Raw genomic sequence first — 72,089 nt, 5'->3', positions numbered from 1 at the left:
CTTTAGACCATGTCGACCATATGTTATAGATCTGTTGACTGTCAACCTAGTCATAGACTTCTGGATAACCACCCAAACCACACCAGCAGCAACCAGAACAACTCTCCTCTTTCAGCAACCCCAATGTGACCCATTCTTCAACTAGACTCTCTCCCTTATATACAGTACCATTCCCCACATACTACAGCTGCAAGTGACAACACTGGTCGCCTCCAAATAGCCCCCCCCCCCCCCCCCCATCCACTACATGAGTAGCTGGCATGTATGTGCAGCAGTATCCACTAGCCATCATCACAAACTCTGTAAGAGGAGCAAAAGCTAAAAATGCAAAATGCAGCCAGATCATGTCAATGTAGAGATGGAGGCAAAGATAAATATACAACAGAAATATATTTTTGGCCAGGGGCATGGGGTTTCTGGGTACTCAGCCCATTTTTGGGTATTTGCCAATTGTTATCCCATCCACTAGATGGCATTCTTGTATACATCCAACTTAACCCACGCACTCCAAGTTGCGAGTTCCCACAGAACTCACAACTATAACCAGAAGAGGTATTTCATTGACCCCTATAAAATGAAACTTCCCAAAACGTGGTGTTGTTTAGTTATTCCCCACATTACATGAGATGAATATGGTAGGGTTACCACCTCATCCCTTTAATTCCGGACACATATTAATTACACAGGTTCTGTGGCTGATTAAAACTAACTGAAATGGAATCTTGTAGTCAGCTAGCCACAGAACCTGTGTAATTAATATGTGTCAGGAATTAAAGAGATGAGGTGGTAACCCTAGAATATGGGGAGGCATGGATGAGATTCCTTTATTACCCTCATCATCACATGGGGCTTAATAAGGTAACCTATTGACTATGACCTATTGTAAAGTGAATGTTTACATGAACGTCAATTTAATATTCATGGTATTATGTTATATTGTTCAATAAACTGTATAATCCAATCCTTTTAAGCTTTACAACTCCTGTTACCATGACAACATGTTTCGGATGCAATCTGAAAATCTATGCCACCTTCTGTGAGAAGTTTGCTTTACCTGTAAGTGCGGTACATACTGTGTATAATGTGGGCTCAAGATTTCATTCTCGCTGCCTAGCTTTAGTATTGTTATAAAAAACTTTTTCATAAAGAAAAGAAAAGTTGTCAAATGTTGCTGTTTTATCCTATTTTCCAACACGTCTTGTATGCATCTTAAGTCATTCCTATCTTACGTTCTCTTCTATTGATGCATGTGCATATTATGATTAAAAACCTACGCTTAAAACCATAGAAGTTTTTTCCTGGCGTATTTACAATATATGAAAATGCCCCTAACCATGTTTATGCATTTTTCAGTCACATGGGCCAGGGTTAACGAAAGCACCTTCAAGTATTTATTTAAGTTGTCTCCTTTATTTAATTCTAAATCACAGAAATAATAATTTAAGTTATTATCTGCAAACTATAAACAGTTTATATGCATATTCAGGGGTGGCTCAAGAGAAGGGGCTGTAGCACATTTCAAAATTCAAACAGGGGAGCCACATTGAGTACCACCAACTGCCATTCCAAACTGACTCATTGGTGTGGCTCCCCTGTTAAAATTTTGAACTATGCTGCAGCTCCACCTCTGGAGACGTCACTGTGTATAATACACAAATCATGCCAGTATATTTAACTCTCATTAATTATATTTGTAGAAATAGTGGACTTCACTGCCTATAATTGTTGATTTCTAATGTCATTGCTGTAAATTAGAAATAGTGCACATTCATACTGGAGATATACAGTAACAAGCATTCAAAGCCAAGCTGGATTGTTGTGCTCTAGACTTACTGCACACTGCAGCATTTTTTTGTTTCACATACATAATAGATGACATCTAATGTAATTTCATATAATTTGCTGTAGGGAGGTGCATTATCCCAAATATATTTCAATGGATATGCAAATGAATAAAGCTAGTCTTTCTACATTATTGTTTATAGTAGGCATGTAAACAAAAAATTCTAATCATACTGGAGATATACAGTAACAAGCATTTAAAGCCAAGCTGAATTGTTGTGCTCTAGACTTACTGCACACTGCAGCATTTTTTTATTTCACATACATAATAGATGACATCTAATGTAATTTCGTATAATTTGCTGTAGGGAGGTGCGTTATCCCAAATATATTTCAACGGATATGCAAATTAATAAAAAGAGTCTGTTGACATTATTGTTTATAGTAGGCATGTAAACATTAAATTATAATCATACTGATTAGAACCTATGGATTCTTTAATTCTGATTTCCCAATGTGAAGGATCAGTTTAAGCCCTTCCTCGCTGCTCTACTCATGGTTGCAGCAGCTCTTTAGATCAGTGATAAAGCTGGTGTTATTAACACACAGGAAGTAACATAGTTTACACTTCCTGTATCAGTGTATCAGTTATTGCTGTGGCTGTAATAACAGAATAGGAGACATCAATCAGCAGTGGCTTTACATAGATTACATGCAAAACATAACTGGATCCAATGATAGAGTAAGATGACATGGGGCCTAGAGTACGTGAATTAAATCCACCTGAATTTTGTGGATCAGAATCAATACTCAGTGCGGATTCTCAACAAGATCCATTCTGAACCACATCCTGGTTCGAATTTTGTTCAGAATTTTGATTTTCAATCTAAATTTTGGGATCTTGGTTAAAAAATAACAGGGGACCACGCATATCCTGGAATGATGGTCTTAAGAAAGTAATATAAACAATTGATTTTATAGAAAATGAGCAAACACTCTAGTCCCTGATAAAAGGCCGTACATTAGGGCAACAGCATTCATGATTAATAATGAGGCCTATTTCCCCACTACCATCACATCGGTATGTGGTCATTAGGTCGACCATGTCTAGATCGACAGTTAAAAGGTCGACAGTTAAAAGGTCGACACATGACGTTCGTTAGGTCAACATGGTGAAAAGGGGATGCGGTACACTTACTGTATGTGGTGTCCATGTTGACCTATGTTGACATAGACACCTAAAAGAGTGAAAACCTTACATTGACCTATTCCCATGTCAACCTTTTTAACGTCAATCTTTTGTTTGTATCGACCTTTTGACCATGTCGACCTTTTTCATGTGTCAACCTTTTGACTATCAATCTATAGTGGTCAACCTTTTGACTGTTGACATAATGACCCACGCCCCATTACATCACTGTCTTTAAATCATTAGCCCACACATTTAAAGCAGGGGCTACACTTTAAAAGTGAAAGATGTAAGATCTTCCTGCCTATTTATAGACTGCCTAAAACCCCTCCCACTAACACCTGATAGGCTAATTAACCCTTTCATTCAACAATGGTAATCTAAATCACACCACCCTCTCTTTAACTCATATATACCCTCGTGCTTAATTAGTTATTTGGTTACTTTATAATTTGCACCTGTACAGATAATAATGGTTTATGTATCATTGTTACCACGACAGTCCTACTTTTTCCTCACTAGAAATTGTTACTCTAAAAAATGTTTTCTTAATGCACCCATCGAACATGAGCAGAATAGATATTTGTTTCTATATTTTATGGCCAGTATCAATTAGGGTAACACGGATGGTGTAATGGTTAGCATTACTGCCTCACAGCACTGAGGTCATGGGTTTGATTCCCACCATGGCCCTGATGTGCAGAATTTGTATATTCTCCCCGTGCTTGCGTGAGTTTCCTTTCGGGTATGCTGGTTTTCTCCCACAACCCTAAAATATACTGGTAGTTTAATTGTGGCCCAACAAAATGTGTGTGCATATACATGTGGTAGGGAATATAGATTGTAAGCACTGGGGCAGTGTTCAAATATTATCTGTAAAGCTCTGCGGAATATGTGTGCGCTATATAAGAAACTGTTAATAAATAAAAAAAAATCTGTGTACGCTTTATATCACAAGGATGTATTTTTTTCTGATTCCAAATGATGGGATCTTATTTATGGTGTCCGTTATTATTAAACCTTTTAGTGGCAAGTAAATTTGGTATGAAAATTGCCAAGCAAACATTTTTATTCATCATAATGACCTGCAATGTTTACCCTAAATAGATACAATCTTTATTGACACAACATTTTTTATTTGAATTTATATAACAAATGTGAGCGATTCTGGCATTTTAGTGGATATTTTGCACATCTTTTCTATGAGATGTTGAGATGGCTCTCAAAGACAGATCAAATACTAAGATCAGATTGCAATCTGGATGGTTTACGAGCCATCGGGTTAAAGCCTGTTTTATTTACCATTAATCAAATTGATTATTGATTATTGTAAACAAGTTACCAATATTGTAAGCTGGTTTGTATATTAGCTATCAGAATCTGCTAAGTCAACATTCCAGCAGAATGGTTAAATAAACTGCATATAGAGACACATATATTTTAATATTGGTACTAGTCTGTTGGGTCTTATGTATACAAAAACTAAGAATGTCAATCTGATGTATGCAGTTATTTTCATTTGAGAAAATATGCACTGTGTCACCTGTATTGGGTGAAAAAATGTTCAGCAATACTGAGTGCAGTGTCAGTACACACTGACACTTTCCTGAAAGCTTGACAGACCATGAACGCCACCAGTAGCTTTCATAATCCATCAAGCATTTGGGAAATTGTCCGTGTATTCTAATATTGGTTCTCTACAGCAATCAATGATCTCTATTTTTACAGCCATTGAAGCTGCAGTGCCAAAAGCCAGAAGTAACTGAAAATCCTAAGGGGGCCCAGGCAACACGTGAATTTGGGATAGAGTAACTAATATCATTTGATTATGTGGTAACACATATTCATATATTCTCCACAGTGCCAAATAAGACAAGAATATATACTTGTAAATACATAATTGCGGTGCTAAGATTACAGAATGAAGTAGAGCGTATAGGATGGAGAGGGCCTTGCTTGTAACAGTTTAAAATCTAGACAGTCTCTAATTGGATAAAAAGAGGTTGTGATTACCAGAATTGAGGAGTGCAGAAGTTTAGGATTAGGAGGAGGGGGTCGTAAACTTCCATGTAGAGGTGAGTTTTAAGGGCACCTATGAATGCTGAAAGGCTAGAGGTAAGCCTTATAGGTGTTTAGCATTCCAGAGGTAGTGGTTAGCACAGACAATGTTCTGAAGGTGAGAGTCAGCTGAGATAATCAGAGAGGATGAGATGCAATCATTGGCAAAGTAAAGAGGACAGGGAGGGAGTGTGAGCGTAAAAATGTTGGGAATAAAGGGCGGGTGAGAGTTTGTAAGTGAGACCAAAGTTTATATTTGATTTTGAGGAGGTTAGGAAGCCAGACAAGTATTTGTCAGCAGAAACAGAGTAGAGCAATGGTTCCCAAATTTGGTCTTCAAGTAACCCTAACAGTTGAGGTTTCCCAACTCTCCCAACCAGTGCACTGTGTATCACCAGCTGTCAAATTTAAAAAATCCACAGATAACTTGAAAAATGCGAACTGTTGAGGGTACTTGAGGACCGGAGTTGGGAACCACTGGAGTAGAGCAATGAGATACTCTAGGCAACACAGTTAAGGATGGATTAAAGAGGAATGAGATGGGAAGGCAAGAGGGAATTAGGTTACAGTAGTCACGATGTGGGCATGAAGAGAGGTTTTAATAGCACCAATGAAGAGATGGATCAAGCACCAATGAAGAGATGGACTGAATGTGGTTGTAGAAGAAAAGAGCAGAGTCAAAGAAGACACCCAAACAATGCTATTGGGTAACATGGAAAACCAAGATGCTGTCAAGAGAGGGGTAAGAAGAGGGCGGTGGTGCTGTGATTGTGGGAAGGTTGAGAGTGTGTTACAGCTAGTGCTAAGATGCAGTCAGTCTTCAGTTGTTGAGATATTGAGTTTCAGGAAGTATTTTGAAATCCAGAAAAAAATAGGCAACAAATTGGAGAAGACACCAAAGAGAACCGGAGGCTAGAGGTCGGCATGATTCATTTTAAATGATCTGTGCCATTGAATAAGAAGAGGTTGACTAGGCCATTACATACTGTGATCTAGCATTAAAGTGTATAACTGTACTTCATGCTGATGCTGAATAGGGAGACCTGTAACTGGTAAACCATGGCTTCTATCATGGCTGCCTCTTTGACAAGCATTATTCATGGTTCCCTTTGCCCATTACTACAGGAGACTGGCTTATCACACAGGCTTAATTTTAGGGTGTAGCCCAGCCCCTACTAATACGTTAGAAATATTCTTATGAGGTATATACATGCTTCAATTTAGACACATTTTCATTTAGATTTTGCTTCCAGGAGCAACATCGAATCAAAATCAAATCTAAATCAAACAATGTTAAGCAGCCTTTGATGCAGATTGGATCCCGATGCACAGCCCCTTGGCACCAGGATCGAAAGCAGAGACAGAGTTGTCAGTCTATTTCTGCTTAGATTTGGAAGATTGAATGCAGAATAATGCTGCTCTATGCAGCATCTCCCCCTCTCTCCCGCAGCGCAGCATCCTTGCACTGTCCTCCCGCCATACCCTCCCTCCATTCCCCTGATGCCGGGTCCCCTGTGGCCGGCAACATCGAATCGGTATTGACGGCTGCCGCATTAACACCTGAGTACACCCCTTTGGATGGAAGCTATAGAAAATAAACTGCAGCTTAAAAAAATAGCAGTGCAATATGCTGGTGTTATTTAATCAGCCAGGAGTTATGTATTTCAATTGGACCAGTTAATTTAAGTCTATATTGACAGGAGAAAGAGAAGGCCAAAGTTCCTATATTGCCATGTAATGATTATCTGAACATCTTTTTCTATGTAATGTTAAAATAGCATCCTAAGGCATGATGTTGTTGTGAGAGGGGAAAGGAGGATGAAGTAATACATGACAATGTCAACAGAGAGGAATCTGCAGACAGAAATACTCAGATATTAAACAATCATTATCTAAAAAGCAGACGTACAGTCTAAAGCCGAGCGATTTTAATCAGAGCATTATTTTCCCTGCAGTCAAATGTTGAACATTACAACAAATAAATTGCACTGTCTACTCTAAATAAAAGATGAAAAGCGGCCCAAATAATGTAGTCTTCCAGACTGCGTATCTAGGGTATAGGTAAATTACTTGAATAGGAAAGTATGAGGTAGAAGGCATATTTGTTGCTGCTGATGTTAGGCATGGTCAGGCTGGCTTCCATTTCACATCTTAAAAACTCCTAAAAATCTTGAAAGTATCAATAATCTTCTTAAAATGATTATAATAATAATAATAATAATAATAATAATAATAATAATGTAGATAGTAGCAATAAAGCCAATAATAATTAGTGCCAATAGCATTTGGTTTACCAGTATGAATAAAGGTTAATAATACACATGATGTGCCCAGTAGCAGCAGTTATGTAACTAAACATTTTGGTGGCATGTGCCAGAAAAGGAATTAGTGCAGCCCCCCTCCCCCACACACACACAAAAAATAGTGACAGTGCGTGCCAAAGGTGCTCAACAAACATATAGGGCGTGGGGAAAGGACATTGCCACATTTTAGTACCAATTCACATTACTCCAAATACTGCGCCAGGTAGAGCGCCACAGACACAATGCACCAGGATTATGCACACCGCAATGCCCATTACACATTCACACACTGCAATGGCCATTACATATGATATTATACAGTACACCGTAATGTCCATCACCTACTAAGCCACACACATTAATGCCCATTACATATTATGCCACACACCATAATGCCAATTACATATTACGCCACACACCATAATGCCCATTACATATGATGCCACATACCGTTAATGCCCATTACATATTACGCATCACACTGTAATGCCCATTACATATTATGCACCACATCATAACGCCCATTACATTTTATACAACATGCTGTAATGCCTAATACATATTACACCACACCATAATGCCTATTTAACATTTTACCACACACTATAAAACCTTAAACATAATATGCCACACACTGTATTACCTATTTCATATTATTCCACACAACTGCAGCTTACCTACATGCTTATTGCTAGGAGTTAAATGCTTGATGCCAGAGATTTCTTGCTTGATGCCAGGGGTTACATGCAGATTGCCAGGGGTTACATCTTGTTGCATGGGGGCTACATGCTCCTTGCCATGAGTTTCATGCTCATTGCCAAGGGGGGGGGGTAAATGTTCATTGCCATGGAGTTACATGCTCCTTACCTGCCATGGAGTTACATGCTCCTTACCATGGATTTCATGCTCCCTGCCAGTGGTTTTATGCTCATTGCCTGGGAAAGGGGTAGTTAAATGCTTGTTGACAGTGGGATTTTAATGCTTGTTGCCATGGGGAATACAAGATGCTCATTGCCTGGGGGCTTTACTTTCTCGTTGCCCAGAGGTGCACAATACAGTGTAACATGCTCGTTGCTGGGTGTGCGCAATCCTGGAATCCGTTGCTCGGGGTGCTCCTAGAATCCACAATTCTAGGTAGTGGGTGCTCTCCTGTCAGATGCTAGAGGTGCAGGAGCACCTCTAGCATCTGCCCTTCCCTGTGTATCCTATGCCTGTTGAGTGGTGGGCGGGGGGGGGACAGCAGGTGACCTGCGGCCCACCACTGAAAAGTAAAGGAGGCTTCAGTGTGTGGCAGGCAGCAGGCAGCCAGTGGCTGAAAAGGGAAGGAGGTTACAGTGTGTTGCAGGCAACCTGCAGCCCTCCACAGATTACATAATGCTGCTCTGGTGAGCTGTGATTTAGGTACAGTGTAGGACCTCCTCTTTCTTCAGAGTGGCAGGGCCCAGGACAATTGTACCCCTAGTACCCCTCTGATGGCAGCCCTGCTGCCACTTGCAGGCTTTGTCACAGAGTTCAGGAAAGGTCTAGTCTAGCCTAGCCTTGTCTTCTCTTTTGTGTGTCAGTTCTAATGGTTAATTAATTTCATGCAACATGTATAATGAAATGTAAGAAATAAGTGCTGTTATGAGACATTTGCAAATTAGTAATATATCCTGTTGATTAGCCACATTTCGGTTGATTGCACAACAAATACAAAGGTTTTTTTTTACAGTTAAAGTAATAGACTTGTGATATAATCCCATCTAGCTCTGTGACATTGCTGATCCAGGTCTGCATTGCCTTGGTTACAGCTATAGAGCAATTGGGGATACTGGGCTTTCCCAGGGACATGGTAGAAACAATATTTATTAAGTGATAATGGTGACACTTGTTACAGATTCTCTAAGATATTTAATGTGATAAGCCTGTAAAATAAACAGGACTGGATCTACCATTATGTAGCTTTAGGCCGCTTCCTAGTGTCGCCAGGATCTTGGGGGGATGGCACCACCTAGTCTGCCTATCATAAAATGAAGGATGTCTGGGGCGGAATTACTGAGCCTGGTGAAGTGATAAAGTGGCCGGTAATATCGAACCAACCAATCAGCCCCCAACTGTCAAGTTACAGACGGGATTAGAAAAATGACACTTAGTAGCTGATTAGCTCATGCGTTATCACTTTATTTATTCACCAGGCTTGATAAAATTGCCCCTCTATGAGGAAGACATCCTTGTTGTACTTAATGCAGGTGGTGGCATCAAAGACCTTCACACTTGGCAGTTGGTTGAAGCTGTTCCTAGGGTGCTGAGAGGCCTAATACTGGCCCTGAAGATACACCACCCAGATCTGCAACATTGCTGTCTTATCTGTGGCACCAGGGCCTGATTAAGGGTTCCAGCCACCCTAGGCTAATACAAATGCTTCCCCACCAAATTTTCTTTCACCCATATTGAGCTAAAAATCTGTAACAGGCTCAGGCCTCAGTTCCACTTATATTGCCACTTACCACCCTTGATGTGCTGGCAACAGGGCTGTGGCATCCATTACTTATTCCACCTACAATACATTCAGTAGACATCATAAACATGCACTTATTGGCAATACAGAAGCATGTACACAACATTTTAGAGTATCACATACAGTACAGTATGCTTATAATAGGTTCCTAACAATTCCGATTAGTGTAATTTCACTTACTCTACATGGCTAGGGCGTGGTGGGAGAATAAAAAAGTGTGCCCGAAGCAATGCGAGCAAAGCGAGCGATACGAAGGGCTGCGGTTGACTTCCAACTGTGTCCATGTCGACTGTGTCGACATTTGGGGAAAAACCAGTGAAAAAACCCATGTCGACCTCGTGACCTGTCGACCTAACCCATGTCAACCTAATGCTATGTCAACCTAGTGCCATGTCGACCTAGACACCTGTCGACCTTCATCCATGTCAACCTACAACCCTGTCGACCTAGTTGCATATCGACCCAACGGTGTCGACCTAATGACTGTCGACCTAAGTGTGGTCGATAATATGATCCACACCAGCAGGAGCAACTGCAGCAAAGCAAGCATAGAAGGCCGCCATTGTATCCAACTCAGAATTCTTGATGGGACTGCAAGCTCACATGTTTTGATGAAAATGGGGGCAATTCAGGCCAATTCAGGCAATTCAGACTGGCCAATGTTTGGGGTCTGTGCACGCACGAATATGCTCATGTGCAAACCCCCAAAGGGAACGCCTCGCACTCGCTGAGGTGTTTGCTCCAGGATGGGCGGGCAGAGGGGTGGGCAGGTGATGGAAGCAGGGGCACAGGAATTTATGGGCGCGCCCATAAAACATGCTGAGCATAGCCCTGCCAATGCAGTTGTGTCTATGCCTGCTTGGGGCGGGCAGCTGCACTCGCCCCGGATTCGTCCATCTCCGGTCAGAATAAAAATGAGTCTAGACTGACTTTTATTTGAGTGACCATTGAAGGATTTTTTTTTCCGTGCGGCCACATGCGAGCGGATGTGTATGCGACAGTGGTGTAGCTACATATGTGGCAGACCCCGCGGCGGCTTGGGGGAGCAATGGCAGCCGAGTTTGTGGTGGGCACCGCTGGCTGAGCTGACAGGCGATCCAGACAGCAGTGAGCACTGAGCTGGTCCCGCTCATTACATATGCACGAGGCAGGGACCCGCTCATTAAATATGCACTGTGCTGGATCCCCGCTCATTAGATCTGCACGGAGCGGGACCAGCTCAGCGCTTCCTGCTTCCTGTGTCACCTGTCAACTCAGCCAGTGGTGCCCATAGGCACAGGAATTTTCTAGCTACGCCACTGGTATGTGAATGCAGCAGCTGGCCTCACTAGTGAATGGACTCGGGCAACGTGCGCACGCGCGGGGGGGTCTGGCGTTCGCCGGTGCCATGTTTATCAGCAAATATATGCTGCCTAGTGAATCAGGCCCTAAATCCCCTTGATTTATTGTGGTGTACGCCGAGCCTCTGTCATTGATTTATTGTGTGAAATTCTAACAAAGTAATAAAATATACTTTGGATGAATAACAAAATAGGAAAATTGATCTGGCCTTGTGCCACTATGTACTACAGTATATAAACAGCACTAGGAACAAAGGGGTTAAGCTAGTTGAATGACTGCATAACATAAATCTCCCATTATTTTGAGACTATTTGGTGTACAGTCCTTTCAGGTCTGCTAATAGTTTTTGTCCTTTAAAATACAGGGTACATTATGTGAATTCTGCCCACTCATGTATTAAATATGCTAGTGAAAATTATGTTCTGCTATTATAATTCGAGTGCTCCGTTTAGCCAGCACTAAATATAAATTGGTGCAGCGCAGCACCTTGAGTTGCTGCACAGCGAGTGCGTTTTATTTAACTGCATAAGTCAATTCTGTTATTTCATACAATGGTTATGCATTTTTAATGTACACAAATGTAAAATGTGTCCATTTGATGCTAGAAAATTGGGTCAGTGCACCCAGAAAAATAACAACAAACTGCAGATCCGCGTCGTTCATGGATGGAGTTGTCAGAATATTCTCATCAGTGGAGTAAATGTGTGCCTAGAGCTAGAACGGCAGAGAGGAAAACACAAGCGCCCTGCGAGCTCTCAATTAGCCTCAGCGACAGGGTAAAACTTGTGTCAAGTAGACATAACTCCGATCATATGGACAGAGAAACAGAAAGGTTATAAGGTTTATACAATAACATATTGCAAACAGCAGAAATACACTGCAAACAATTGGAACACTAAGCAGAAGTTTCATTTATTTGTGTGTAAAGTGCAATTAAAACTAGGGCATATAATGGTTGTTTTAAATTATATACATTATGCTTGATTAACACCAGGTATTAAAAAGGATTCCCCTTTAGAATGTAAGCTCTCACGAGCAGGGCCCTCTTCCCTAACATTCTTTTCCTTCTTTTAATTAAACCATCTTAGACGGCACCAAATCCTACGGGTTTTTTTTGTATGTGTTTTTTTGCTGATACTTTTTCCAGTGTCCCCTGCTGATGCAGATATGGTTATATACCCTGTACTTGTCCTCTATTGTATTCACTGTTTTGCTTATTCATTTATGCACGTCTGTGAAACATAGACACCATTTAAGTGGATCGCAACCCCTTGCTTTGCTATTCACTATCTATGCCCACTTGGATCATGAAGTAAGTACAAGTCTGTTTAGAAAAAAAAATCAGGAAAAACCTGTGCCAACCTTTTCCTAGGTTGACCGTTAACAACATTTTGCTTGTGTCAACCCTTTGACAAAGGAGACCTTGACCACGGCAACCTTTTTTCATGTGTTGATCTATTGCTTGTCAACCAATAGTGGTCAACCTATTGACTTTCGGCCCATCAATCTGATACCTTACTAAAGAACCTACAGCCTTCGCCCAGTTATTAAAGTGTTGCACGGTGCAATGTAATTGGTAATAAATTGCTAATACTACGCATGTAATATATCATTGTATGTACAGTATGTCATACTTATTCTCCTGAAAGTTGCAGGACACAAATGATTATTTGGTTATATGCTCTTTATGTTTTTATTATATGTGAGTGCATTTATGAAATAAATTTGTTATTAAATTACCAAACAGTATTGCACTATGTCCTTGTACCTTTGAGCTCTTTTCAGTGCCCTCACATTCGCTGAGCCTGTAAAGCAGGGGTGGGGAACCTTTTTTCTACCGAGGGCCATTTGGAAAATTTGAAAACCCTTTGGGGGCCATATAAAAATGATCAATTATCGGCATATACGCGTGGGCATTATACACAGGGCAGCGGCATATACATGTGGGCATTATACACAGGGCAGCGGCATATACATGTGGGCATTATACACAGGGCAGCGGCATAAACATGTGGGCATTATACACACTGGCAGCGGCATATACGTGTGGGCATTATACACAAGGGCAGCGGCATATACATGTGGGCATTATACACACTGGCAGCGGCGTATACATGTGGGCATTATACACAGGGCAGCGGCATATACATGTGGGCATAATACACAAGGGCAGCGGCATATACATGTGGGCATTATACACACTGGCAGCGGCATATACATGTGGGCATTATACACACTGGCAGCGGCATATACATGTGGGCATAATACACAAGGGCAGCGGCATATACATGTGGGCATAATACACAAGGGCAGCGGCATATACATGTGGGCATTATACACAGGGCATGGCATATACATGTGGGCATTATACACACTGGCAGCGGCATATACATGTGGCCATTATACACACTGGCAGCGGCATATACATGTGGGCATTATACACAAGGGCAGCGGCATATACATGTGGGCATTATACACACTGGCAGCGGCATATACATGTGGGCATTATACACAGGGCACCGGCATATACATGTGGGCATTATACACAGGGCAGCGGCATATACATGTGGGCATTATACACACGGGCAGCGACATATACATGTGGGCTTATACACAGGGCAGCGGCATATACATGTGGGCATTATACACAGGGCAGCGGCATATACATGTGGGCATTATACACAGGGCAGCGGCATATACATGTGGGCATTATACACAGTGCAGCGGCATATACATGTGGGCATTATAACAAAAAGAGGGGGGGTGAACAATCGCACTGGCAGTGTTTATAAGGTAACCCCTGGTTTCAATCAATATTCATAGGCTTTATTATGTGGGGTGTGCTGTCACTTCAACAGTAATTTGAGCAATAACAAGGGAAGAGAAGAAAGACTGTTATGTACGTGACGCACTGTTAGGACAAGAAAAATTAATAAAATGTAACCTTTAATTGTTTATTTTAAGATTTGCGACATATAAAAACAATTGCCAAGGAGGCAGAGGAAGAAACAAAGTGTTTTTAAAAAAGGGGATATAGATCCTCTCAAATTGAACCCCAATGTCCTGTTCCCAGTGTAATTGCTAGATTAGGTGCGTGTTGCTGTATATCTTACAGTGTGTACCCACTCATGAAATGAACAAATCTGTTACAATTTTCACTTAATTAAGTTACTTTTGTTTAATATTAGTTTATAACACAGATTGCTCCCAAGGACTGTGCAGATAAATTAGGACAGCAAAGTAAATATGTCTGTTTGGTCCTTTTAAACATCAAAAAATGGGTTGCCGCCTAGTATCTGCACAGATATTGCGCAGTGTGTTGCACAGTCTTAAATAATAACAGACTACGGGGCCGGCTGGTAGTATACGTGCCGTATTTCACATCTAAAGTGTACAGTACCCGTTAGATCTGATATTGGGAACACAAATCGGCTGTTAGTGTTCTCCGCCGTTTGTTTGGTTCTTCTCCGCAGGGAAAGTGGCTTGTACGTATGCCACTGTTCCCGGCTGTGCTGGTAGTGCGTCGGTGTCTGCGGGGAGATCACAGTCAGTGGTGAGGCTGTGATTCTCCAACTCGCAGACCCGCGTCGTGCTCCGTCACTTGACACTGCGCCTAACAGAGGGACGCACCGGCCGGGTGCTGTATCTGCACTGGCGTGCTGTAATCACATCTGAGTCTTGGGAGACCGTGGTCAGGTTCTGACCCCACAGCTCCTATCAGATGCGCCCTCTGTGAGTGGATACTGTAACGCCCTATACATCAATCAAAATACATTTCATGGGGGAAGGGGACATGGGGATATTTCACACACTAAGTGTGTCTGGTCAACACGCGTGTCGCCACCAGCTTCATCAGGACCAACAAGGTGAGTGCCCGGAAGTCCCTTATATACCTACCCCTTCCTGTATACTAATGAGTCAGGGGCGGGTGTGTCCTCAGTTTTGCAGCCCTTAATTGGTCTTTAATTGGTCTCTTGCCTTGCTGCCAGCATTGCTGCAGCCCTTAATTGGTCTTTAATTGGTCTCCTGCATTACTGCCTGTGTCAATATCATTAACTGGTATATCTTAACTGCATAAATAATTTGACCCTAAATGGAAAAAAGCAATCATTGAATATGAATGTGTATCACAAGAAATTTGTGTTTCTAAAAAGAGCTACATAGAAAGATATTGAGAACATATAAAAAAAATTAAAGAATTGGGGAAAGAGAAGAAAGAAAATGGGGTTTTCACTTTATTTATGGTACATTCTTTCTATGTTTTTCATTAGACCGTCTTATGTTGACGGGTCAGGCTGTGGGGTAATGGTCTTTGATGTTTGCTCGAAAAACAGACCATTTAATGATATCTAGCTAGGATATTTTATATCCATTGATTGTATGCTTGGGTAGATTCCATTATCCTGTTGTTGTTTGCATACAAACTGCATGCTAGATTACTGTTTGGAACGAATGGTAAGGGAAGTGCTGAAGATATGTCAGGAATTGGGGACTGCAATCTTTTGTTTTTTTGTATTTTTAAATTTTTTAATACTGGCTCACCACGTTAGTAGTTTGCTATTGTGTCGACATTTGCATGTCGGCAGAGAGACGTATATCTTTTTTCTTGTTCTCTTTTCATAGGTTAATCTCGTGCTGGAGGGATGGCAGGAATTGGGAACTGCAATCTTTATTAATACTGGCTCTCCAGGTGAATAGTTCGCTGTTGTGTCGACATTCGAATGTCGGCAGAGAGACGTATATCTTTTTTCTTTTTTTCTGTTTATAGGTTCATCTTAAAGACATCATGGGTAGATGATGCGTCACGTACATAACAGTCTTTCTTCTCTTAACTTGTTATGTGGGCATTATACACACGGGCAGCGACATATACATGTGGGCATTATACACAGGGCAGCGGCATATGCATGTGGGCATAATACACAGGGCAACGGCATATACATGTGGGCATTATACACACGGGCAGCGACATATACATGTGGGCATTATACACAGGGCAGCGGCATATACATGTGGGCATTATACACAGGGCAGCGGCATATACATGTGGGCATTATACACAAGGCAGCGGCATATACATGTGGGCATTATACACACGGGCAGCGGCATATACATGTGGGCTTATACACACGGGCAGCGGCATATACATGTGGGCATTATACACAGGGCAGCGGCATATACATGTGGGCATTAAACACACTGGCAGCAGCATATACATGTGGGCATTATACACAGGGCAGCGGCATATACATGTGGGCATTATACACAGGGCAGTGGCATATACATGTGGGCATTATACACACGGGCAGCGACATATACATGTGGGCATTATACACAAGGCAGCGGCATATACATGTGGGCATTATACACACGGGCAGCGGCATATATATGTGGGCTTATACACACTGGCAGCGGCATATACATGTGGGCATTATACACAGGGCAGCGGCATATACATGTGGGCATTATACACACTGGCAGCGGCATATACATGTGGGCATTATACACAGGGCAGCGGCATATACATGTGGGCATTATACACAGGGCAGCGGCATATACATGTGGGCATAATACACAAGGGCAGCGGCATATACATGTGGGCATTATACACACGGGCAGCGGCATATACATGTGGGCATTATACACACGGGCAGCGGCATATACATGTGGGCTTATACACACTGGCAGCGGCATATACATGTGGGCATTATACACAGGGCAGCGGAATATACATGTGGGCATTATACACACGGGCAGCGGCATATACATGTGGGCATTATACACACGGGCAGCGACATATACATGTGGGCACTATACACAGGGGCAGCGGCATATACATGTGGGCATTATACACACGGGCAGCGACATATATATGTGGGCAGAGACACCATAAAAAGTGACAGTGTGGAGGAAGGGGGGGTGTCACCCCCAAACAGGTTAATGTGATTATGTCTGATTATGAGAATCAGATATAATCACATTAACCTGTTTGGGGGTGAATCCAGGGGTAAATGACAACCCCTGGATGTGTCAGTCACTGGGGAAGGGAGGGTGAGAGAAGCAGCATTGGCGGGCGCGTCTTCTGCACATCTCCCCCGCCACCCGCCCGGCTATATTACCGATTAATCAGCTGCCTATATAACTGATGTGTCAGCCGCCCGCCCGCCTATATTACTGATGTATTATCATCCGCCCGCCCGCCCTACTATATTACATACCAGGCGTCGGGGATGGCTGCTGCTGCTGCCGCCGGGGAGATGTGTAGAAGACGTGCCCGCCAATCACAGTGGCTGTGGAGGGGATGCACCGGCAGTGATTGGCGGGCGCGTCTTATGCACATCTCCCTGGCGGCAGCAGCAGCAGCCATCCCCGGCGTCTGGTATGAAATATAGGCGGCCGGGCGGATGATACTTCTGTAATATAGGCGGGCTGGCGGCTGTAATATAGGCAGGCGGGCGGGCCGGACATACTGGGTGCGGGGGCCGTATCCGGCCCGCGGGCCGGAGGTTCCCCACCCCTGCTGTAAAGGGAAGAAAAAGCAAGGATATCCAATCTTGGGCGGATTGATATGCTTTTATTATACTAAGGAAATGTGAGTGGAAAATTGGAAATAAAGAAATGAATGGTGTATTTACAATATTGCACTATTATCCTTCTCTTTGGAGTTATTTTCAGAAATTAAAAGGAGCCGACATAACTTGGAGAGAACTTACTATATGTTCTAAGGAAAGTTTACTAATATTCCTATCTGGCTATTGGTGATAGACAACTACTGGTGGCGCTTTTGGAACAACACTATTCTTTTTGCATGCTTGTTTGACCTCTTTTGGAGTTGTTTTGGTGAAAGCTCCAAGTGTTTAGTACAGCAGCCGCAGGGTTTGGTTTTCTGCGCACAGGAAAACAGAACTATCTTTGTATCTGTGATATCAGTGTGTAGCCAGTACTGCGCTTGGTACTTTAGTTTTTACCTGCCACTGCAGGACACACCCCTGATTGACAGTAAACACTCCCCTTGGATAGACTGTGATACGCCCCCTCAACGGCTCACCACGCGATGCCTTATAAAGCAATCTATAATTTCTCTTAAACTACTTTTCAAAAGTAGCTGTCAGCATTGGGGTTTTTTGTGTTTCCGGCTGTTACCATGGTGGACCAGTGGGGGGCGCAGAGAACTGAATGGCAGGGTGGCTTGAAGTATGGAGAAATCATGCACTGGGACACCAGGGAGCAGCTGAACCAGAGTTAGCGGAGACCAGGAACAGGGCCGCGGAATCTTACTTGTCAGCGGCATTCACCAGGGAGCCACGCAAGGAGCTTTGGACTTGGCTGCATCTGACAAGCAGCTCATGGTGCCCTGCCCTGGTCCTCTAGCAGCAGCTAGCTGGTGCTGAGGATGTTGACAGGAACTGAGGGATGTCTTGTAGGTCTGGGAGCCAGGGATGATAGGTGACTGCCTGAGAGCCAGTAGGAGTTTGTCGATGGCCTGGAAGGCAGAGAGAACTGATGACAGCCTGCTAGCCCGTAGACAGCCTGGGAGCCGGTAGAAGTGTTGACGGCCTGGGAGCCGGAGATACTTGTAGACTGCCTGGGAGCCGGTAGCAGTGTTGACGGCTTGGGAGCCAGAGATATTTAAAGATGGCCTGGGAGCCAGTAGCATTATCAATGGCGTGAGATCCGGTGATACTTGAAGAGGGCCTGAGAGCCGTTAGCAGGGTCGACGGCCTAGGAGCTGGAGATGATTGGAGACAGCCTGGGAGCCGGTAGAAGTGTCGATGGCCTGGGAGCCGGAGATGCTTGGAGAGGGCCTGAAAGCCGGTAATACCTTGCAGCAGCATCACAGAGGTCCTTCCGTTCTCCGACTCCTGGGTCTCCTGAGAGCCCGCCACGTGATTTGGGAACCCCTGGCAGAGCATGTAAACCCATGCAGAGCATGTAACCCCTGGCAGAGCAGGTTAATTCCATGGCAAAGAGCATGGTAACCCCTGGCAGAGCATGTTAACCCCTGGCAGAGCATGTAACCCATGGCATTGCATGTAACTCCGGGCAGAGCATGTAACCCCTGGCAGAGCATGTAACTCTGGGCAGAGCATGTAACCCCTGGCAGAGCATGTAACTCTGGGCAGAGCATGTAACCCCTGGCAGAGCAGGTTAATCCCATGTAAAAAAGCATGTTAACCCCTGGCAGAAAATGTTAACCCCTGGCAGAGCATGTAACTCCGGGCAGAGCATGTAACCCCTGGCAGAGCAGGTTAACCCCTGGCAGAGCATGTAACTCTAGGCAGAGCATGTAACCCCTGGCAGAGCAGGTTAATCCCATGGCAAAGATTATGTTAACCCCTGGCAGAGCATGTAACTCCGGGCAGAGCATGTAACTCTGGGCAGAGCATGTAAACTCTGGCAGAGCAGGTTAATCCCATGGCAAAGAGCATGTTAATCCCTGGTAGAGAATGGTAACCCCTGGCAGAGCTTGTAACTCTAGGCAGAGCATGGAAACCCATGGCAACGAGCATGTTAACCCCTGGTAGAGCATGTTAACCCCTGGCATCAAGCATGAAGCAAATAGCATTGAGAATTTAGGTAAGTGGAACTTACAAGGGTCAACAGAGTGTGCAGGGAGCTCTGTCTGTTGGGGACCCAAGAAGTTGTTGTAGCGGGGCGCAGGATTTCTCTTGGGGCCGCGCACCGCGATTTGTGACAGTAGGCAAGTATGATTTGTCCTGAATTAGGCCATTGGTTCTGTCTCAGTGTTCTTTTACTAAGGTCAGACACAGTTTAAGCTACAGGGATTTGAAGCAATGTGAAGAATAAGCATGTCAATTAACATAGCTATCGGAGATGTACTCGTCTTTTTAATAATGTGGCTTTTATTCTGGCTGAAATATTGGTGCGCAAGAAAACGCTTCATCAAGTCAAATATATTTCTGCTTCATGTCTACAGGAAAGGATAAAAACTCTCTAAATCAGGCCTCACAATTGCTTCTAACCTTCACAGTGCTACATATATAATAAGGATAGGATTTTAAAAATACGATTGTACCATTTAACTTTGTGTCACATTGTGTTAATGGTTCCCATATTTTTACACTTCCAAAACGCAGCAAGAAATAGTAGGACTTGTAAAGAGATTATAAAAGCCATTTTTCAATGGGCTTTATTAAAAAATGGTTCATAAATCTGCACAGAGTGAGATAGCCACTAAGAATCTACAAGGTAGTTTAATTTCATAAACAGATAGAAAAAGGTTAAAACAAACAGCAAGATGCCGAACAAACTGTAAATAGGTAATTTCTGCTATTATTGTCAAGGCCATAAGAAATGTGGAAAGCATGGGCATGACCCCAAGTTGTTGAGATCATGATGGGGTGTGGCCACACCACCCACATGTCCCAGGAACACATCTTTAAGGGCTCGACACACGGGCTGACGAGTGTCCTAAGCAAAGCTTTACTCATAACACTTGGCCTCTCTCAGCACACAGCACTGCGGAGCTAGGGCTGGCGCCACCACTAGGCAGCTTTGGGCATTTGCCTGTGGGCAACTGGAGGGCAATACGGAGTTGGAAAGAAGCCACGCGAGGAGAAGAAAAGCAGCAGCCCATCCATTAATCATCCAAGCTGGGGTACTATCATCAAGGAAAAGTAAGGTCCTCCTCACACTACCAGCAACCCCCACCCCCAGCCATGATTAGCACACTTTACCCCTGTAGAGATTAGCACTCGCACCCCCTCCCCAGTGGAGCAGGTCAGCAGTGGTAACAACAATCCCCCAGGGTTTGCAAATGAATTAGAAATTATTTATTTAAATAATTAAAAATATTTAAAATTTAATAAGGTGCTTTTTAAATAGAAAAAAAGAAAAGCTATAAAGAAGAAAAAAGAAAGGCATTACGAACCCTAAGAGAAGATCAGTCAATTATTATCAAATCTGCTTGATAAACGCGGAGGAGGAGTAGTACAAGATAAAAACATGTACGAAAAGGAAGTGACCCGACTCCTATCATACACCACCACCTATGAGACTCTATCATATGATCCCACTATCAAGTTTCAGAAAAAACTCACAGCTATTCTAGATGAAGCTCTTCTACTAGGAATCATAAACCAAAATAAATATAAATTCATCAAAACAGATCATCAACGATTTTTTTATGCGTATTCGTATTTTCAGGATTTACTATCCTTAAAATAGGGTGATGTGTATTCGTATTCATGGTGTATACATATTTTTGAATACGAATACGAATGAATATGACATCGATAGAATACGCCTATTTTTAACATGAAAACAATGTACTTTACAATGTACTCACAGCTATTCTAGATGAAGCTCTTCTACTAGGAATCATAAACCAAAATAAATATAAATTCATCAAAACAGATCATCCGAAAATACCAACTTTTTATTGTCTACCAAAGATACATAAAGACTCCATAAACCCACCAAGCTGTCCGATTGTTTCCGGCATCAATTCCATTTCTCCATTCTTTCTGTTTTTCTGGACTCATTTTTACAACCTTTAGTATCAACTCAACAAAGTTATCTCAGAGACACCTCTCACATTCTTGAAATATTGGACCAACTAGAATGGAAATAGAATTATATTTTGAGAACCAGCAATGTCACATCTCTTTATACTTCAATTTGACACCAAGAAGGATGTGATCACACTCTCCATTATCTGATTAAATCCAAACTACCAACCAATAAAATTAACTTCATCATGGAAGGAATTGAATATATATTACAACACAATTATATTTGGAATGATGGTGTTTTCTATATTCAGACCTGTGGGACCACCATGGGCACACCCTTTACCCCCCTTCCGAAGCAAATTTGTTTATCGCAAAGGGGGAGGACGATTGGATATGGTCTGACAATAAGGGGGACATTTACTAAGGTAAAATCGTATAAAAATTTTTTGTATTTGTACAACAAAATACGTTTTTTTTAATGCGTATTTGTATTTTCAGGATTTACTATCCTTAAAATAGGGTGATGTGTATTCATATTCATGGTGTATACATATTTTTGAATATGAATACAAATGAATACGACATCGATAGAATACGCCTATTTTTAACATGAAAACAATGTACTTTAGTCATTTACTAACAATTCGTATTTGTAAAAAATACGAATACGAATCGTAAACGCATACGAATTATAAAAAAATACGCCAAAAAATACACCTTGATTTTGAAGTGTATTTCACATCTTAGAATTTTACACATGAGGAAAAAATCAGAAAATAACCCGCAGCTGATCAAAATCACAAATGTGTGACTTATGAAAGGCCACTAAGCACACATACACACTTTTTAAATTATTTATTTTTACATTTTTTACACTGCAGCCTGCACGGATCTGACTGATCCATGCAGGCTAAAACCAATACAAATTTGTATTTTAAAATACGAATTTGTGTTTTAAAAACACAAATTTGTATTTAAAAATACGAATTTGTATTTTAACAACACAAATTTGTATTTAAAATACAAATTCGTATCAGGAAAAAATACGAATCAATACGCCATCGGATAATACGAATCAGTCAAATACGACTGATTAGTAAATTATCCTCCGGAATATGAATGAACATACGACTACACCAGTCGTATTCATTCGTATTAAGAATACGAATAAGATTTTTATTTTATTCTTAGTAAATTTCCCCCCAAACATCGAGAAAACATCAAACTTTGAAAGAGATTCATAGACGACATCATTTTCGTCTGGGGGGGGGGTACAGAAACAGAATTGGAAGAATTCAACTGCTACTTAAATACCAACTCACTCAATCTTCATTTCAGCACTGTTACCAGTAAAGAAAAAAGTAAATTTTCTGGATCTAGAAGTCATAATTGAAGAAGGTTTAATCATTACCAAGACATACACAAAACCGGTTGATGGTAATAATATACTTCCCATACAAAGCAATCATCACAGAAATAGGGTTAAGAACAGGACAATACAAAAGACTACATAGCAATTGCACAAATCAATTTACCATTCTAGAACAAAGTGAAACCTTAACAAAAAACTTCATGCAAAAAGGATACAAAGAAACTTTTCTACAAGACCAACTAAAAACAGTCACTGACTCTAATCGCGAAGAAACCATTAAATACAAAGAAAAAAAGTCTACAAACCAAACAAGAAATAACATTTGTAACTCAATTTAACAGTAACCATAACATTTTCGAAACTATTCTTGAAAAAAACTGGTCCATTCTCAAATTAGATGAAGACTTAAAACCCCTTCTAACAGAAAAACCAAAAATAATATATAAAAAAGCAAAAAATCTTTAAACAAGAACTTGTTTCCAGTTTCATTAAACCAAGTATGAATTAACAAAAAAAAAAACCACCAGTGGTTTTCCTTATTGCCCGATATGCAAAGCTTGCAAAAATGAAAAGAAAACTTCAACAAAACCTACCAAAACTTTTTCATCAAATATCATCAAGAAAAAATATATTAAAGAACAGATCTCATGTGAATCGGAAGGTGGACAACAGTACATAGCACAGACAATAGGACAGTTAAAAACAAGGATCTCAAAACAAAGTTTACCTAATCATTTTTCACAGGTTCACAGTAGCAACCCAACAGGCTTGCAGTTCATTGGTATAAAAAAAAAAAATCAACCCCCAATGGAGAGGTGGTGACTTCAGCAAACAGCTAAAACAGACAGAAACAAAATGGATTTACAAGCTCCAAATGCTGTTCCCAAAAGGGATTGATATAGACTTAATGCATTTTTAAAATTCTTTCAAGTTTTATTCATGCATCTCTTTTTTTTTCTTTATAGCTTTTCTATTTTTTTCTATTTAAAAAGCACCTTATGAAATTTTTAATATTTTTAATTATTTAAATAAATAATTTCTACTTCATGTGCATTCAAACCTATATAGGGTTTTTACCATGTGGTTCCCACTGTTTTTGAATGACCATATACGTTTTTTATCAATAAAGTTTTTGAATAAAAAGACAAACATACACAGCAAATTTATTCTTGAAAAAGTGCTTGTATAGCACGAAACGCGTTGACCCCACTGTGCCTGTGGATCCACATTGTGCCTGCCCCTGCACCCGACATCCAAGCCGCGGCCGCCGGACTCCGTGACATCATCATCTGCACAAGTCGGGACGAGATACAAGAACACGCGGCTCTGCTTCTGTGCCACATCTCAGCTTCTCCACCAACAGCAACTTGTGTTAGAGGTAGGGAAAGCACTAGGACCACGGACATTTACTTAGCTCAAGAGGAGCTGTAAACAATGCATAACCTTTTTATTTTTCAGGTGCTTTTTTTATTCATTTTTATTTTTCTGCTTTTTCTTTTTCTTTCTTTCTTTTTTTTTTCTTTTTAACTTTTATTCCATCTTTTGACCATTCTTTTTTAAACCAAAATAGCGCTCATTTTTACCTTCATTTTGTATTGCATTATTTATTGAGCAGATTAGAGCCTATTTTTTAGCACAGTGCTAACCCCGTGCATGTCTTCTTACTAAAACCAATAAGGAGACTTGGGATAATCAATTTGGGAGATGATGGATTAGAGATTTAGCAGTGTTTTGTGTAAGGTATGCTTGTATTTTGGTCTTTTTGATATGCTTAGATGCATGAAGCATGATTTTAAGACAGATTGAATGTGAAGAACAAAGGACAGTTCAGATATAAGGATGCTAGGAACTGGGTAGGGTTAATTGTCGAGTTCTTTTATTGGTCGATGGAAATATAATTAATTCTGGTTTGGAGAGTTGAGGTGGTGAGAAGACATCCAAGATAAGACAGCAGAAAAGCATTTAGTGACACGGACCGTTACAGATTGGGACTGGTCTGGGGAGGATAGATACAGTAGATTTGAGTATCATCTGCATACAGGTATTATATCATTCATACTAGTTGGTTTTGAAATATATCTTGATTTGATTACAATTATGTCCTTTCATAATTCTGTTCTTGCAAGCATACTTGGGAACACGCACATATATGTGTATGTTGTATAGATGGATTTGTTAATAATACTTGCATTGAAACATGTTCAATAAACAAGACTCAAGGATAAATGAAAGCAGAAGCTACAGTAGCTGAAGGACTCAACCCTCGCTATTAATGCAGTTGAATACAAATACAAAACTTGCCATTAACATTAGGTTGCACACATAAAGCATTAATCAAGTCTTCTACTATTCCTAAATTTTTGTGGGCCTAAATCAGCAGCAGTTGCACTTGTTCTGTCTCTCACATGCTGGGGGCCGTACAGCACGAGGCAAGGCCTCCCAGCATGTAAAGGACCTCTCGACAATGCGATCACAATCCAATTACAATTTCATTGCCGAAATCCAATTGCATCGCAAAAATCCAACAGTTTTTGAGGATGCTAGAGTAGGCAGCGACCTCCTCTAGCAACCTTAAAAACGGTCTGCTGTATGGGGGCATCCATTTTCTGAGAGTCACTTTTTATATGCTGCAGGAGCCGGGACCTGACACAAGCGCCAGCCGCAGCAGGGGTTACTGTGGACGGGGAGGGTGAGGGGTACCTGCCGGCGGCAGGGGCAGATAGCAGCGGTAACTATAGCCCCGCAGACCCCCCCAGCGCCCACACCTTCTCATAATGTTTAACCAGTTGTAATTGAGGAAGATGGTAGATAGTATGGTTTCAGAAACTGTGTGCATTGCAATAAGTTAACATCCGCAATTACAGCCCTATGTGTTTTAACATACTGTAGATATTAAAGCCATATGATGGATTTTGTATAACAAGGCCTGGATTGTATAGTGCCAGTTAGAGGCACATTGTTGATGAATGCATTGTAGCTCAATAACATAGATATACAGTATGTTGTAAGGTTAACATGGGCAATGTCTTAGAGAAATATGCAGCGGTGTTGCTGAATTGTGATTGTGCGATAGTGGCAGTTAGTGGTGACGTGCTGTTTAAATTGTGGTGCATTATAGTTGTTTATACCAGACTCATGAATGTGAGTTTGAGACAAGGCAGTGTAATATTATACAGTGGTTTTATGGTTGGATGTGCAGTTCGTAGTTCAGTGTTATTATAGCCTGTTATTATGGGTGGTGAGATAGTTTTGCATTTTAGGTCACCGTTATGTGATTTCATTATGTAATTCAAGATGAAGGCCTTGCCATGTGGCAAGGCCTATTGTTAGCTGGCCTTAAGATGGCCGACACAAGGTTCATACATGCTGCTGTCTAGCCACCAGCCCTGTACATACACATACACAAAAACATTGAACGTTCACTAATGTATTAGCTTGTATTGATGATGATGGTATTGAATTGTAAGATCTGTAAAATTGTTTTTATCATACAAATGTTTTAACCATTTAATGTAGTATTATTGATCACAAATATATTTAATAATCATATTTTTGGTCATTTGTTTATTGATCGCTGAGTCGCGGCAGAGAATAAGACAGCCAGTTCGCATTATAAATTAGAAAGTTACGTTATTAAATAACCTGACATTCATAGTGTCCATCCTCTGAGGTGCTCAGCTGAGTTGACAATTAAAAAGTAATGTAATTTGTTGAATTACATTGGTAGAGAGCACCTATTTTTATTCTCACATCCATCATCCATATTATGAGTACTGTCACCCTGGACAGCAGAATAAGTGGCCATTACACCATGGTTCAGGTGATATACCATTCCATTTATCATATAAGGAGGAATATATACATTTATTGTTTTTATAAGTTAAATACTTTATACTACTATTGAGATGGATATCCTCTGTTTCATGGCACACCTTCCATGTGGGAGAGAGAGAAGGAAGGTTGTCCCATTTGGAGACATGCTTTGCTGTCATCACTTCAGACTAATTCTACAAGCCCCTCTGACCACCGATAGATCCTTATAACTGGCTAAAGTTCTATGCTGAAGATTTTATGGACATACTACTCTGTATTGTGTCCTTGTACAGTATTTTTATTTTTGTTCCTCTATATGTGAGATCATCTTATTAAAAGACAAGTATTCAACCCATAGAATTGTGAATTGAGGAACCAACCAATGTGAATTGATGGACATAATTGAAGTTAATTCAGAAGTTATAAGTACTGTAAGAACATTTTTCATAATTCTATGCAGGTTATTTATTTAGTTTCGGGGCAAACGCAGGATTTTCAGAAGGGGGTTTCCAGAGGGACGGAGCAAAGCACGGAGATGGACACTTAGGTGACCCAGTATATGCCGGGTTAGTTAAAGTAGTATAGATAGACCAAATGTATATAATATAATAATAATAATAATAATAATATAATAAAATAATATATATATATATATATATATATATATATGTACACACATACATACATACATACATACATACATACATACATACATACATATATACATACAGGGTCATCAACAGCAGTGTAGGCCCCCGGGCATAACAATGTATTGGGGCCCCTACCGATCCTCCAGCCATAGGGGTGGGGGCAGCTTTGATGTCCCGCGGGTGGTAGGGGGTATTATATCAACCGCTCAGCATGTAGGGCCTGGATCAGTAATTTCCACTAATTACCCCTTTACTGCACAGATGGTGGGAGATGAGGTGGGAGAAGAGGTCATTGGGCTGAATGAAGGGGCCCTGATACATAACTTCGAGGGTGTTAGAGGACGTTTAATATGCAGAGGAGGGGTGTATAGTGGATTGGGCTTATTATTCATAATTTTCTGGTCGGAGGACAGCTTGCTTGACTGCAGATATCTCCAGTTCCCGGAAATAGATTTTTTAGATTTTAATGGAATTAAAAACTAGAGAATCCCACCTACTAAATGGTATTGGGGACTAGGGGATCAGAGTTCAGGAGGCAAAACAATCTGCCAACGAGTATATAAAACTACATACAAGGTGTGTTGAGCTGGAGCAGTAACCAGCTGCTGGAAGGCTGATATCTCTGGTTCTGGGCACAGTAGAGACAAGCTTCTAATGTCCATCAAAGGGGGAGAGTCCCAGCTTTTGGAAAATACCCTCAGGAAAACTCATACAGAACCCGAAATATCTGACTGGGAAGAGCAATTAACAGGCTTGGATGGGGAGCACTGCTTTGAAGTCAGATATCTCTGGTTCCCAAGGGCCAATTTTTAATATTATTGTACCTATGGAAAGAGGGGACCCTCAGCTTTCAGCCTAGGGCCCTTAGACTCCTGGGGGGGTTCTGGGTACTCAGAAACCCCCACTGCATGCGCTACTGAGTTTCTTATATAGCAGAGCATATTCCTTTGCACTTTACTTGGAGTCAACATGTACAAGTATATCAAGGGCCAATATAAGGAACTGTCACACACCCTATTTTCTACTAGAAAGGAATCTAGGACGCGAGGGCATGAGTATAGATTAGAAGAAAAAAGATTTCATTCAGCTAGTAGAAAGAATTTCTTTACGGTCAGAACAGTCAAACTCTGGAACTCTCTTCCCAGAGAGGTGGTAACGGCTGGCTCATTAAATGCGTTCAAGGCAAAGTTGGACAAACATTTACTGGAGAAAAACATCCATGGGTACAAATAAGAAATATAATTTGTCTGTAAAATACCAGAACCTACCAAATCAGCAATGGATATCTATACCAGGTTGAACTAGATGGACGCAAGTCTTTTTTCAGCCTTACCTACTATGTACTATGTAACAGTGATAAGACAAACTTCATAATTAAAGACAGACATACAGATGTAGCCTGGCTCATCCTTTGCTTGCGCCCACCAGATCCCCTTCTCTGGCGAGCGCCGGCGATAGGGGCTGGGATGCGCATGCGTCTCACGCGCATGTGCGTTCCAGTATCACGGCATCTCACTGCCCGTCTCTGCTTCAGGGAGATGCTGCCCAGTTCGGAGGGGTTGGGGCAAGCTCTGTTGCCATGGGAGCCTTCCACTGGCAGGGGCTGGTGATAGAATCGCCAGCCCCTGAAAAGATGGAGCTGGCTCCCTCTGTATAGGTAGGAAACCCTGCTTGCAAGCTTACAATCTATAGGGAAATAGGAAGATTTCACAAGCATAGGCACTATCTATAGCAAAGTGGTTCCACCAGATTACAAATAACAGTATTGTTGTGATGTACTTAGAATGAAAGCATTTGAAGGCTATGTGGGCGGTTCAGGAATTTGAAAGGCTTGCCAGAAGAGGTGAGTTTTCAGGGAATGCTTAAAAGTTTGGAGCCTGGAGAAGAATCTTATTGTGCATGGGAGGGCCTTCCATAGGGTGGGTACGCCCGATGAAAGTCCTGCAATTGTGAATAAGATCTGGTAATGAGTGTAAATGACAGATTCTTGTGAAGAGCAGAGAGAGCGAGTTGTAAGATATATTGAGAAAAGCGAAGAGATATTTGTTGGTGTAGCCAGGTTAATAGCTTTATATGTGAGTAGAAGTATTTTATATTACAGTATATGCGGTAGAATATGGGCAACTAATGGAGGGATTGACAAAGCAGATCAGCAGACATTGAACATCTATCAAGGAAGATCAGCCTTGCAGCTGCATTCAAAATAGTATTTTCTTGGGAAGACCAGTAAGAAGGCTATTGCATTAATTAATGAGGGCAATAATGAGTGCATGGATTAGAGATTATGCAGTGTCTTGTATAAAATAGGGCCGTATTTGTATGCATGTAACATACTGTAATTTAGAGACAGATTGAATGTGTGGAACAAGGGACAGGTCAGAGGTGGATAGTCGAGTTGTCAACAGTTATGGAGATATCAAGTTGGTAGCTACTCATAGCTGGTGGGAAATAAGTACCTTCTAATTTTATAGTGACTTGACCAGCCCAGGATCCTACTTGGCTATGCTTTCCTTCCAGAAATATGACCTCTACATTTCCATCAAATTGGCTTTAATGCTACTTTTTTTTATCGCTGGCCTCACGCAAGTTGATTGACAGGAAGCCAGAATTTGGGGGTGGTAACTGGCCATTTTATTTTGTGTTTCTTCATGGCAAATGCTGTGAATACTTATGTACATGTGTTTTTTTTTATTTTTAATAAATTTTCAAAAATCTCCCAAAAATCTCCCAAAACCTTTTTTTCATATTGTCATTATGGGGTATTGTTTGAAGATTTTTGAGGGAACAAAATTATTTGTTCCATTTTGAAATAAGGCGGTAACATAACAAAATGTGGTAAAATTTATGCATTTGAATACTTAACAGATTGAATATTCCCAGTGTTTTAAACATGCACAGTAGTAAAATCTCTGAGAAAAAGGCCCCCACACCATATTTTCTGAGATCTGCAATTTGACCATTAGAGTCTGAGCCCTAGAGGGCTCAGACTCTTATGTGCTGTAGGCATAAAGGATGGGATCGAAATAGAGGAAGATGCACACCAGCTTCCTCCTCTCCTAAACTGCTCCTGGCAATAACTTCTACAGAGATTTGTAATCTTGATCTGATAGCCCCATTTTAAATCATTGGAGTAAATTTACTAAGAAGGGAGTTTTTTTGAAGATGGGATGTTGCCAGTAGCAACCAATCAGATTCTATCTATTCTCTTCTAGAATGTGTCAAATAAACAAGAAGTAGAATCGGCCAAACCTAATGCCCGTTAAACACCAGGGTGACCCGCTCACGATGCACATCACGCGAAGCGCATGACCCGCTCACGATGTGCACCGTGAGCGGGTTCCGATCTGATCGCGACCCGCACCCGGGTGTATGGTCATTTTCAGATCCTACATGCTGCAGGTAGGATATGAACAACGTCAGACCCGCGTGGCAGCGCATCGGATCGGGATCGGAACAGGCAAAAAAGGGCCCAATCTACATCCAATCAGTCGGGATTGGATCTAAATTGATGGGATTGGGCCCTTGTAGTTCTGGTGTGTTTCCTGCATAAGTCTCCAAGTCTTTATTTTAGGTCAAGTAAAGTTAAGGTTCTAGTATCATGCAAACACAAGATCATCCATTAGTAGCTAGGATATTTATAGAAAATTTACCCCATTGAGTTATTCGCATTTTATGGACACCGTAAACCGTAAACTTAAATAAAAGTAAAATGGTCATGTACTGTATTAAAAAAGTTTGTGAATCTTTACTTTTCCTTGTATTGCTTTTATTACTGAAGTAACTGGAAATGTGTAGCAATAAGCCAGTCCTCTGGTATAAAAGAAATACGAGGCATACATTGTGAACAGAGAGTGAACTTGGCTAAGTCTAGGATTAGACTGTAAATCTGACCCCAAGCTGTGTATGAAAGAGATGTGACACACATGATACATACCGCGCGCTGGTGCTAAAATCATACTCGCTAATAAATCTTACATATTTTACTGCTTTTGTTTTCTGGGGCATTGTTTGTTTCGTTTTATAATTATTGTGTTTCGTCATGTCAGAACAAGCTGTAACTCAATGTGACATGACCAGTATTCCCTAAAGCTTTCCTTTGTGTACCATACTGATGAATGACACTGAGCGTGCCACAGGAGATGAAGACTGCACATTTTAAGAAAATGTTGTACTGACAGTATGAAGAGAAATAAAGTTATTATTCTGGCAGCTTTCAGGAGGAATTGGCAAATGTACCTAAATGAATAAGCATGCAAAGCTAATTAAACACATTCATTAAAACTGATTACAAATAATAAGGGGGTGATGTAAGAATGCTGCCTGCCTGTAGCAACCAATCCTCTTATGTTTATCATTTTGTAGAAAGTACAAGATGTTTGGAAGCTGATTGGTTGCAACTTTTTTTAAGAAGGTTTGATGAATCTACCCCAAAATATTTTATGAACATGTTCCACTATCGACTTGGGCATGCTTGCCCCTCAACCCACCCATTTTTCACACCTCATTAGCAATGATCTCCAGAAAACAGTCCCTTAAAGAAATCTGCCCCCCCCCCCCCCCCCCCAAAAAAAAAAACAACTATATTTTTGGCTCAAAGATTTGTAAAATACCATAAACTAGTGATGGGATAGGGATTTTTTTCGCGAGGTGTAGGCACTGATGTAGACATCTACTTTTTTAGATGAACTGTTCACGCTGATAGGTATCAAAGAAAGGCCACTAAATGCATCTAAGGTGCTCTCATACTATTTTCACAAAGAATTATTATTGATAGCAGAAAAATCCTTTAACAGGCCAGGCTATAAATTGAGCGCTACCAGTATATAATTATATTATATTATATATATACGTAGCAGTGAGGACCGGCACTTGGACCAAGGGGGAGACTGCTGGGGGTGCCTTCCACAAGAAGTTATATACAGGTGAATTTATCCAAATGAATGGAAAAATAGGAGTCGGCACTCTCAAGGTAAAAAAAGGTGTATTATCAAATCATAACAACGTGAAAAAAACTCAGCCTATGCGTCAACAGTTTCGGAGCTGGCGCTCCTTCCTCAGGACAGCTGGTCTGTACATAGTGACAACATAACAAGTAGTGCAGAAACAAACTAATTCATTCCTAATGAATGTTTGCTAATTCACCATTTTTCTGCAATCTGTAGACTCACTGGGTGACATTTATTAGAGATCGATGTTGGGTTTTTGGCGATTTATATCGCAAAAACGGCCGTTTTTTTTCATTTTTTTCCAAATCGACTACTTAATGGGTGATGATTTGCGGCATAAATCGCACTTTTTGCCGCGAAATCGCACTTTCTGAAAGTGCGATTTTTTTTAACTCTGGAATTCGCATCCAGATGTTTTCCCCATTGAAAAATATACAATTCGCATTTTTAATGAGATGCAAATTTGGAAATCGCCCAAAAAAATGGTCTAAAGTTAAAAAAAAAAATAGACCTGATCCTGACTGGCGATTTTGTCAGAAACATGCACAGATCACTAGAGAACAATACCACTTTCTTGCTGGATTTGTTGTTCCCTGTATGTGAGACTCTTTTTGGTCACGCAGTTAATTATGACAATTGCAGGAGTAACAGCTTCTTCCATTACTTTATCTGAGGTTCATGCAGTGGCAGCACCAGGGTCCGTAACACCCAGTGAGGCCAAAAGCAGACAGCAGGTGTGGCCTTACATTAAATTCACCATTTTCATCTATAGGTATATGGGGAAGTGGCTTTGGGGCCTTCCTAGCATCGCTGGACATGCTAGGCTATCCCGGAGATACAGCTTATGCTGCCAGTTCTTTCTCAGTGACAGCAGCTGGATGCTATAGAATAATGTCACTACTCATCTTTCGTCATTGAGGAGGATCTGAAATTTTGATGACACCCAAAACCTCCCTTGCGGTTCCTCTGGGTTTCCATACATCTGTTCTCCTGAAACTGCATTAGAAATATATTTTATCAACCTTTTGTATTAAGAACAGGTAAAGGTAGACACACTCACGCTCGGCTACCTACCTTGTCATGTACTTATCACTGTACAACAGTAAAATACCCCTATATTAATCTCTTAACAAAAATATTGCAATATTCCTGCAGGTGCACATCTAATAAAGAGTTTCCAGCTCAGAATTTAATATCACATCCAATCAGACCACACAGAAATTGGTTTTAAAGTTCATGTTTTTCTACTTTTTCATTAGGGAAATTGGATTCTAGGAATTCTATCAAATATATTTGACCTTTATAATCCAATTTAAAATATATGCAGCTCTGTGTTCCTCTTATAGTCACTCTACTAATTTAGGGGCAATTTATGCATTTCAATTTTTACGCAGCGGTGACAAACAGTTGGTATAATACAGCAGTGTCAGATTATATTTTTATCTTTTCACAGTAATTGCTCTTATTCAGCTGATGGATTGATTTGTTTGTTTAAATAGATTTCTAAGACTTACCTCTCTCCCTGGAAATGTATCATCCACAATGCAGAACAAGTTACAGCTTTATTCGTTTTTATGACACTGTATAAACTTCAGTATGACAATTAAGCCAATGAGGGATTACATGTCCTGATAAGACACTGATGTAATTATATGGATTGTATAAATTCTTCTTGAATAACAATCTGGCTGTTTTATTGTATGATAAACTATTTCAGCTGCTATGTGTTATATGGATATCAACTGTAAAAAGGTAATTTGGGGGTCATTTTATGGTACAAAACTTATATTACACTTGAGATATTGTGGCCTAAGTTGGACGCATTTTATATATCAAAATAAGAATGCAGCCGTAATATGTATCTGAAAAAGATTCATTGGAGTGTATTCTTCATCGTCTTTGGCACAATGGTTATAAGGTTCTAGAGCAATAATTGCGTACATATGTCTTCTAGTGACCACATAAATTAATTGAACACTAGAACCACTATTAGTTGGAGAAGATAACCTGCAATTGGCAGGAAATGAAATACTAAATACATGTAAAGATAATAATCATCATCAATAGCACATCATTTGGTAGTAAGCACCTGTGTGAGATACAACCCCCAGTAGGTGTATGTATATATATTTTTTCAAAGAGAAGTGTAGGTAAACCTTCACTATTATGTAGCCAACCACCAGCTGTAACAAATCAGACAGACCACTGATTGTAGAAACACTAAGTCTGTAGAGAGACTGCAGCAACCTCCAAAAGACTCCGGACTCCAAGAGTAAAGGCAATCTGTTCAAAAACAAGAAGAGGTGCGCCTCATAGTGTAAAACCGTTTTTATTTATAAAACACAATACTGTGTAGGTACATAAAATCAATGAAGACCCGTACCGAGCGGGTAACCGCTGTGGGCTAGTTACCACAAGGTTCAATGTTAAACACCCAGGCAAAGCTCCTACCGCCTTCCAGGACACCGCAAGATCTCAGACACACTGCTGGCTAGCCACCAGGAGAAGCAGCGTGACAGCGTGTAGGCGAGCGTGGATGTAGCAGGAGAAGCCAGGTACAGGTAGAGCTAACGTCACTAGCCCCGCCCTAACGTGTTTCATATCCAAACTTCGTCAGAGGGCGTGGCTAGTGACAGACAGCTCCAGACTTAAAAATGCATAGTGACCAATCAGAAATGTTTAAGGTGCGGCAACATACTGTAAATTGTGACACATTTCGGCAACAGATGTAGCATTTAAAGGTACAGAGTATTTTCCATTGTACACAAGCTGGTAACATTATAACCAAATTTGGACAGAAACTAATATATATATATATATATATATATATATATATATATATACAGTATATATATATATATATATATATATATATATATATATATTAAGAACTTATTTTTGAAACATCGAAAAACATGGATCTTTTATACAGAGGCTAGAAAACATCTTATTTAAATATGATGCACCGGACAATACATCACGGGAACAAGACACTTTGGCCCTCATTCAGGTTCATGCGCTCGCATGCACATTCGCAAGCACTCTTACGGAAAAAACCACACGCACGCATCGGGCGAAGGCACGCCTACAGTGCTTGCGAAATCATTCGCATGCAACCATACTAAGAAGGGGGGTGGTCTATCATTGCGCGTACGTGTAACTGGTCGCACGCACCCACACATTTGCGCACGCACACTCACCTCAAGCTGCTAACGAACATGCTCTACTCCCCAAATGTTAGCAAACCAAATACTAGTATGCACGCAGCAAACATCCTCGCACACATCAATTAAATCACATCACCCTCCTCAATTATTTCCATGTGCTGGATACAATAATCAACTTTGCAAGCAAATTACATTGACACAATAGAGCTGAATTTAATCATGTTTCCTCATTATCCTCGTTTGGTCAAAATAACTTTAGCAACAGAAGAAGTTTGTATCTGCTAACACTTGATTGCTGGTGGTATGCAATCAGAAGTTGTGCTGAGGTAATTGTCTCATGAAATCAACCATGTATTGGTGTCAATAGTGTGCAGGTGCCATTGATTTACCCATTGATTTAGCCATTTCGTGCGTGTGTTTGCTCCGTACGAATGAGCACATTACAAGGAGCAAGGTGTGCGAAACTAAAAACCTGCTTTGACCTGGCGAAAAGTTTTGCGTTGGAGGGGAACAATCCCTCTTGCACTCATGCGAAAGCACTCCCACCACTCATAGTGAACGCCCATGTGTACGCCCATGTGTACGCCCACTTTTGCTCATTATAATGGTCGCGCCCATGCTAACGCCCACTGCACGCCTACTACCGATGCACTCGTTCGCACGGAGAAATCTCTGCGAAAGTTTGCTTGCGAGTATTTTTTAATTACATTGCACATGCGCAGTGCGCTAGCTGCACATGCGCAATGGGGGTAGCAGGGTGAAACGTGCGAATTCGCATGCGTACGCGCCAATGTGAATAAGGGCCTTTGAACGGCATATTACATGAAATGCCGCAGAGATTACATGCATAAAGAGGCATATTAAGATATATATATATATATATATATATATAGATAGATATATAGATAGATAGATATATATATATATATATATATATATATATATATATATATATATATATATATATATATATATATATATACAGAGCCATAATTGACATAAAAATGCAAACACAAAGAGCAAAAAGGACATGAGAACAGAATAAGTACAATCAATTCTTTGAAATATTAAAGCAGATGGAAAAGATATGTATATACCCACTAAAACAGACCATAAAGTGCAAGGCAACATGATACTGTAATGATTAATGAAGGGGGTAATTTCATAGCCTTCATTAAGCCCAGATGGTGTAAGGCTATTCATGGTGAGGATCCAATAGGTCTCGCGCCTAAGCAGTGCTCGATCCCTATCTCCTCCCCTCTTGTTGACAGGCACCAACTCCAGGGCCTTGATCTTGGTACCAGCAGGATTAGAACCATGGATGTCCTTGTAGTGCCTAGGAACACTATGATTAAGGACATCATGCTTGATGTTCCTGAGGTGTTCACGAATCCTCACCTTCAAAGGTCATTTGGTTTTTCCAATATAATTATAGCCACAAGGGCAGGTAAGCAAATATACAATATAAGGTGTATTACAATTAATATATTGATTAATTTTATGTGATATACCATCAGGTGACATAAAGGAAGACCCTTTTTGGATGTAAGGGAAAATTTTGCATCTGCCACATGCAAAACAGCCCTTCACTGTCAGGAAAGAGGATGAAAAATTGTTCGTGCTGGCAGGTATTATCGCTTCCAGCTGACTCTTGGAGGTCCAAGCGCTGATTGTCTTGGCTCTTGTGAATACAATCTTAGGGGCTTCCTCCCTTGCTGATGTTCTGGCTTTTAATAATGCAGATTCAACCACCTTAAGAGGGTAACCCCTCTCTCTAAACCTCTGAGTATATATATATCGGCCTGTACATCAAAGGTTTCTAGATTGTAACAGTTCCTGCGTAAACTTTAGATTGAAACTATTAATATTCAGTTCTAACATAAACTGTTCAAATTCTGCTTTATCACCCTTCCAAATCATAATAATATCATCTATATAGTGATGAAAAAAATGGATTTTAGGTGCCCAAGTACCTTTAAGCAAATCACTCTCACTCTCCCCCTGGATCACTGAGTGTATCCCACATGGATTGATACAAGTCGTGAACTACATATACCCACGGCCCTACCCGATGGGATCGGTCCAATCTCGTCCGATTTTGGCAGCAAAACCATCGAGGGCCTGCCTAGTAACTGAGAGGTGAAAACCCAAGGGAATATCAGGTGCTGTGGGTAATCACATTGCTCTAAATAACCACATAAAAGGTATCTTCCTGAAAGGGTTCACACTCCTGCTCCATTACTACTTACCTTACCAGGGAATCATATACAACCTACCTAAGGGCAGTATCAACTAATATAGAATAGGATCCCAACATACCTACAAAATTTTGCTAACGTTTTTTAAAATCCTATAGACTGTAAGCTTGCAGCAGGGCCCTCCTACCTCCAGGTCTGTCTGTTGTTACCCAGTTTGTTTTATCACTGTCTACAATTGTAAAGTGCAACGGAATCTTCAGCGCTATATAAGAAACTGTAAATAATTAAATAAATAAATAACATCTCACTAGTCTGTCAAGTCTTATAAAAATATCAACCATTAAAATACAGCCCTGTGAAATCTGTGGATATCATAGGATATAGGCCCTTATTCTGGTTGGTGCGGTAATGTCCGCGTGCAGTCGGTCCGCCGATGTTTTGTGTCTGCGCATGTGCAGAGGCGTCTCTGCGCATGTGCGAACGGGACGCACGTCCAAATTCCACATGAAATGTGTACACTACGAACAGGGGGTGGAGAGGGGCGTGAAGGGCTTTTTGGGCTCATTACCATATGTTTACACCCCGTGTTTCATGGGCGTTCCCATGAAAACGCTGGGCGTACGTATGGTAATGCGGTCGTGACGCACGTGTAGGGGGCGGACATATGACATTGCCGGATGTCAGCTGCCCGCCCAGATCCCTGCATTTGCACGGAGAAATGCCCATGTGGTCTGAGGTTGCGGGAGCTGCCTGACCACTCGGTCCTGCATTCGATGGTCTGCGACCATCGAATGATGGGGGAGGTTCCCTGAGATGGAGGAGGTGTATTCATGAGAAATACACTTGCGGTCCGTTCGGACAGCTTCTTACGGCATTCGGACGGAGTGAGCGATCCGTACGAAAGGCGGGATTTAGGACGCACGGTCCTAGCCGCATATTTGGCTCCATCCGCACAGACCAGAATAAGGCCCATTGTACCACTCTCCAGCCTTTTAGTGAACAAGCTGCCTTTTGTTACAGCCAAATATTTAACATTTTTTCTCATCAGTCCAGAGTACCTGCTGACATTTTTTAGATATGGATCATAAAGTTGACTAGAGGAAGGTGCATTAAGTCGACATGCATCAAGGTCCACATGTCGACATAGGGTTAGGTCAACAGGGTCATTAGGTCGACAAATGCATTAGGTCGACATGTGCAAGGTCAACATTCAAAAGGACATGGGTCTTTCCACAACATTCCACTGCGTCCCCTTGTATTGCTCGCTGCCCGTAGCATACTTCGGGTGCACTATTTTATTCTCCCACCATGCCCTAGTGGATGGTAAGGCATAAAATTACACCCGTCGGCACATGTTGGCTCGAAAGAAAGTAAAAATTCCCATGTCAACCTTTTCACTGTCAACCTAGCCCATGTTGACCTTCCATGTGTCGTCCTGATGACCCTGTGGACCTAACACCATGTCGACCTTGATGCATAACGACTTTCAGTGGTCGACCCAATGCATGTTGACCTTCCCCTTGTCGACCTGGTGACTGTATACCTATATTTCTGCACCACAGTTTCTATGTTTTTATGAGTCAATGGGCCTTGTTTCCATGCTGAAGGTTTGACTCTGGCTGCAATTCTTCGATGAAGACCAGTTCTGGCCAAACTTCTCTGAAGAGTAGATGGGTGTACCTGGGTCCTGCTAGTTTCTGCCAGTTTGGAGCTGTTGGTACTGCTGGACATCTTCCAATTGTAAGCATGTGTGTTTCATCCTTTGTCAACCACTGCATATGCAGTTCTCAACATTGCCTATTTCTTCACAATAACTTAAACAGCACATTGTAAAACCCCAGTCTGCTTTTAAATCTTTTGCCTGGATGAGACCTTGCTAATGCAGTATAACTAACTTGTGTGGTGTTGCTGTGCTCAGTGTTGCCATGGTGTGTGACCTGTGACATGAAACTGTCAATACCTCACCCATTCTGACTGTTACTCACCAAGATTTAGGCTCTGATTTACTCTGATTTCAAAGTAGGATCTTATTGGCTATCAACTGTCAACAACTGTCATGTGATTAGGGATAGCCAATAAGATCCTTCTTTGAAATCAGAGTAAATCAGAGTAAATCAGAACCTACATATGTCTAGTTTTGACCTATATATATAAATGATGATCATTATTATCACCTGTTTGATATGGTTAGTTAATCATACACATGGCTATAATCCTACAAATTCCTTGACTTTGTATAAGTTCACAAAGAAGAAATGATGCTGTTTTGAAGGCAAAGGTTGGTCATACCAAATATTGATTTGATTTAGATTTCTCCTCCGTTCATTCACTTTGCATTTTGTTAATCTTTGTGCATTTGTATAATCAACTGCCCAAAAAAATGGAAGGAAAAATATTTTTTTTTTGTGGAACAGAGATTTGTAGATTATACCCCATATTTTATAAATTGCCAACACAACTGAGCCACTCCAAGAAAGAGTACCGCCAGATTTGTACATTTTGCCTCTTGCCAATCTGCTAAAAATATTCTAGCCATGGTGTATGGAATCACATCTGCACGATAAGAATAAGAAAAGGAGCTCAGGCTGAGAAATTGAGCTGTGCGGAACGCTACAAAATCAAATTGTACTATATCTAATATTGTAGTGTCAAGAGTGAGTAATTTTTTTAATTGTTCTTGACTTTTTCAAAACTTAGAGGTAAAACTCTTTACTGACTCAGTAGCTAAAATGAAATGTGCTGGATAACAAAGACAGTAGGCTTCCAATAGAAATTGTTAAGCTATTTCGTAACTAAGCAAAGTCTTGGACATTTGTAAAACTGTAGCACCATTAAGACCCATAAACACTAAATAACGAGGATGGTCTCTGCTTAAATATAAAACAATTGCATGTACACACTGAATGATAGACACTGGAACATTCTTTAAAAAGACCCAGTGTTAAGCTCGGTTCTACCAGAGAAATTTTCCATAATTTACCAAAAAGCCCCCAATTTAAAAGACACTCTAGTAAAGAATGCCATCCTCCCAAAACAAAGGGAATGTACTATAAGAATAAATGGTTTCCATCTGTTTGGGGCATTTTTAGGATGTTGATAATAATGATTACTAGCAAAGAGCATAGTATTAGGGAATTCATCACATGTCATACCAAGAATATAGAGCCTTATTCTAGTTCACTCTTAGATGCAAATTCCTTCTCAGATGGACAAAACCATGTGCACTGCAGGGGGGCAGATCTAACATCTGCAGATCTGCCCTCCTGCAGAATTAGATTTGGGTGAGTTATTTTGTTTCTGTGCAGGGTAAATACTGACTGCTTTATTTTTACACTGCAATATAGATCTCACTTTGAAGAAAAACCCCACCCAAATCTAACTCTATCTGCACAAGTTACATCTGCCCGACCTGCAGTGCACATGGTTTTGTCCATTTGAGAAGGAATTTGCCTCTAAGAGTGAACTAGAATAAGGCCCATAGTTTCTATGATAGTGCGCTCTTGCAATTTGACATATATCGGTCGCACATCCAGGCCATGACCTGCCTGGTCGAGCACCTTAGGTATATAAGGAAAGGTCTGGAGACACACACACACACACTATCAAACCACTTTAGACTTTTCCCCAATTGTTCCATCCAATCAATAAAACAGACTGAAGCTAGTAAAGACAGACATGAGACAAAAGATGTTGCATCCCTTTAAGACAAAAGGGAGATGCGATTGATTTATGAATTTAACACTCTTACCCCTGAGGGTTTGAATTCAGATTTCAAGCTTAAGTGGTTATTTTAATGTACAAACCAATCACTAATAACCTCACTTTTTGCACACCTCAATATTCTAAGGTTACATATTTACCTTGGTGTTATTCTTTTTTCTTTTGTTTGTCACCTATCCCTTCCCGTCCTTAATTCTGTTCATATCCTGGCTGCAATCATATTGTGTATAAGTCTGATTGTTTGTTTTTTTTAATAGATAAACAAAAGCAGTATCTCTGACATGACGGATTCACAAGTAAACGGAAACACGAATTCTGCCATCTTTAGTAACGGGAAAATCTTGTGACATCCAACAACTTCCTGATTGATTCTACTGGACGCATCCACGGTATCCGGTCATGTGACCACCGGTAAAGCCTGCCATTGGTCTACAATCCAGCTCCTTTGACACAGGTGCTTTGCTTTAGTGTTTTACAATGCTATTTAAAGATGTTTTGGACTTTGTAGTTTTATACGCCTTTTTGCCTTGAAAAAGACCACAATTGTGGTCGAAACGCGTCAGCCTGGCAAAGACAATGTAACTTCCACTTATGTTGGAAAGGGAGGCTCTGATCCAAATCTTGCTGCAATGGTCCTGGATCAGTAACTCTACAATTACGCTGTGATTTTCCACTGCCTTTATAACAACTATTCACATCTAGTTCTCTACGTTGTTGAGTCATTACATGCTACCTTCTGTCTGAGGATTGGTGTGGATTTACATGCTGCATTATGTTTTTTTGAATTAAGTTCTCCTTTTACCTTGGTAATTGCTCACTACTACTGAATTCCCATGGGAGGAATGTTTTATTAGGATTATTTTATCTTTCAAATTAAACATGTTACGCTATGATTTTTGTTCTCTGTTCATGATACAACGCTGACATCTCAATTGAAGATTGAAAGCCATTTTTTCCTCCTTCCTTCATATAGGACAAACAGAACGGCCATAATCTCTGTGACTGTATATGTGTAATTTGTGGAGGCGCATAAGTGTTTGGTATTATACTATGCTGTGCACTTGAAAACTAATGTTATATTTAAAATGAGCACACCAAGTATATATAAAATCAGTTTAAAAATCCTCAGCACCAAAACACATGTTGGGCTGTGCAATTAGCAACATTTGCAGCTGTTTAACCTACAAACTTAATTAGAACAGTCTGAGCTTGTTGTGCTGTTACATAAGTGACTTCAACCAAAGTTTACAGCCTAATTCAACATGGGGCCTAATTCAACATGGATCGCTAATTAGAGTTGCAGTCGCTGCACCAAAAGAAAGAATAAATACCCCTTGCAAAATTGTGAATGCGTCGCAAATAGCCCAAAACACCTTGGGACGTCTGCATTTTGGCAAACACACCCAGAAAACGCCATGTTTCCACCCCTAAATGCTGTCTTCCTGTCGATCAAACTGTGGCTGCTATGTGCACAGATATTTATTTGCAATATTAATAAGCACGTGCACAATGAGAACCATTCAGGGGCGTAACTATAGCACTGCAGCGACCGCGGGGGGGTGCTGTGCATGTGCGGGCGCCGGGGCCTGCAGTGCTATAGTTACACCCCGCCGCCATCCCCCACAGTCTTTACCTGTCAGTCTTCAGTATGCGCTGGTCCCGGCTCCCTTCTTCTGCTATGAGGACCACAACAAAATGTCAGCCCCATGTAGCAGAAAGTTCTCTGAAACTGTCAGCTGCATGGGGGCAGACATTTTGTGGTGGTCCTCATAGCAGAAGAAGGGAGCCGGGACCAGCGCATACTGAGCGTAGGTAAGACTACGGGGGATGGGGGGGATTGCATGGGCGGCGAGGCGGGGGTTGGTGCGGCGGGGCGGGCGAGGGTTGGTGCGGCGGGTGAGGGTTGGTGTGGCGGGGCAGGCGGGGGTTGGTGCGGCGGGGTGCGTGGGTGGGCGCCCTTCCTTTAACGGCGGGGGGGGGCGCCCAAAAGCTAGTTACGCCACTGGAACCATTCATTTTGTCATCAAGCAGACATTGCTCTATAATGCTACGGGAAGGAGCAAAACAATATTGTGCACCACCCAGCTCATTATCTAGGCCAAACTTAAAGACAGTTACAATTAGACTAAGGTTCCGTATGCTGCAGCATAAGATTCATTTATTGGCAAAGGTAAAATGTTATATTGTGCAAGTTATTTACTGTAAAGTGTTGTAAAAAAAAAAGCAGCAATTCATTTAGTGGTAAAAGTACATTACAAAATGTCACGGGGTGGGTTAGCAAGGGGGTGGGTTAGCAAACTTACCTATTACCTAGCAGGTGTCCAGATTCTGTATGTTGGGATGCCTCTGTCGGTCTTCTGACAACTGGCATCCCAAGTGCTTGGCTGTATGAAAAAAAGGAATCAAAGGTATATACTGTACATTCAAATGAGATCATTTGTGCCATTTACCTGTATTGGTTATAAGCAGAGATGGTATGGGGATTGCTTTCTAGCTCTGGCATTTACTATGTACGTTCATGCCAAAAGTAAATGCGCCAGTTACAGGGGGATTAATCTCTGCTAATGAGTGCATGCCATGAGTGAGGGGAGCTTGGCCTCAGGGCACATCCCCATCTTGCTTCAAAACACACTGCATGCAGCCATCCTGGCTCTCTCTGTGCCCGGATTTTGCCAGTAGTGCCATATGGCCAGTCCGGTCCTGTTTATAAGGCACAAAGGGGCAGACGTATTAACCCTTAAAAAGAGATAAATGCGAGGGTGATAAAGAGTGATAAACATGCACCAGCTCCCAACTGTCATTTTTCAGACACTGCCTATAACAAGACTTGCCCCAACCAGGCTGCCTCTTTCTATTACTCTTCTCTCATCTCTGCTCTCAACTCTGTAACCCCCCTCCACACTGTCCCCCTCCGACGCTCTAAACCCCAACCCTGGCACAACAAAATAACACGATTCTTGCAAAAATGTGCATGCTCTGCTGAACGCCTCTGGAGGAAATCTCACTCTCTGGCAGATTTCCTCCATTTCAAGTTTATTTTCTCCTCCTACAGCGCTGCTCTCTCCTCTGCCAAACAATCTTTCTTCAAATCTCTCATCTCTTCCCATTCCTCAAATCCCCGACGTTGAAACTTTCAACACTCTACTTCGCCCTGCACCACCCCTCCTCCCTTCATCCCTCACTGCCACTGACTTTGCCTCCTTCTTCCTCTCTAAAATTGAGATAATCCGACATGATATCTCCTCCCATACCCCCTCTGCTGCACACCCACCCCAATCATCCTCCCCTCCCAACTACCCCACTCTGTCATCCTACTACAGCTGAGTAAGTCCGCTCCCTCATCTCATTCTCTCCCCCCTCTACCTGTCCCCTCACGTTTACTCAGTTCCCTCTCCCCCACTGGCTGCTCCCACCTTGCTCACCTCTTTAACCTATCTCTTTCTACTGGCATCTTTCCCTCACCCTTCAAACATGCTCTGGTCTCGCCTATTCTTAAAAAAACAAACCTGGACCCTTTGCCTCCCACAAGCTACCGCCCTATCTCTCTTCTCCCATTTGCCTCTAAAATACTAGAACGGCTGGTTTACAGGTGTCTCACCAGCTACCTGTCTGACCACTCCATCCTTGATCCCCTTCAATCTGGCTTTCGCCCACTTCATTCCACTGAGACTGCCCTAGTGAAAGTCACCAATGACCTGCTGTCAGCCAAATCCAAGGGTCACTTCTCCCTGCTTATCCTTTTGGACCTATCTGCTGCCTTTGACACTGTGGATCACCCTCTTCTCCTCCACACACTCCAAAACATTGGCCTCTCTGGCACAGTCTTCAACTGGTTTTCCTCTTACCTCTTCAACCGTTCCTTCTCAGTCTCTTCCTCTGGCTCCACCTCACCACCTTCCATCCTTCCTGTCGGGGTCCCTCAGGGTTCCGTCCTTGGCCCCCTTCTGTTCTCTCTGTACACCTCCTGTCTGGGTGCACTCATTAACTCCTTTGGCTTCCAATATCACCTCTATGCGGATGACACCCAAATATACCTCTCCTCTCCTGATCTGTCCCCCACTGTTTTTTCTCAAGTTTCCAACTGCCTCTCTGCCATCTCCACCCGGATGTCTGAGCTGAATATGGACAAAACCGAACTTATTATCTTTCCCCCACCCAGAGCTATGCCCCCTACTAATATCTCTATAACTGTTAACAACACCATCATCTCCCCAGTTCCCCAACTCCGCTGCCTGGGTGTCACTCTTGACTCCTCCCTCTCCTTTGCACCCCACATCCAAGCCCTGGCCCATTCTTGCCGGTTCCAGTTACAACATTGCTCGCATCAGGCCCTTTCTCTCACAGAGTGCAACTAAGCTGATCATCCACTCATTGGTCATCTCATGGCTTGACTACTGTAATGCTCTCCTCACCGGCCTCGCTCGATCCCAACTGGCTCCTCTCCAATCTGTCCTCAACGCTGCAGCTAGGCTTATCTTCCTCTCCTGCTGCTCTAATTCTGCCACTCCCCTTTAACAAAATCTGCACTGGCTCCCATTCCCCTACAGAATCCTCTTCAAACACCTCACACTCACATACAGGGCCATCTCTAATTCCATTGCTCCATATATCTCTAACCTCATCTCCATTCATACACCCTCCCGCCCTCTACGGTCGGCTGACGACTGTCGTCTCTCCTCCACCCTGATCACTGCTTCCCATGCTAGAGTACAGGACTTTGCCCGTGCTGCACCCCTTCAGTGGAACGCACTCCCTCGCTCCATTAGACTCTCCCCGACCTTGCAAAGCTTCAAATGGGCACTGAAAACTCACCTATTCATCAAAGCATACCCTTCCACTGCATAAACCAGCTGGTTCTCCGACCCCTTGCCTGTTTACATCCTGCTATCTAACCACCACCCACTTGCTTGCACCTCTTGTAATCTGTATTTCTCCCCTTCCTACTAGATTGTAAGCTCCTCCGAGTAGGCCCCTCTTCCCTCCTGTTGTCAAAGCCCACTTCTCTTCACATGTCACTCACAGCTCTCCTATACTCAAACACTCAGTGACCATCTTCGTCTGCATACTCATCTCCACCATTGGCCTCAAGCCTCTAGTTGTATGTTGATTGAGTCCTCACTACTTACATTTAAGCTGTAATGTGTATTGATCTGTGGCGCTCTTTATTTGTACTGTATTTTTGTTATTTATTCAATGTTATGCCAAGCTTTGTCTCCCTGTATTGTTCCTTTGTACGGCGCCGCGAAACACTTGTGGCGCCCTATAAATAAAATTATAATAATAATAATAACAAGACAGTAAGGACCTGATTGGCTGGGTGTTTATCTCTCTTGATCACCCTCTCGTTTATCTTTTTTAAGGCTTAATACATCTGCCCACAATGATCCATATGGATACATTCATTTCTAAATAAGGTTTGTAGCAGCTTATATTTAACCACTTCTAAAATACAATACACAAGTTAGCCCGTAAAGATACAGTAAGTGTGTGTTCATCAACAATGAGATCTTACTAACTGCTTTGGGGCTCATTTACAATAGGATACTAGTAATTTGTATGACAGTCCTAGTACATATCCACTTATCCACTCCATTGGTTCCACAATCTCCCTGAAATGTATTTTTCAAAAGCAGGCAAGCATGAAGTAAAGGTGTGTGCTTTATTAAGACACGGCTAAAAAACATATATTACAGATGTCTTCTGTATCAGTGCGACAGCTGAAAAGAGCACAACTGATATGGGTGCAGGCTGCCATCATTAGACTTCTGCTGGCTGTCTCTGACAGCTTACAAGTTCAGTGTTATGACCAGGAATCAATGATTGCTCTAATTAGTGGTTCTTGGCCCTGTAGTTACTGTGCACGGTGTCCTTGGGATGTAGGAAATACAGTGATTTGCCATTCCTCATTATAGTGTCACTACTCTGTGATGTCATTGCATGAAAGTCCTCCAATTGTGATAAACCTATATCAGATTTCTACCTCAACCTTGGCCAAGATATACTGTATATTGCAGTATGATCCAATCTTCCCATCTTCATTTAATACAATATTAGCTTATTTGTTTTGGGGGGAGTGAAGTTCTTTTATGCATACTGTACATTTTATCTTCTGTGTTTTTGAATTTAGAGCGATTTTCTGAACAATTTTATATTTTCAATTAGTTATCAATTTGTTCCACTAATTCTTCAATGTTTTTAACTATAAGAGTCCCACCACTACAGCAGCTGGAAGATTATTTCTTGGAGACCCTTCACCTTTTCCATAAAAGTGACTCCTTTGGCCAAATGTAATATCCTTCCTTTGTGGCTGTGCGGAATGCCAGCTGAATGTGGAGGATTTTTTACAGGGACAATCACCTACAAGGCATGGTTTTGCCTTACCTTATTCAACACTTAACTTATTCACTTATTATTATTATTATTATAATACTTATTATTCACTTATTATTTTATTCACTTAACTTATTCCACAATGACAATGACAACATTCAAGGGCCAACTGTCCCTTTCTCAGTGCAGATGGGAGGTATCCAAAATGTATACAATACACAGAAATAGAATAAGGTGAGCAGTATAGCACTCTTTCAAGATAGCAGCAAAATGACCAAAGAAATGCTGTTCTTATGACAAAAATAGTCAGATACAATAAGGAGGGAGTGTGGGAAACTCCTAAAGAAAATAGGCAAAACAATACCCAACTTCCCCTATAACTATAACAGTGGCCACACCAACTGCCATTCCGAACTGGCACACTGGCAGTGGGTGTGGCTACCCTATTTGAATTTTGAACTGTGCTGCAGCCCCACCTCGGTAGTCTCCACTAGATATAACCCGTCCTTTCCCACAGCCCCCTTTACAGTTTATTGGCTAATAACCCTCACAATAATAACAACACCACCTGAAACACTAGCCAATAACCCTCACAACAATAACACACCACCTAAAACACTAGCCAATAACCCTCTCAACAATAAAACACTACCTGAAACACTAGCCAATAACCCTCACAACAATAACACCACCTGAAACACTAGCCAATAACCCTCACAACAATAACACACTACCTGAAACACTAGTCAATGACCCTCACAACAATAACACCACCTGAAACACTAGCCAATAACCCTTAAAACAATAACACCACCTGAAACACTAGCCAATAACCCTCAAAACAATAACACCACCTGAAACACTAGTCAATGACCCTCACAACAATAATACCACCTGAAACACTAGTCAATAACCCTCTCAACAATAACTCCACCTGAAACACTAGCCACTAAACAGTGACCTGGGGTTTAAAATCATAACGGTCTATTGCTTTATTGTCATTCATTAGAACAAACAAATAAAAGTTCAGAGATCTCAATGTGATCTTAGAATAATTTGCCAAATTTGTCTATATGTGAATTAAATAAGAAAGTCACTAAACAACAAACAACACATATAAAATTATTTTTTATTAAACCCCAAACAATGTGTTAACAGTTTGCAAACCACAGAACTTTTGAATGACAATCATTTGCCCAAAGATAAGTTAATTGAAGATCTTTATGTTTCATTCCATTGGCAAATATTCATTTTATTATTTTATACTTTTAAATATCTCAGTTCAGCTTCAGCAGATGGCTAGTGTGAAGTAAATATCAGCTTTTCCATTACAATGGGCTATATTCCATCATTCTACATGCTCAAGGCTAAATGCCACTGGGGTTAAACTTGCTGCTTAACCAAGGGCTGTCAGCTGTTCAGTGAAGAACCCTGTGAATCTGTCATGAGAGGTGAGCAGGTATCACGGAATTTCTCATGAGGGAAGTAGTAAACTTTGACAAACGTCTTTCAGTTCATTCAAATATATATAAACAGTGTTTCGGAGATGTATTCACCCTTATTAATTCAATAATAACAGAACTTGCAGAATAGGCAAAATAGTATAAAGAAATCTAAAATAGTATTTTAATGTTAGTAATCTCATTTTAGGAATTCACAGTAAGGGGGATATTCAATCTCCGGCGAGCACCTCCCATCGGGGAGATGCCCGCCGGGCCTTATTCAATACTGTCTTCCCCGACAGCATTGAGCAGGGTATCTCGGCAGAACGAGCCCGACATCACTAGCTCAACTCACAGCCACGCCCCCTTTTCGCTCCCCGGCAGGCGGGACATTGAATCCCGCCTGCGTGTTCTTGGTCGAGCTGACCGAGAACGGGACTGGGTCCCGGCGGTCGAGCAAGCTCGACTGCCGTGACCCTGACATTGAATACCCCCCTAAATCTGTACTACTTAATATTTTTTGTTGATTCAAAGCTCCCATCATCCATGAGAGCGATGTGTCTCTATAGTAATGAAACAGCAACAAATGGCCAATAGCACTGGCATCACATGAAGGGGCATATTCTGGTTGCTTTGCTTTATTCGTACGGGGACCGATGGTGGCGCAGTGCGCATGCACATTTCTGAACATGTGCATACGCAGTGTGCGTGCAAACTTTTTGCCGGTGCATGCACCCAGGATAGTGGGCAGGGTGCGTAGAGGGGCGTGGGGCAGCGGGCGGCCCCATTAGCATGAGGGAACGCCCAGCATTTCATGAGCGTTCCCATGAGAACGCTGGGCATTATCATGCTAATGAGGCCATGACGCGGGCACGGGGGGGGGGGGGGCAGCTGACATCACCGGATGTCAACTGCTTGCCCATTTCCTACCCAGCATGCACGAATATGTAAGTGACTTGAGAGACACTTTTATATGCGTGCGCCTTCCATATCTTTTGATGTTCGGCGAACATCGAAAGATGTGGGAGGTTCCCCCTGCCTTGTGAATGGATGTTACTGTGTAACATCCATTCACAAACCCCTGTGTGTGAATCACCCTTGCGAATGGGTGGCACCAGCCAACCATTCGCAAGGCGGGGTTTGGTGGACTTGCAAGGAGTCCTTGCGAATCAACCAGAATGACCCCCAAAATCTGTAATGGATTAGACAGCAAATATACTGTACTGTAGGTAGGCATAGAGGCATTTCACATTGCCTTTCAAGAAAAGCATAATACGTACATAGATAAAATAGAAATAATCACAAAATGTGGATTTTGTCAGGTTATTTCAATATTTATTTATTCTTTGCTTTTTTTGCTACAAATCTTACATTCGGAAGTTCCCCACTATAAGTTCTGCATTTTTGTCATTGAGCAGCAGTGGAGCCTAGGCATTGTTCTACATCAGAATTCAGTGTCTGGATACCAGAGCCTTCAGAGTGCAGTGTTGTCACCCAGCTAGGAGGAGGTAAAGATTTTTTGAATTATTCTACAATAGTTGTATGTGGGGTGCTATAAAGTGAGCATTGATTGGAGGACAGATGTATGCTGTAGTTTTGCTTTGTACCTGACCTGATCTTGGTAACCAATATATAACCCATATGGATCATTTTAAATTTTTACCCAACTCTGAGGCTTAATTTTACAAATTTTGAAAAATTATATTTTAAAACATTATTTTTTGGGAAAAAAAATTCTGTAAAAAAAAAAAAAACAATGAAAAGAATTGTAAGTATTTACATAAAAACTAAAATGCTATACATATATTATATTGCTATATATATATATATATATATATATATATATATATATATATATATATATATATATATATATATATATATATTTATTTATTTATATTGATACATACCAGTAGCTTGTATGCCATATTCTTTGTGTTTGTAATAAAAGAATTGTGAATAACTTTGTTTAAACTAAACCTATTGGAATAATAATTGTGTTTTTTTCCCCCAAACCAATGGATGCCAACTCATCTGTAATCATCTATTCCTGTCTAGCCCCATATAGTCTTGAGATGGGGACAGAAAGAATAAAGGAGTGGGGTAGCAGTTAGAAAGGCCAAAGAGCAAAGTAAAATAATACTGGAAATGGTGAGAGAATGAATGAATGAGAGTTTTGGAGCTTCCAGGATAATAAGGGGACTGATTGGAAATGTTGCAGACGGGAAATGGCAGAAATGTGGGGCTTATTGGATTTTTTTCTGAGATAATGTAAAAGGATATCAGCACTAACACTCCTGAAATGAATTTCTGTTGAATTAGGACAGAAGGTACGGACAAAGAAATGACAGAAGTAAACAAGATGTCTGAATTCTATTATTGTGTAGAGTTTATTTCTGGTTACTGATGTCATTCAGTGTGCTGGGTGAAAACAATGTATTTTTCTCTTACCCAGTATTACCCCTTCCGTTCATGCACATAATTGATATCACTAAACCAATTGAGCACCTGCCACTATATATATATATATATATATATATATATATATATATATATATATATATATATATATATCTTATATATTTGGCTACATGTGTCAATCATCCTGAGAGTGTGTGTATAATGCTAGACAGGGTCACACATGAAACTCCACCCCCCACCCAGCCTTATACACACATACCACACATAATACACACACACATGTAGCCTAATAGAGATAATACACACATATTGGCCCCTGCCTGCCTGCACTACACCCCCCGCAATATCACACACCTATAATACTCACAGACACATGTAGCTCAGCCAGCGTCGATGGGGGCGGAAGGGAGTGCAGTGAATAAATTAAGTCTGCGCAGCTGCAGATGAGTCACATGGTCACAGCCTGACTGAGAGGAGAGAAGCTGCCTGCTCCCGGAATTACCGTGAGGATCCCAAAAATCGGGTCCGCCCCCCGGAAAGGTGGGCAACCCTCCCGGATTCCGGGGGACCCCCACGCCACCACCCCCCCCCCCACCCCCCCCGATTGCGGCGTCTTCCTCATACCTTTGGATTGCAATGCATCAATCCGCGGGTCTCAGAGGAGGGGGTGGAGCTAAAATCGCGTCATTTTAGCCCCGCCCCCTCCACAGAGATCTGTGAATGATGTAAAGCTCAAGCCCCGCCCCCGGCTTCTCCCGGAGAGGAGACAGAAAAAGTCGGCAACCCTGAGCTACAGATTTGTCTTGTTACGGAGGCCCTGAGTACATCAACTTGAGATGTTGTAAACATTTCTCAGATAATGTGAACAAAAAGTGAGCAAACTGTTAAAGGCTGACTTTTTACTTTATACAAGAAGAGTGATTACAGCATAGTCATTTCCCTTACAGAACTGGCGTGCGGTGGGGTGAGGCAGGTGAGGCACAGCCTTTCCTGTCATACTAGCGTATATGCCAGCGTTTTGAATTGATAAAGTATGTCAAAAATACAAATAATTTATTTAAAAAATCTTATTTTTATTGTTCTAATCATTTTTATAGTCAAAACACTGGAGGAAAATGTCTATGGCAGATGAGGCAGTGCCTCACCTGGCTATCTTTTCTACACATCTCTTATCAAAACTCAGCGAATATCCAGCAGTGCATACTGCTGCACATGTGTATAATGCTGGTATGTACCCCATGGATCATATATTGTGTGCATATCTGGCTCTGGTACTTGCCAGGGACTCTTGAGCTATTTACCTCACCGCACGTCCATGAGAAGCATGATGCAGCTGTGACTCGGCAGAGCTAAAGCTCTGGGCTGTCTGTAGCTCCTCTCAGGCATTTCCAATCTGCTGCTGGTCGGGTGATGCAGGACTGCCCAGTGAGTGTCAGACGCCACAGGTATGTCACGTGGGAGGGGGATGCCAGCAAGTCTGGGGAAGGAGGGGGAGAGGAGGAGGTTGTCTATAATAACTTAGGGGGGGGGGGTGCACAAGGCAGCAGCAACCCGCTTCCCCCCCCCCCGGCCTGCATACCCACCCCTGGCACACACACACACACCCCTGTCCGCACACAGCAGCAGCAGCAACCCGCTCCCCCCCCCCGGCCTGCACACCCCACCATCCTGCACACCCACCCCTGGCACACACACACCCCCGCCTGCACACAGCAGCAAGGTAACCGGGCAGACACACACAGGTGTACTCATTACTCACTGACACACTTCCCAGGTCACCAGGCAAACACACAGGTGTACTCATTACTCACTGACACACTTCCCAGGTCACCGGGCAAACACACAGGTGTACTCATTACTCACTGACACACTTCCCAGGTCACTGCGCAGACACACAGGTGTACTCATTACTCACTAATATACTACCCAGGTCACAGCGCAGACACACAAGTGTGCTCATTACTCACTGACCCACTTCCCAGGTCACAGCGCAGACACGCAGATGTACTCATTACTCACTGACACACTTCCCAGGTCACAGCGCAGACACACAGGTGTACTCATTACTTAATTACATACTTCCCAGGTCACTGCGCAGACACACAGGTGTACTCATTACTCACTGACACACTTCCCAGGTAACAGCGTAGACACACCACCAAAATCCCTAACCCAACACACCCCTTTCCGCCAACACCATCCGCCCCACCCAAAATTAAACACATTCATCCACAAATAACAAACATAATTCGCATTAAAATATATTTATAATTTTAATGGGGCATAGTGCCTTACGACGGTGTGAAGAGTGCCTGTAGGGCGCGATGAAACACCTAGTATATATATATATATAAGGTCCGGCACTCAAGAATAAAAGTAAGATGACTTACTAGAGTCCATAAATAGGTATATGTGCTGCGGTGCCATCCAATTGTAAGTCCACGTGGGGCCAACAGACAGAGAGAAGGAAGGAGGTGTCCTTTAATCCTATTATTCAGCCTGACGAGTGCTGCCTCCTTCCTTCCTTCCCTCTCTCTCTCTCTCTCTCTCTCTCTCTCTCTCTCTCTCTCTCTCGCTCTCTCTCTCTCTCTCGCTCTCTCTCTCTATATATATATATATATATATATATATACAGATGGAGCCAGGCTCCCTCTTGCTGGCGAATCGCCAGACTGTCTCCGCTGGCAATCCACCAACAGCGAGGCGCTCCATCTGACTGAGATGCGCGCGCGTCTCACACGCACGTGCGTCTCAGTTTCCGGGCGGCAGGGTGCGGGGAACCCTGTCCGTCTCTGCTTCAGGGAGAAGGACAGGGTTAGGGGAAGTGGCGGGGGGAGCGGGGAGGCGGTGGGGACCCCGGGTGACCGCCGGCAAGCCGGCGGGGACCCGGGGGAAGCGCCGTCGGAAGGGGACGCGCGCGCATCTCGTGCGTGCGCATCCCTTTTCGCAGAGCATATGGCGGCTGGCGGGGGAAGGTGGCTGGCGATTCTGCCGCCATCCCCTGCAAAGAAAGGCCGCCTCCATCTGTGTATATATATATATATATATATATATATATATATATAGATTCCAACCACAGCGGCACTCATACGGACTTGGTCAATAATGAAAACACCAAACAAGGTATTTTGGTCGAGAAAGCGACGTTTCGGAGGTTAATCCTTTATCAAGCAAAGCCAACACATGTACAGACAAAATAACTCACCTAAATAGTACCTGGTATCCCATCAGCAAAGCAGCGTCCACTGGCGTGTCCGTCACTCGATAGCTCCCGCACTTCCGGATGGAGCGTCAGCGCGTCACCTGGATACGGTGTGCCTGTCCTTTGGGATATATATATATATATATATATATATATATATGACTGTTGTGTAAGGCAGAAGCGATATTGCATTGGAAGGAGGTGCAGTTCCTTATATACCATATGGACCATTATGGGGAACTGTAGCTCTAGGTAGGCAGTTCTTAAATAATTAATGTTTTATTTAGCATTTCATTGTTATGCCAGTATAGCAACTTTATTGACACACTGTAACTGTGCGAAATCCAACCTGGTTGTTCAAATGCTCTTTAAACTATGGATATATTGCGGCCCATTGACTGTACTTGTTGACAAGTTTTTATTTTTCTGATTACTAGATGGAACCTGTCTTATCATCATAATTGCCTTAGAGAAAGGCACATTTTCCATCTAGGCAAATTATACTAGGACTTCAGTAAAAATAATTCAGATTCACAGTACTAAAAATAAGCAGTTAACTTGGCAGACTCAGGAGATTAAGTAATCTTCCAATCACGTTGTCATGAAATTACAGTAAAAACACCCTCATTCTCTTAATGTTAGAGTCCACTTTTGAGAACCCTAAATGCAGCACATTTTAGAAAATGCATACTTCTGTAAGGGAAATGACTATGCTGTAATCACTCTTCTTGTATAAAGTAAAAAGTCAGCCTTTAACAGTTTGCTCACTTTTGTTCACATTATCTGAGAAATGTTTACAACATCTCAAGTTGATGTACTCAGGGCCTCCGTAACAAGACAAATCTGTAGCTCAGGGTTGCCGACTTTTTCTGTCTCCTCTCCGGGAGAAGCCGGGGGCGGGGCTTGAGCTTTACATCATTCACAGATCTCCGTGGAGGGGGCGGGGCTAAAATGACACGATTTTAGCTCCACCCCCTCCTCTGAGACCCACGGATTGATGCATTGCAATCCAAAGGTATGGGGAAGACGCCGCAATCGGGGGGGGGGGGGGGGGGGGGGGTGGTGGCGTGGGGGTCCCCCGGAATCCGGGAGGGTTGCCCACCTTTCCGGGGGGGCGGACCCGATTTTTGGGATCCTCACGGTAATTCCGGGAGGGTCGGCAACCCTGCTGTAGCTGTTGACAATGTCAATGAGAGAAATGGTTACTGAGGCCTTCATTCCCATTTGAAAAGCAGCACCTTTAAAAATCTGATCTATAGCAATGCATATGCAGTAGGAGATGGTATACTGTACATTTGCAGGAGTCAGAGTCTGGGATTAACATTGTGGCCATCAAGTTTGCTCAGGCTGGCAAACATAGGGCAGCTTGCAAGTAGGATGACCAACTCATCCCTTTAATCCGGGACACATATTAATTACACAGGTTCTATGGCTGGCTTTCACCTGGTTTTAAACTGCCACACTTTAAGACTCCATTTCACCTGGTTTTAAACTGCCACAGAACCTGTGTAATTAATATGTGTCCCGGATTAAAGGGATGAGTTGGTCACCCTACTTGCAAGACCAAGAAAACGGCAGCTCACAACACAGTCCTTGGCTTCGCCACTCCTGGGAATACGAAGGCGACACTCCAACATTTCTGACCCCATTCCTTCCCCCAAATGCCTCTTCCCATTAGTTACCTGTCTGCAGCATGGATACAGGCATAGTACTTCTTTTCCAACAATAAAGTAGGTATAAAAAGTCTACACACCCTTGATTACAGTAAATTGCAGGGTTTAGTGTCACAAAAGTGAAAGCTAAGATAAATCATGCCAGACCTTGTTCATTCTTTAACCCCTTCCCGACATTTGACGTACATTTACGCCATGGCCGGGATGTACTTCCCGACGCATGGCATAAATGTACGTCATGGCTTTAAACTGTCACCGCGTCTATAGACGCGGTGACAGTTTGGAGATGTCTGCTGTCCCTGACAGCAGACATGTCCCAGCATGTCCAGGGGGGGCGGCGATGCCTCCCCCCCGTCGGCGATCGCTGTGATTGGCTGTTCAAATGTGAACAGCCAATTACAGCGTTTTCTGTGTACCGGCGAATAACGTTCGCCGGTGACACAGGGATCGGTGGTGATTGGTGCTGTAAAGTACAGCACCAATCACCACGGGGTGTAAGGGTGACACTGGTGTCACCCCACCTCACCCCACCCGCCCCCAAAGGCCGTGATTGGTTCGTTGGACCGACGGACCAATCACAGCCATGGAGGGTGATTTAAACTAACGGTGACTGCACTGCAGACGCCATTCCGGTCTGGAATTGCATGCAGTGCGGTCACCGTGCCTATCTGCCGTGATATACTGACCTGATCCTTGCAAATACTTACCTGATCACTGCTTGTAGCGTGCTGGATGCTTCCTGGATCTTGTGACTTCTTGTGACTTCCTGTGTTGTGCTGCTGCAGTGTGATAGAGTTATAGATAGAGAGATAGAGAGATAGAGAGAGAGATAGTGACAGAGAGTGCTATATTTTGTGTCTGCTGCCCCCCCCCCCCCTGTTGTGCTGATCAGTATATCTGTGCTGATCAGCAACTTTTTGGGGGTGCTGGTTTTTTTTTATATATATATATACAGCTGTGCTGCGTGTGCAACTGACTGCTGCCCCCCCTTTTGTGCTGATCAGTATAAATTAACTGATCAGCAACTTTTTGGGGGTGCAGAGTTTTTTTTTATATATATATACCTGTCAGTGCTGCTGCTGCAGTGTCATAGAGTGATAGATAGTGAGAGATAGAGAGATAGAGAGAGATAGTGACAGAGAGTGATAGAGAGTGCTATATTTTGTGTCTGCTGCCCCCCCTTTTGTGCTGATCAGTATATCTGTGCTGATCAGCAACTTTTTGGGGGTGCAGAGTTTTTTTTTATATATATACCTGTCAGTGCTGCTGCTGCAGTGTCATAGAGTGATAGATAGTGAGAGATAGAGAGATAGAGAGAGATAGTGACAGAGAGTGATAGAGAGTGCTATATTTTGTGTCTGCTGCCCCCCCCTTTTGTGCTGATCAGTATATCTGTGCTGATCAGCAACTTTTTGGGGGTGCAGAGTTTTTTTTTTAATATATATATACCTGTCAGTGCTGCTGCTGCAGTGTCATAGAGTGATAGATAGTGAGAGATAGAGAGATAGAGAGAGATAGTGACAGAGAGTGATAGAGAGTGCTATATTTTGTGTCTGCTGCCCCCCCTTTTGTGCTGATCAGTATATCTGTGCTGATCAGCAACTTTTTGGGGGTGCAGGTTTTTTTTTTTATATATACCTGTCAGTTGCTGCCAGTTGCACTGTCAGTTGCACCAAAGGTTGTGCACCTGCTGCCCCTCACTGGTAATCAGTGTCGCATCAGTGATCACCTTTTTTTTTTTTTGAGGGTGCTGTGGGGTCTTTTTTTAATTTTTTTTTTACACACACTGTGATTTTGTGGGTGTCCTGTGGCCACTGTGCGCTGATCAGTGACGTACATCACTGATCAGCTTTTTCGGCACAGGGTTGATCTATTTTTTTTTTTTTTTATCAAATTCCTGTTGCCTTTGAGCGCTGTTCAGTGACGGACGTTACTGACCAACATCTGTGCTCAATTTTTGGCGCAGGACCTTTTTTTTTTTTCCTGCACTACATACACACTACACACTACATACCCCCCCGGGTTGAAATAAAGTTTGTACCCCCCCTACACTATACACGTGTTGAAACATTTCACTACCAGAAACACAAAAATAAAAATGGCATCCCAAATGTCATCCCAAATGTCATCCCAGTCATCCAGAAGAATGTATTCAGCGGAGGAGGCATATGCCATGCTTGCCTCTGACTCTGACACAGCCAGTGATGCAAGCAGGGAATTTGAAGGATTCATCTTAAGCTCCTCTTCCTCCTCTAGTGATGAGGGACCCCCTCAAAGACGCCCCCGTAGAGCAGCTGAGACCCCCCCCCCCAATAATTGATCTCGTATGGACCCCACCACCAGACAATTTTGAGCCCCAGGTTCCTGAGTTTTTGGCCATGCCAGGAATCCAATTTGATTCCACAGGTCTCAGAGAAATTGACTTTTTCAAATTATTTTTCTCTGATGATTTTATAAATTTAATGGTGGACCAAACTAATTTATATGCCCAGCAGTTTATTGCTCAAAACCCCACGTCATCATTTGCTAGGTGGACCCCTGTAGATGCAGTAGAGATGATGACGTTTTGGGGTCTGGTGTTTCATATGGGCATAGTAAAAAAGCCAGAAATTAGGCAATATTGGAGTACAGATGTTCTGTACAGCACCCCACTTTACCGTATGGCCATGACCCGGACTCGTTTTGAGTTAATCCTTAAATTTTTGCATTACAACGATAATGCACAGTGCCCACCCAGAGATGATCCCACCTTTGACCGGCTATTCAAAGTCAGGCCGGTCATTGATCATTTTAGTGCCAAATTTGCAGAGATGTACATCCCAGATAAATTCATTTGCATAGACGAGTCGCTTATACATTTTAAAGGAAGGGTTAAATTCCGCCAGTACCTTCCCAATAAGAGGGCAAGGTATGGCATAAAAATGTATAAGCTGTGTGAAAGCACCTCAGGGTACACCCACAGGTTTAGGGTATATGAAGGGAAGGTTTAAAGAATTGAACCGCCAGAATGCCCCCCCTCCCTCGTAGGTGTTAGTGGAAAAATTGTCTGGGATTTAGTGCACCCCTTCCTGGATAAAGGTTATCACCTCTATGTGGATAACTTTTACACTAGCATCCCCCTGTTTAAGGCCCTTGGTTCAAGAGGTACAGCAGCTTGCAGTACTGCGCGCAAGAACCAAAGAGGCCTCCCAAAAACGCACATTGCCTAAGTAATGAGAAGGGGTGAAAGCAGGGCACAATCCACTGAAAATATGTTGTTGGTCAAATATAAGGACAAGAGGGATGTCCTTATACTGACAACAATTCACGGAGACAGTACCACCTCCGTCCCTGTACGAGGTACCAGTACCCACACCTCAAAACCTAATTGTATCCTGGATTACAATAAGTACATGGGCGGAGTGGATCTTTCAGATCAGGTACTGAAGCCGTACAGTGCCCTGCGGAAAACAAAAATCTGGTACAAGAAGCTGGCCGTGTATATCATCCAGATGGCACTGTATAACGCTTACGTGCTATTCCGTTCTACTAGCCAGAGGGGGACATTTATGCACTTTCAAGAGGAAGTCATAAAGGGCCTAATATTTGGGAACCAGCAGGCAGAGGGCCCCAGTACTTCTAGTACTGGCCCCCGTATTGTACCAGGGCAGCATTTTCCTGATGAAATCCCCTCCACTGGAAAAAAGGGCAGGACACAAAAAAGGTGCAAAGTTTGCTATAAAAAGGGAATAAGAAAGCAAACTATTTTCCAGTGTGACACTTGCCCCGACAAACCCGGCCTATGTATAAAGGAGTGTTTTAAAATATACCACACATCTATGGATTATTAGGTTCATCATTTCACCGTGCTTCGGGGGTCTTGCTAATGCCACATAGCACCCACCATTCATTCCACCAGAATCTGAGCCGCAAAATCCAAAAATCACTCCTTCCCTTCTGAGTCCTGCCATGCACCCAACTGGTATTTTTTGGTCACATGTGAGGCATTGCCGTACTCGGGAGAAATTGGGGCACAGATTTTGGGGTGCTTTTTCTCCTTCATACCTTATGAAAATGAAAAATTTTGAGCCAGAACTGCATTTTTGTGTAAAAAAATGTAATTTTTCATTTGCACAGCCCAGTTGTATAAAAATTGGTGAAACCCCTGGGGGTTTGAAATGTACACTATACCCCTAAATGAATTCCCTGAGGGGTGTAGTTTGCAAAATGGGGTCACTTGTGGGGGGTTCCACTGTATTGGTGCTTTGGGGGTCTTGCTAATGCGACATAGCACCCACCAATATTCCACCAGAATCTGTGCTGCAAAATCCAAATATCACTCCTTCCCTTCTGAGTCCTGCCATTTTTTGGTCACACATGAAGCATTGCCGTACTCGGGAGAAATTGGGGCTCAGATTTTGGGGTGCTTTGTCTCCTTCATTCCTTGTGAAAATGAAAAATTTTGAGCCAGAACTGCATTTTTGTGTAAAAAATTTAATTTTTCATTTTCACTGCCCAGATGTACCACAATTGGTGAAACCCCTGGGGGTTTGAAATGTACATTATACCCCTAGATGAATTCCCAGAGGGGTGTAGTTTGCAAAATGGGGTCACTTGTGGGGGGCTTCCACTGTATTGGTGCTTCGGGGGTCTTGCTAATGCGACATAGCACCCACCAAAATTCCACCAGAATCTGAGCTGCAAAATCCAAAAATCACTCCTTCCCTTCTGAGTCCTGCCATGCACCCAACTGGTATTTTTTGGTCACATGTGAGGCATTGCCATACTCGGGAGAAATTGGTGCACAGATTTTGGGGTGCTTTTTCTCCTTCATACCTTATGAAAATGAAAAATTTTGAGCCAGAACTGCATTTTTGTGTAAAAAAATGTAATTTTTCATTTGCACAGCCCAGTTGTATCAAAATTGGTGAAACCCCTGGGGGTTTGAAATGTACACTATGCCCCTAAATGAATTCCCTGAGGGGTGTAGTTTGCAAAATGGGGTCACTTGTGGGGGGTTCCACTGTATTGGTGCTTTGGGGGTCTTGCTAATGCGACATAGCACCCACCAATATTCCACCAGAATCTGTGCTGCAAAATCCAAATATCACTCCTTCCCTTCTGAGTCCTGCCATTTTTTGGTCACACATGAAGCATTGCCGTACTCGGGAGAAATTGGGGCTCAGATTTTGGGGTGCTTTGTCTCCTTCATTCCTTGTGAAAATGAAAAATTTTGAGCCAGAACTGCATTTTTGTGTAAAAAATTTAATTTTTCATTTTCACTGCCCAGTTGTACCACAATTGGTGAAACCCCTGGGGGTTTGAAATGTACATTATACCCCTAGATGAATTCCCAGAGGGGTGTAGTTTGCAAAATGGGGTCACTTGTGGGGGGCTTCCACTGTATTGGTGCTTCGGGGGTCTTGCTAATGCGACATAGCACCCACCAAAATTCCACCAGAATCTGAGCTGCAAAATCCAAAAATCACTCCTTCCCTTCTGAGTCCTGCCATGCACCCAACTGGTATTTTTTGGTCACATGTGAGGCATTGCCATACTCGGGAGAAATTGGTGCACAGATTTTGGGGTGCTTTTTCTCCTTCATACCTTATGAAAATGAAAAATTTTGAGCCAGAACTGCATTTTTGTGTAAAAAAATGTAATTTTTCATTTGCACAGCCCAGTTGTATCAAAATTGGTGAAACCCCTGGGGGTTTGAAATGTACACTATACCCCTAGATGAATTCCCTGAGGGGTGTAGTTTGCAAAATGGGGTCACTTGTGGGGAGCTTCCACTGTATTGGTGCTTTGGGGGTCTTGCTAATGCGACATAGCACCCACCAAAATTCCACCAGAATCTGAGCTGCAAAATACAAAAATCACTCCTTCCCTTCTGAGTCCTGCCATGCACCCAAATGGTATTTTTTGGTCACATATGAGGCATTGCCGTACTCGGGAGAAATTGGGGCACAGATTTTGGGGTGCTTTGTCTCCTTCATTCCTTGTGAAAATGAAAAATTTAGAGCCAGAACTGCATTTTTGTGTAAAAAATTTAATTTTTCATTTTCACTGCCCAGTTGTACCACAATTGGTGAAACCCCGGGGGGTTTGAAATGTACATTATACCCCTAGATGAATTCCCTGAGGGGTGTAGTTTGCAAAATGGGGTCACTTGTGGGGGGCTTCCACTGTATTGGTGCTTCGGGGGTCTTGCTAATGCGACATAGCACCCACCAAAATTCCACCAGAATCTGAGCTGCAAAATACAAAAATCACTCCTTCCCTTCTGAGTCCTGCCATGCACCCAAATGGTATTTTTGGTCACATGTGAGGCATTGCCATACTCGGGAGAAATTGGTGCACAGATGTTGTGGTGCTTTTTCTCCTTCATACCTTATGAAAATGAAAGATTTTGAGCCAGAACTGCATTTTTGTGTAAAAAAATGTAATTTTTCATTTGCACAGCCCAGTTGTATCAAAATTGGTGAAACCCCTGGGGGTTTGAAATGTACACTATACCCCTAGATGAATTCCCTGAGGGGTGTAGTTTGCAAAATGGGGTCACTTGTGGGGGGCTTCCACTGTATTGGTGCTTTGGGGGTCTTGCTAATGCGACATAGCACCCACCAAAATTCCACCAGAATCTGAGCTGCAAAATACAAAAATCACTCCTTCCCTTCTGAGTCCTGCCATGCACCCAAATGGTATTTTTTGGTCACATGTGAGGCATTGCCGTACTCGGGAGAAATTGGGGCACAGATTTTGGGGTGCTTTGTCTCCTTCATTCCTTGTGAAAATGAAAAATTTTGAGCCAGAACTGCATTTTTGTGTAAAAAAATGTAATTTTTCATTTGCACAGCCCAGTTGTATCAAAATTGGTGAAACCCCTGGGGGTTTGAAATGTACACTATACCCCTAAATGAATTCCCTGAGGGGTGTAGTTTGCAAAATGGGGTCACTTGTGGGGGGCTTCCACTGTATTGGTGCTTTGGGGGTCTTGCTAATGCGACATAGCACCCACCAAAATTCCACCAGAATCTGAGCTGCAAAATACAAAAATCACTCCTTCCCTTCTGAGTCCTGCCATGCACCCAAATGGTATTTTTTGGTCACATGTGAGGCATTGCCGTACTCAGGAGAAATTGGGGCACAGGTTTTGGGGTGCTTTGTCTCCTTCATTCCTTGTGAAAATGAAAAATTTTGAGCCAGAACTGCATTTTTGTGTAAAAAATTTAATTTTTCATTTTCACTGCCCAGTTGTACCATAATTGGTGAAACCCCTGGGGGTTTGAAATGTACATTATACCCCTAGATGAATTCCCTGAGGGGTGTAGTTTGCAAAATGGGGTCACTTGTGGGGGGGTTCCTAACTTTTAGCATTTTATGGTGCCTAGAAACCTACATGGTGCCTAAAAAATAATCTCATAAAAAGGAGGCTCCAAAATCAAGTAGGTGCTCCTTCTATTATGAAGCCTGTGGTTTGGTCAACGTGCACACTAGGGCCACATATAGGATATTTATGAAAACAAAAGAATTGGGGGAATCAATTTTTAGTCACATATCTCTAGTAAAATGTACTGTGTTCCTTAGAAAAATGTATTAAAATTGAAAATCTGCAAAAAAAATGAAATTTTGAAATTTCACCTACACTTTGTTTTAATTCCTGTGAAACACCTAAAGGGTTAACAAACTTCCAAAATGCTGTTTTGAATACTGTGAGGGGTGCAGTTTTTGAAATGGCATCATTTATGGGGGTGTCTCACATACAAGTCCCTCAAAGTCACATCAGAACTGAACTGGTCCCTAAAAAAATCAGTGTTCGAAATTTTCTTGAAAATTTGAGAATTTGCTATTCATATTTTAAGCCTCCTAGTGTCCAAAAAAATTAAAAGGAGGTTGAAATAATGATGGCAACATAAAGTAGACATATGGTCTATGTTAGTTATTAACTATTTTGAGTGGTATGATTATTTGTCTCACAAGCAGAAAATTTAACATTTTGAAAATTGCAAAATTTTCCATTTTCTTACGACATTTTGGTATTTTTCACAAAAAAACACAGACTGTATCGACGAAAATTTACCACTAACTTGAAGTACAATGTGTCACGAGAAAACAATCTCAAAATCACTGGGATAAGTAAAAGCAAAAAAAAGTTATCCCCACTTAAGTGATACATGTCAGATTTGAAAAAAAGGGCTCTGTCAGGAAGGCAAAAACAGGCTGCGGCGGGAAGGGGTTAATGTAACCTCATGACCAGCAAAATGCAAGTAAAAAGCAAATAATCTTTTTTTTTAATGAAAAATAAATAAATTAAAAAAGTGAAACACAGGATGTAAAAGTTCAAATATGTTGTTATAAGCTCCCGCACTGCTTGTGTTCCAGGTGAGCCTCAGTTGTTGCCTAACAAACAGGACATTGCATCTGCCGGTCTCAAGCCTTCTAAACCGTTACTGTGGGGCAGATTTATTAAGCTCAGTGAAGTAATAAAGTGTCTTGTTTTTATGACCAGCCAATCAGGTCCTAACTGTGAAGTTACAGGCTTGGTTTGAAAAATGACAGGTAGGAGCTGATTGGCTGGTGATAAAAACCAGACACTTTATCACTTCACCGAGCTTAATACTGTAAATGTACCACTCTGTTCTTGGTTGCCTAGGAATCTGGATGTGGAGCTACATGAAGCACTGCAGCTGCATGGAATATTTAATCACTTTATCCTTCCCATTTACACCTCACTCATTGGGCCAGTTACTGTATCTCTTATTAGGCAGCTACCCCACCTTACCTCTGCTGGTTGTATTTTATACTTCAGTAAGCTGCTGATGTGTGTACCTACAGCCTGATCTGTTGATATTCTGCCCAGGGAATCCTCTGCCTGTCAGAAGCCTTAATCCTGACTTTCTCTAATCCTGGTCTTGTGTCAGTCTAGTTAACCCCTTGTTTCTTCTTCATTGTACCCCATCTACATCCGCTGATATCCTGACCCTGACCTGCCATTTACCCTTCATATCAGTCCTGTCCATGCTGTGTATAAAACTTCAGCCAATAACCCTGGCAGCATCCTAAGTACCAGTGTGTACATCAAACAAAACAGGCAGCTGCTATAGGAAGAAGATCCTCTCACTAGGGTCTTAAACAATTGTGCTGGAGTTTCATAACACATATGCCTTGCACAATTATTTATTTCGAATATCTAAAATTCAACAATTTGTTTTGCAGTATATTTTTCCATGAAAATGAATATCTACTAGGAGTATAGGATTAAGACAAATTAATTGAAAATCATATCAAGAAATAAAACTGTACTTTTTCTCTACTTGATCTTATCAACCAATAGGCTGATCAGGCACAATAGAAGCAGAGGCTGTATCTACAATTGGAAGCCATGGCGTTTGGAGCTGGGTCTCTGCAGATTCCATGTAAATGGCAAGGAATCTGCAAAAATGGCCTCCCAGAAATGGCGACCACCTTCTTGGAGACAGAAGCAAAAGGTCCTTTAGCATCTATCAGGGGAATGCAGCGTGCCCAGCACTACCCAGAAGTCTGGATTCTGAGAGCACTAGTACGCTCTGAACAGTAACCCCCTTCACAGTGAGCATGTAACCTCCCCATGCAACGATAATGTACTGCCTGGCAATAAGCATGTATCTTCCCTGGCAATGAGCATGTAACCCCCCAGAAACGAGCACATAGGTAAAAAAGATTTATAATTAATGTATGGGGGGGGGGGAGGGGGAATGTGACTTCTGTATTAGCCTAGGAGGTACTTGTGTATTATCTGGGCGCCCGATTTTGAAATCATATGCCACTACCCAAGGCATGCGATGCAATGCAATGCGACCTGATTTCCCCCCATTTTTCCCTTGAAATTAGCTGGAGGTGCTACTGAAGTCAAAATCGCGTCGCATCACATGCAATTGTATGGTATAGAATGCAATGCGATGCAATGCGATTTTAACCCATCCCGCCCAAGTGTAATCCCGTCCTCTGCCACATCTGGCAGAATTTCACTCTGAGGGAGTTTTATGAGGAGATAACAAGTGCTTTGCTATGGTAGTGTGTACGAGAGGTTTTCTGAGGAGATTTTTTTTGGATTTCGAGCGGATTTCTTTGGATATTGGTCCATTTCATCGTATTTAACGATACCTTCAACTATGGCTTCGTCGGGCAGTATATTCAGCCTCCCCCAGACGGAAGAGGATGCTGTACAGTTCATGCAGGACCATGGCCTTCTTCCAGCGACAGCCACCTGTCCAAACGGACACCCGATCCGGCTGTCCATCAAGGAGCAGAAATGGCGCTGCTATGTTAAAAGCTGTGCCAAAAAGCAAAGTCTGCAGGCCTCACTGTTTACCCTGGATGCAGACTTCCATTCATGAAGATTATCTATTTCATTTTCTGCTGGAGTGAGGAACTAACATCGATAGACTTCTGCAACAAGCACCTTAATATTTCAAACAAGGCAGCTGTGTTCTACAACGCCTTGATGCGTGAGGCGTGTCAATGCGACCTCTTGTCCCAGCCACAACGCCGCATCGGGGGAACAGGCAGAATCGTAGAGATCGATGAGTCACTGTTTGTGAGGAGACAAGCAAATTTCGGCAGAGTTCTCCCACGCAGTGGGTCTTTGGAGGAGTGTGCCGCAAACAGGGGAATGCTTCATGCTTGGAAAGGAGACTGGGTCAATCTATTAGAGCGCTTCTATATGAGTCTATTCCCTTAGAGAGCAGCCGATTCAGGGGATGGTTAATTCCCCAAATAAAGATTTATGAAACAACAAAAACAAGGGGGAGAATCGGCGCTCAGAACAAATATTGTTTCAAGTGCTTGCATCAATTCAATAAAAATTATTTAATAATTAATAAATAAATGTATACACATATATACAGTAAACACAAGAAAAATAACAAATATCAATATAAAAACAATGAATAGCAATGGACCTATTGGGAGAGCTGGGGTATTTGTATAGTCACCCGTGTAGTGTTGATAGGACCTGCACTGATCCAAGAACTTGTGTCCATAAAAGTCCAGAGAGCGTCCGTGTAATTTATGGCCGTATGATGATATGTCCTGGTAACTGCCTAGGAGGTAGGCCCGTTGGCAAAAGGTGATGTTTTGTAGCCAGCACAGGATATCCTTCCAGTTGGATTTGGCAATCAGGATTTTTTAGGCTCTTCACGGTTTCAATGGAACGGTCTTTAGGACAGGATCAGATGGAAATGGAGCAGGTGGTCAGCACTTCATTAGGGGACTTGATGATAATCTCTCTCCAAGTAGTGTCCAGCAAACTCATCTACTCCCAACCTGACCCTCTCCAGGAATGACACAATGCTGTTTCTGGACTCCTCGCGAGATATATAACTGGCAAGAAAATGATTGCCTGAAGTCAGTGCCTGAAATAGTACACAAACTTTGTTTCATGTTAAATAAAATATATTTGTGTGTATTTCATGTGTTTGATGTACCCTCTTTCCAACATAAATGCAAGATACCTCAAGATACTGTACATCATTGAAATATAAAAATATCCTGAAATACGGAATACTCCTTTATCAAAAATCCTTCCGGTCCAGAGCATTTTGGATAAGGGATACTCAACCTGTATTCATTTCACAAATGGTATTTATTAACTATTTTAGAGGGTTACTGTACTCTATGTCACTTTATACAAATGTAAAATCATGCCTTGATATTCTATTCAAGTGCGGCTAATTCACCGGGCATATGAATACATTACTTTTCAATTAGCACCATAGAAAGACACAGCATGAGGAGATATTTAACGGATGTACGGTAATACCAAGTGTCCTACAGAGAAAGTGTGAATTAAATGACTGCTTCCATTATTTTTAAATTGCCAACCAACTGTCATAACAAATTAAGAAATATTAATGTTACTGAAATACCGATCTTGCATAGAACGTGAATAATCAAGCTGCTTTCCTAGAATCTGCCAGGCTTTATCATGTTTTATCATGTACATAGAGCATGTAAATACAGTATGTACCTAACAGTTATTTATGTAGCACATACTGTATAGCTGGATATATACAGGCTGAGTATCCCTTATCTCAGGCATTGAATTTAAATGCCAAGCAATCATGTCCTTGCACGTATTTAGTGCCAGTTATGTGTGGAATTACCGGGAGTCTCCTAAAAATCGGGTCCCCCTCCCGGCCCCCCGGAAGGGTGGGCAACTCTCCCGGAATCAGGAGGACCCCCACTGAGCCCCCCGCAATCCGCTAGTCTCAGAGGAGGGGGCGGAGCTAAAATGACACACTTGTGTCATTTTAGCCCCGCCCCCTCCATGGAGATCAGTGATTTAGTCTATTTCCCATAATGGGGCGGTGCTTAATGACGACACAGTCAAGCTCCGCCCCCCGAACGGGTAATGAAAGTCTCCTCTCCGGGCTTCTCAGAAGACATTTAGATATATAAAGAGAGCTGGTAAAGGAGAAGTTGTTCAAAGGTTCAAAATCATTCAGAAAATACAGAGAAAAGATGGATTCCATTATCACAGAGAGACTTGATAAATTAATAAATAAGATAAATAATCATCCAGAACTGTTTCATCTTAGAGGGCAGATTGATGGGAAATTATCTGTTCAACAGAAGTCATCTCTAACACATTTTTTACATATAGGTATTCAGCTCTCTCAATTTATACTTCAGTAATTTGCCTTTCAACACAGGTCTTTTTCTAGTGTGAATGGGACAACCCAGATCGACATTCCTGGGTCTTCATCTCTGTTTTTTTCCCATTCAATACCTAGGAATGTCAACCTTGATTGTCCCATTCACACTCGAAAGGCAAATTACCGGGTCGATATGCTTGACCCGGTAATTTGCTGTGCAGTGAGAACAGGGTATTATTAAGTACTTCTGAAAAAAATGTAATTGAGATGAAATATCCAAAACTTGATGGCATAACTGCCTGAATGTATCCCCCCTCTGGGGGGGGGGGGGGTGTTATATTAAATTAGATTCTCATTATCTTCAAGAATTTGGACATTGTCTAAGTGGTTGGGATACTTCATTAATATCACCTTTGCTCGAGCTCGGAGCTGCCACTCTTTTCAGTTTTGACTGGACACATCACTCAAGATGTGTACTTTGGAAAATATGCACTTCTGTGGAAACATCCAGAGCAATCTAAGTAAAGGATAAAGAACCACAAAGGGCCTGCAATGCCAATGTTTACTTAGTTGAATGATTTTCTTCTACTGTGCAAACATCTAAAAAAATGTGTGTACAAAGTTATAAAGTAGGCGGCTGCAGGGCGCTAGAATCGGCGAATTAATGCCAGCGGCAACGATCGTCGATGTGGGGAGTGGATGTCATGCTTATTCCCTAGTTAAAGATGTGCTCCATCGGCTCTACATGCATGACAATAAAGGACATTGTAAACAACCCTCACGAGCACATATCGTTGATGGTAACGAGTATAAACACAATATTTTAAACAATATCACTCAGAAGGGCCAAAATTTGTGATATTGCTTAGTGTGTATGGGGCTTAAGTCTGTATTACAAGAAAAATGTATTACAAGAAAGGCAAAATGCTAGTACAATGGAATATACAGAAAAAGGTCAAGTGATGTTACATATTTGCATCCCTTCTCTTCTAACTTCCCAGTTTTTTTTTTTGTAAAGAAGGTGACTGCCCAAAGCATTACTATTTTAGACAGATGACAAAAGGATGTTTTGATATCAAAATTGATTTTTGGAGAAGAGTGAGTTTCACTGTATAGCTATTTAAGTACTGTAATTATCTTTCTGTATAAAGTGGCCGGCAAAGAAGAAGATGACATTTTCATCTTATTATTCTTTCCATTTCTAGAAAAGTAGGATGCATATAACAATCTGTCTAAAGAATTGAAACAAAAAGTTAAGTCTTCACTATAGCAATAACAAATGTAGGTCAGAACACAATTTTAACAAAATACATTTTATATAAGTAATTGTAATAACTTCACCAATTTGTATATTTCTGTTTGCATTTATGCATATTTCCCAGATTAGCCCTAATTAGCAGGACAGTCACTGGATTTCAGGTTTTAGAACATTTTGTTAACCCTTTAGTGCCAACATCTCTGTGAGAGATGTGCAAAATATCCACTAAAAATGACAGCGTCCCTCACATTTGTTATATCAATTGAAATAAAAAATGTGTGTTCAAAAAGATTAGATTTTGTATGTAAGGTAAACATTACAGGTCATTATGATGAATAAAAAGGTTTGCTTTGCAATTTCCACACCTATTTTGACAATTTCACTTGGCACTCAAAGGGTTAATATTGGCCAACTATAAAGTATAATTTTTCTGACTATGCCTATAGCACAATTCTCACTATTCATATTACTGTAGTCTTTATATCTTACAGTAATACGGAGGTAAAACGTAAGGTTCCTGTGCATGCCGGTTAAAAGGTTTCTTAAAGAGTTACGAGAATGAAAACTTATTTTTAAACCATCTGCACCCTGTGCTGGCCCCACACCCTAAGTACAAAAAAAAAGTGGGCTGCGCTAAAATAATCAATAAGTCTATGAATGCAATATAACAAGTTTCATAAACATGTTTAAAACAATAAAATCAAAGAATAAAAAAACAATATATATTAAATATATTACCAATAAGGTGCAATAACATTGGATTGATATATTCACTTTCAAAAACCCTTTGGTAAATCTGTTAGTCCTAGTATTAGAGTCCCTTCTGGGGTAAGACAGTGGAGTGGATAGGTCCAGTTACCTCAGCAGATACAGCAAGATGGCTTTCCTCTTTGGAGATGAGATGAGCTGTATGATGTCAGCAAGCTTTTTGTGAATCTCTTACTCCTGATGCCAGTGATGAAAGAGGTGGCTCCTAGACAATTTCTCCACAGCGGTACCACCGTATTTGTGCATATATAGGGTCTTGTGGTGGTAAACATCAATTTGTGGGTGATAAAAGGCCTTCCCAGTTGATTGGTTACATTGTTTTAATCATGTTTATTAAAATTGTTATATTGCATCCATAGACTTATTGATTGTTGTTGCACAGGCCACTTTCATATTATTTTTTTATTTTTGTACAAGTGTAGGGGTGTGACACCCCCTTTTTTTTCTGAGCTGCAGCTGGTCAAAGCAACCCATCCAATAGGCGTCCTACACAATAACTTGTTATGTCATCTTTCACCATCCCACCCTCTAAGTGTATGACATCATGATGTCACACAGAGGGGGTGAAATTGATAGTTCCAGGAAGTACTGCACTGCCTGGAGCATCCTGAGGATGCATTGAGACTTGTACAGTCTACAAGGAGCATGCCTGAAGTATCCACAGTAAACTCTGTGGGACACTGCAGCAATGATCATGGCAGCTTAGTGCCTGGCCAGCCAGATACAAGGGTCTGCGGAAGTGATGGTGCGGACCCAAGTCTTCTGTGACAGCTAGGTCACAAGATCATAAAAACACATATATATTTCTGTATTCATTACAAAAGGAGTAAACATGCCCTATTTCTATACTCAGGTACCAAATGACAT

Source organism: Crinia signifera, chromosome 9 (genome assembly GCF_055691185.1).
Source record: "Crinia signifera chromosome 9, ASM5569118v1, whole genome shotgun sequence".
Classification (NCBI taxonomy): Eukaryota; Metazoa; Chordata; class Amphibia; order Anura; family Myobatrachidae; genus Crinia; species Crinia signifera.
This window is presented reverse-complemented; position numbering follows the sequence as displayed.